We start from the raw sequence: 72,089 nt of genomic DNA, 5'->3' as shown, positions 1-72,089 counted from the left end.
CAGTAGTGGCACTACTACTTAAAATATTTATAGCAGCTCTCTTTGTGATGGCAAAGAATGGGAAATAGAGTGATGCCCATCAACTGAGGAATGGCTGAAGAAGTTGTGGCATATGAATGGAATGGAATATTATTGTGCTGTAAGAAATGATGAGCAGGCAGATTTCAGAAAACCTGGAAAGACTTAAGTGGCCTGATGATGAGTGAAGTGAGCAGAACCAGGAGAACATTGTACATAGTAGCAAGAACATTGTGTGATGATCAACTCTGATAGATTTAGCTCTTCTCAGCAATATAATGATCCAAGACAATTCCAAAGGACTCATGATGGAAAATGCTATCCACTTCCAGAAAAAAGAACTGTGGAATCTGAATGCAGATTGAACCATACTGTTTCTACTTTGGGGTTTTTTTCTTTTTTGAGGTTTTTCCCTTTTGTTCTGATTCTTATTTTACAACATGACTAATGCAGAAATATATTTGATGTGATTATATATATGTGTGTATATATGTGTATGTATATATATATATATATACACATATAACCTATATCAGATTGTTTTCTGTCTTGGGAAGGGAGGGAGAAAAATTTGAAACTCAAAATCTTATAAAAACAAATGTTAAACACTATCTTTACATGTAACTGGAAAAAATACTGTTAAGATTGAAAAAAAAACCAAATAGGTTCTCTTCCCTTCTTTTATATCTTTGGGATATAGACCTATCTATCAGTGGTATTGCTGAATCAAAGGATATGCAGTTTTATAGACCTTTGGGCATAGTAGAACAGGCGTTCTTAACCTGGAATCCGTGTACTTTTTAAAAATTTTGATAACTATATTTTAATATAACTGGTTTCCTTTGGAATCCTGTATGTTTAATTTATGCATTTAAAAACATGAGAAGGGGTCCATAGACTTCACTAGACTGCCAAAGGGGTCCATAACATGAAAAATGTTAAAGAATTCCTGCTCTAGAGGAAATATAAATGTCTTTATAAAGTTTGTTCCAAAAAGTAATTATACTTTTATGTAGAATGAAAAGACTAAATCTTTTAAGTACTTTGTCATTTGGTGTAGTAGAAAGAACATTATCCTGGGAATCAAAAGACTTAGGGTTCTGTTCTCAGACCCATTATTAACTAGCTCTGTGATGTTGGGCAAGTCACTTAAGCTCCCCGAAGGTAGGTTCCTTCTCTTATAAAATGAGGGGGTTGGACAAGATAATCCATAAGGTCCCCTCTAGCGCTAATATTCTGTGTTTTAAAACAGAACGCCTTTTTTCAATAGTCCATGTGTGGTCCCAGCCAATAGGCGCATTTCATTCCTTTTGGGGCAAAATTCAATTGTGTGGGATAAGAAAGACAGCTGAGTTTTGAAGTTCACAAAAATGGAGTTTCCTCTGTATGTTCCCTGTATCATAAAGTTTAATTCAGAGAAACACCAACACGGACCCATAAACATTCCTGCACAAAAGGGCCAAAAATATTACGAGAGCAGGCTGTCATCCAAAATTTCCAGTCCTTCCTGCTTGCTGTCAAGAGAAAATCACCTCCCCACTTCCAAACCTCCACCCCCCAAGTGCCTTTCTTGTGGTATTTCAGTAAATTTCCTTCTGGGCCTGGATAAAACCAGAACAATTAGGGCTATGGAAAACTGAAAAGTTGTTTCCTGAAAATCTGTGGCCTAAAAATAAAAGGTTCCATTTGTGTTTGCTTTGAGTTTTGGATGAAAGCCGAAAATGATTTTCCTTTTTATTCAAAGCGGTTTCTCCATTTCCCCTTCCTATCCCCTCCCCTCCTTGTCCTATGGACCAGCGTGGTACTCTGGTATTTCTGGTGCTATTACAGGTATCTGCCTCAGGGGCCCTATCCAGCCAAGCGACGCTATTTCCCCCATTCTCTGACCCTACTCATCATCACCCTTCCCCAGCCCCAGGAAGACATTCCCCAGTGTAACCATATGAAATCATTTGGAAGTAAAAGCTCTATACTTTCAAAATATTTTAATTTCAAGAGGAGCACTAAAACATTAAGTACAATCAGATGTGAAAAGATTCTCAGCACTTACACAGCCTTCCCTTTCTTTTTCCAGGCTATTACTGAGAAACTTTAAAAAAAATTCCAGAAATCCAGATAACCAGAAGCAATGATACCGCTAGACTATTACCCCCAGGAAATGCCATCTGTAATAATTACATTTCCAAATGATACGTGGTTTTGGTCTCTGTTTTTAAAGTGAAAATTAATATGTTTGGATGAAACAACTACTGGATTCTTATGGGATATTTGCTCATAAGAGGACATGGCTTCCTGTTATAAGCAGCAGCAATTTTTGTTCTGCTACAATAGCAAACTTCTCCAAATAGTCACAAAATTATTTTCATGTATTGGCATCTCTAAATCCATTGTTGTCTTTATTAGTATCTAGTAGCTTCATATTGGCATTTAAAGTCTTTCATGACCTTGCCTCAACCCACAATTCCAAACTTAATGCAAATCATTCCCTTCCATTCACACGACAGTGAGTATTTATCAGTACTCCACTTATACATCATACTGTCCCCCTCCTGAAAGCCTTTGCATTGACCATTTCTCAAGTACCATCTTAAGGCTTTAGCTAATGCTGCCAGCTACAAATGAATGCCTTCCCTTCCAAATAATCCTGCAGATATTTTGTATAAACGTGTATATATGTGTGTGTGTGTGTGTGTGTGTGTGTGTACATGCTGTTTCTACTCCCCTAGCTGTAAATTCATTGAGGGCAGGGATTTTTTCACTTTTGACTTTGTATCTTGTTCAGTCATTTTCAATCAATGTCTGACTCTTTGTGACCCTATTTGGGGTTTTCTTGACAAAGAAACTGGAGAGATTTGCCATTTCCTTCTCCAGCTCATTTGACACATGAGGAAACTGAGGCAAACAGGGTGAGGTGACTTGCCCAGGGTCACATAGCTTGGAAATGTCTGGTGTTGGATTTGAACTAAGGCCTGACACTCTACCCACTGTGCCAATAGGCGCTAAATAAATGCTTATTGTTTGATTGATTGATATCAATGCCATGAATAATTATTTACTATTAATATTGCTTTGGAGCATTGCTAATAACTACTCTGGCATTCCCATCCAACAGTAACATTGAAATACCGTCAGAAAAACAGTACGGTCATAGTCAAAAGGATAATGCAAGTGCCATACAGGGCATACCACCTTAAATTTAGAGACAAGGTTTAAAAATAAGACAACCATTAGGATGATGTAAATATGCAGCAGATGAAACTAAAATCTCTCCCAGATCTCACCAAGGAGACTAAAATGCAGCTAATGAAAGATAAGTGACTATCAAATTAATTGTCGTATAATCCAAGGTAACTTTGCCATAACTGAAGGGACCATCTGTACAGAACCTAGGAAATAGGAATGGAAGGATAAGAATGTGTTAGCATGTATCCAGCCTAATCTCTTTATCCTTTATCTGGCAGATATAAGCATTCCTGTTCCTTGAAAAGGTATATATATATATATACACATACATATACATATACATATATACATATATATACATATATATATCCATAAGCTAAAAGTCAATAATTTTCCACAAGTACACTTCCTTTGTTCACCAAGTAACTGCTAATAATGTCATGTCCAGGGCAGCTAAGTGGCACAGTGGATAAAAAAAGCACTGGCCCTGGATTCAGGAGGACCTGAGTTCAAATCCAACCTCAGACACTTGACACTTACTAGCTGTGTGAACCTGGGCAAGTCACTTAACCCTCATTGCCCCACAAATATTATAATAATAAATATTATTATCAATATTCATAATGACATGTCCAGGCACCTGGGCAGTAGGAAGAGGGTACCCAGGATAGGTGATACAAGCACTCTGGGCTCTGGAAAGTAATAGAATATGCCCCACTGTCAATGAACACCTGGGTAGTATGTTTTAGACATCAGTTTCTTGCGTGTTTGCTTGGTGTGCCTTGCTTTCCCCAAGCCTGAGTGACCTGATAAAATCTGGTTTCTGAGCTAATAAAACAAGAAGAGCAGATTCTGTACTTGAGGTGACCTCATCCAGGGGCACCTACCCAGGGAGGCTTAGTCTAAAACAACCTCACAGCTGGACTCTTTCTCTCTCTCTCTCTCTCTCTCTCTCTCTCTCTCTCTCTCTCTCTCTCTCTCTCTCTCTCTTTCTGTTTCTCCTCACCAGCTCTTAACCACAACAGACAAAAAAATAGCTTTTTTTTCTTTCTGTTCCTTATACCTTGTTGAGAAAAGCCAATATTTTTCCAAATATAGAATGGAAACATTATTGGGATGAGGGGTTATTTTTCAATTTGTTGAGACAAACAGAAGACCCAAATGAAAGCACATTTAAAGTATCTCCCACCATCTGTGTAGATTTTAAGGTGACAATAATTGTTAATAGATTAGTGTACACCAGCCACTTTTAAAATGTGGCTTTAAAATTTTAAAACATGAGTCGTATCATTGGTACAAAGGAAAAGTTACCTACTTTTCTCTGTGACTGGCAAGGATTTGTTCACAGCTGGTAATTTCCTTATTCAATATTCTGAGGATCCTAAAAAGAAGGAGCTCTCCAAATGGAAAAAAAAAAAGGTACAATAAACCTTTTCAAAGGTAGAATGAGTTATCTGCCCAGACATGACAGATCAAACTACCAAATTCATCTAGATGATGTGCTCACTGTGTATAAGGCACATGAAAATCATCTGGCCACTGGGTATACTCTAAAGAAACCTAAATGTTCTTTGGGAGTAAATAATTTGCTCCATAAGCTTCTCTATAGACAGTGTGGTTTTAATAGGTAAAATCAATAAGAAGAATTTTCCATGTCTTATGAAAAACATCTTTTTGCTCTCATCAACTATGTCCACATGTCTTTAGCTTTACGTGACAGATGAAGATCACGGTTCTATCAACATGTGGAGAGAAACTCAGTGTTTGCGTACCAGGATATAGAAAGAGTCACTGGGACACCATGCTTAGCTCCAAGTGCTCCGACCTCTGTATCACAATGAGTCATCAAAGAGCTACCACCCAGCTGACACAAGAGGAGGGGCAGCTAGGTGGCGCAATAGATAGAGCACTGGCCCTGGAGTCAGGAGGACCTGAGTTCAAATCTGGCCCCAGACACTTAACACTTACTAGCTGTGTGACCCTGGGCAAGTCACTTAACCCCAATTGCCTCACCAAAAAAAAAAGAAAGAAATACACAAGAGGGTTCCATTTTGACACAAAGTTCAACGTAGATGACCAAGTGCACAAAATAATAACACAATAATATCAATCAGTAAACATTTAAGAATCACCCACATAATCGGGCATTATGCAGAGTACTAGTGATAAAAATGTAAGGAATGAAACAGTTCCTACTCCCCAGGAGCTAATGTTCTAAAGGGAAAGACAACTAGTAGATATGTAAGTATATAGAAAATAAATGTAAGGAAAATAAATAAAAAGTAATTGTTCAATTTAAATAGTTCTTTAAAGTTCACAAAGTACTTTAAAATATGATCTCATTTTACCTTTAAAAGAACCTTGGGAAACAGATATTGTTATCCCCAATGGAGGCAGGTAGAAGTTAAATGTGTTGCCCACAGTGACACAGGTAGTAAGTGTCTGAGGCAAGATTTGAAGTGAGGTATTCATGACTCCCAGTCCAATGTTATTCATTGTACCACCCAGCTGCCTAACTTAAATACAAGATAGTTTGGGAAGGAAAACACTAACTAGTTGGGGAGAGCAGGAAAGTTTTCATGCAGATGGTGGTTCTTGAGCTGCATCTTAAAGGAAGAAAGAGATTCTATGAGATGGAGGTCAAAAGGAAGTACATTCCTGCATTCCAGAATTTCTGCCACCAGGATTGGCCAATGGGAGATAATGGGTTGTCATGCTTAAGAAGCATAAGGTCAGTTTGGTGAGATCACTGAGCAGAGAAGGAGAAGTATTATGTAGTAGAGCTAAAAATACAGGGTGAGGCCTCATCTATTGAGGAATGCCTTAAAATATGTATATATATACATATATATATATATATATATGGTAAATGAATATAATGGAATACTGTTGTCCTGTAAGAAAGTATGAAGGATGTAGAGAAACCTGGGCAGACTGTATGAACCGATGCAGAACCAGGAGAACAATTTATCCAATAACAATATAATCCATTCAATGACCAACTATGGTTCCAGTGGATGCTACCCACCTCCTGACAGAGAAGTGATGGGCTTGGGATGAGACTGAAACTTAGTTTTTTTTCTGAGATGGCCAACATAGGAATTTGTTTTGTTTTAGTGTGTGTGTGTGTGCGCGCGTGTGAACATTTTGGAGTCAGGTTGTGAAGGCCTTTAAAAGCTAAATAGAGGGGCAGCTAGATGGCGCAGTGGATAGAGTACTGGCCCTGGAGTCAGGAGTACCTGAGTTCAAATCCAGCCTCAGACACTTAACACTTACCAGCTGTGTGACCCTGGGCAAGTCACTTAACCCCAATTGCCTCACTTTAAAAAAAAAAAAAAGCTAAACAGAAATATCTCTATTTGATCCTGTGGGCAATTAAGAACCACTAGAGTGTATCAAGTAGGGGAAAGATATTGTCAGATCTGTTATTAAAGGGGATGCATTTTGGCAGCAATGTTTAGATTAGAAATGAAAAAAAAAGAAATAAGAAAACAAATTAGTAAGCCTTTATAATAATCTGGACCAAAGATGATTAGGGTTTAAATTATGGGTATGACTGTGTATGTAAAAGGAAAAGATCAGTCGTGAGAGATGTTATAAAAGTAGAAACAGCAAGACTTTGGATATATGAAGCAAGAAGTCAATATCACCAAGGTTATAAACCTAAGATACTGGGGAAATGGTACCTTCAAAAGAAATAGCAAAGTTCGGAAGAGGTGTGTTTGGGAGACAAAGGTGAGTACTATTTTGGATATGCTGAATTTAAGAACCCTGACTCCTATTCAGTTCTCCCAGGCTACATACCTTCCCCTGTTCTTACTTATTGTGAATCAGATTTCCGGGGCTTCAAAGGACATGAAGTCATTACCTGCCCCAAAGTTGGATATCAGCAGAGATTCTAGAACAGTCTACTCACCTGGCTTCATCAATAGACATCTCTCTAGTCTTAGATAATATGCCAGAACTACTTCCCCTATGGTTAATATCTTTCTACCCCATCATACTCTCTTCATTCCACTGATTCTGAAACCCTGACTTTCATTGTTTAAAAAAATTAAGGGGCAGCTAGGTGTCACAGTGGATAAAGCACCGGCCCTGAATTCAGAAGGACCTGAGTTCAAATCCAGCCTCAGACACTTGACACTTGCTAGCTGTGTGACCCTGGGCAAGTCACTTAATCTTCATTGCCCTGCAAAAAAAAAAACCAAAAACAAACAAAAACAAAACAAAAAAAATTCACAATCCCCCACTGCCTGCTGCTTTACACCCAACCCCTCCTCAGCTCTAGCCCCCAAATGTCTTACTCCATTTCTACCTACTCTTTTCGTTGTTTTCTCTGGAATACCTTGTTCATAATGAACAAACTTGCTTTTCTTTCTATACTCCCTCAATCTTCTAGCTCTCACTGAGACCTGGCTCTTTCCTGTTGACATATTATCCCTGGCCACCCTTCTCTTTTTCTTTTTTTCTTTTTTTCTTTTTTTCTTTTTTTCTTTTTTGCGGGGCAATGAGGGTTAAGTGACTTGCCCAGGGTCACACAGCTAGCAAGTGTCAAGTGTCTGAGGCTGGATTTGAACTCAGGTCCTCCCGAATCCAGGGCCAGTGCTTTATCCACTGTGCCACCTAGCTGTCCCCCCACCCCCATCCACCCTTTTCAATACAGGTCACACTTTAACTTAGAGCACTCAACTCAAGGTCATAGCGGGGAATTTGGATTACTTCTTGCTCTCAATAGTGACTTCCAATCTCTTCCACTACCAAGATCACTGAGTAACTTCTACCTCTTTGAGGATCTTTCAATCCAATTTTATCACCCGATTAAGATAATGATAAAGTTTGCCACATTGATTTACTCTTCCTTTCATGAAGGATTTCTCTGTATTATATGATACTGTTTGATAGCATTTTACCCACAGTAGAGAGATGAACAAGTGTCAGAGAAAACTTGTACCTCTAGTGTGAGGTTCTGCTGAGCCCTTTTCAGGGATGTTTTCCACCCTTGGGGTCCACCTGCCACCCAACTCTCACCTGTGGCTCCAAAAAGCTGTATGTACAATGGCTATACCCCAGTAAACTGTTTTGGCAGACAGGTTAAACCAGGTTGAGAGTAATCAACAGGCCTCAAAGCCCATCAGTGAGGTAGAGGGTTGTCTACCCCAAGCAGGGGAAGACTTCGACTGGTGGAATGGGTAAATGTGAACAACTTGTTCCAAAAGGCCGTGAAAGCAGCCGAAGCAGCCACTGTAGAGTGAGTGCTTAGAGTTTGGTTAAACATCGAAGACACCAAGGTTGTCCACTGCATCCTGAGCAGTCACCTTGACTTTTTTCTTGCCATCGGTCTCTGATGACTTTGGAAGACAGAGTGAGGCCAACGACTTTGGACAACCCTCCCTTACTTAAACCCAATTTATGCATAAGTCAAAAGGCAGCACTTATACTATTTTACCATTTTTACCTACCTCAAAGTCATGTGGTAATAGGGAAGTGATGAAGCAACAGGTGCAGAGAGACTGGGAATAGTAGTGCCAACCCTGCACACAGACAGCCCAAGCCATAGGGTCATCTTCTCACTGGACTGAAGCAGCAGACATGGAGGAGAACTGACAGTGACTACTGTCCCAAAAAACTAAAGAAGAGAGAGTATCTAGGAAAACAGTGTCAAATGCAGCAGAGAGGTCCAGAAAAGATCATGAGGTTTAGCAATTAAGAAGTCACTGGCAACTTCATAGCTAGTGATTTCAGCGGAGTGATGCAAACCTGCAAAGGGCTGAAAAATGAATGAGAGGAGAGGGAGTGGAGACAATGAGTTAAGATTTTTTTTTCTAGAACCTTAAGAAAAGGGAGATGAGATAGAGGATAATATGTTGAGGAAATGGAAGAATCTAATGAATTTTTTTTAAGTTAGGGGAGACATTATCATGTCTAGAGGCAGCAGGGAAGGAACTAGTAGATAAGGAGCTAGAAATAGATGTCTGACAGGCAAATAGATGTGTATTTTTCTATACAGATAAGTTTCCATATAACTGGCATTTATAGTACATTAAAATTTTCAAAGCACTTTATATACATGATCTCATTTGAGCTTTATTTAAACCCTGTGAAACAAGAACTACAGGTATTACTATGCTTGATTTTCACATGAGGAAACTGAAGCTGACAAAGGCTAAAGTGACTTGCCTAGGACTAACACAGTGTCTGAGGTCAGAGTTGAACCCAGGTTTTCCTCACACCGAAACCAGCACTCTATCCATGTTGTCTATAGTGACTCTAAGGTGCTTATCAGACTTTCCTGCTTTTCTTTTAGAGGGAAAATGCAGAGTTTGAAATATATCCTCCTTGGGGCAGCTAGGTGGCACAGTGGATAGAGCACTGGCCTTGGATTCAGGAGGACCTGAGTTCAAATTCGGCCTCAGATACTTAACACTTACTAGATGTGTGACCCTGGGCAAGTCACTTAACCCCATTTGCCTCACCAAAAAAGAAAGAAAGGAAGGAAGGAAGGAAGGAAGGAAGGAAGGAAGGAAGGAAGGAAGGAAGGAAGGAAGGAAGGAAGGAAGGAAGGAAGGAAGGAAGGAAGGAAGGAAGAAAGAGAGAAAGAAAGAAAGAAAGAAAGAAAGAAAGAAAGAAAGAAAGAAAGAAAGAAAGAAAGAAAGAAAGAAAGAAAGAAAGAAAGAAAAAGAAGGAAAGAAGGAAAGGAAAGGAAAGGAAAGGAAAGGAAAGGAAAGGAAAGGAAAGGAAAGGAAAGGAAAGGAAAGGAAAGGAAAGGAAAGGAAAGGAAAGGAAAGGAAAGGAAAGGAAAGGAAAGGAAAGGAAAGGAAAGGAAAGAAAAGAAAAGAAAAGAAAAGAAAAGAAAAGAAAAGAAAAGAAAAGAAAAGAAAAGAAAAGAAAAGAAAAGAAAAGAAAAGAAAAGAAAAGAAAAGAAAAGAAAAGAAAAGAAATATAGCCTCCTCTTAATTTTCAGAGTATTAGTAAAGTTCCATAGTTAGCCAAACACTCCTTTACCCCAAAGATAGCTTTTCACTGGCTCTACTCCATGACCAGAATACTCTAGCCCTTCACTTCTACCTCTTAGGCTTTCTGGCTTCCTTCAAAACTCAGCCCAGAGTCCCACATTCTGCAAAAGGCCTTTCCCTAATCTGCAACCTCCCTCCTGCTAATGCCTTCATTTCTCAGCAGACATTTCACCTACTCTTCTTATATGGACATAATTATTTGTATGCAGTCTCTCCATTAGAATGTGAGCATTAGAATACTACTCAAGAGCAGAGACAAGAGCCTTTCTCTTTTTTTATCCCCAACACTTAGTTCAGTGCCTAACACCTAGTGAACATTTAGCAAATGCTTGTTGACTGACTGACTGACTGACCATTGTAGCTACCCTGCTGCTTGGGTACCAGGTGAATATACCAGTGCCTTTCTAGAACTCATAGTGGAAATAAGACACCAATAGGAGTCTACCACATCCCAGGTTCAGGCTTGCCTTAGAGACTATAAGCTCATGGCTTGTCATCAGGTGGAAGGGAGAAATATACCCTCCATCAGACCCTCCAGACAGCTTAAAGAACCATCCTTGTACTTTGAAGCTGGCAGGAAAGGGAGACCCATAGGTAAGGATCATCCCTTTATTATATCTATGGAGCTCCAGCCCATTAGCCAATTAAAAAGACTTCATCACCACACAGCCATGAGTAATCATGGTTGACAGGAAGCAGTCAGAGATTATCTATATATATTTAGAAGGAGGGAGAAGAAAGAACTCCTCCATATTGCATGCCAAAAGCAGGTGACATCTTGGCATCCATAGGAATGCCTGGAACACCAGCTGACCATGCTGTAAGTGGAAGGGGGAGAGGGGGAAACATTGCATGGATGCTACATTTAAAATAATGGTGTTCAACTCAATTATCTTTAAACTCTCTCCCATCTCTGCATCTTATGATTCTATAATATAGTTTGCTTATTGGATAAGAATTTATTAAATTTTGTCTTGGCCCTACCGTTGTCTTCATGGTTGGTGCCCATCACTTATTCTACATCAGCTAAAGTAAATGGACTTCCTAGGATTGGAAATAGAATGAAATGAATTGCAAATAGCATCCAAAATCCAGAACTCCACTACTTCTTTTAACTCAACTGAATTCAATTCAACAAGCATTTATCAAGCATTTACTTCATGCTTATCAGTAAAGTGGGCACTGTGAAGTATAAAAGACACACTATGCCTACCTTTGTAATGTTTATAATGTAAGTGGGGAGAGCAGTTCTTCAGGCATATACTTGACCTAGTGTTATAAACTGTTCTAGGCACACACCCTGTGACAAGAGGTGGTTGTTTCCTAGGTACCAAGTCATACATGTAATACTATTACAGTGGGATTTTGCAACACCCTGATTGGATGTTGGATTCTATGGCTACTCCTTACCCTGTTCTTATCCAGTCCCAGTTCTACTCTAAGCAACAGCTTTGGCCCAACCCAACTCCATTCCACAAAACATACCAATCTGCTTACCCTTCAAGTAAATCAGAATGGAGAGAACAATAGGTTTAAAGGGTGTGTGTGTGTGTGTGTGTGTGTGTGTGTGTGTGTGTGTATCAAAAGTGCATTATTTCCTTCTGATAGAATACAAGTAAAATAATCCACTGTCCTCTTCCCTTCCAGGATTAGTCTCCTATATGAAGCCTTTTGCTAGGACAAAGAGCCTGTGTATTCCTTATATAAAGGACAAAATTGGGACAGATGCACAGAGCACAAATGGTAGAATTCCTCATCCCCATCAAATTCTTGATAGAACCTAAAATTCTTGATTAACACAATTAAACTTTTCATTCTTTAAAACAACAACAATGGGGGCAGCTAGATGGCGCAGTGGATAGAGCACCGGCCCTGGATTCAGGAGTACCTGAGTTCAAATCCGGCCTCAGACACTTAACACTTACTAGCTGTGTGACCCTGGGCAAGTCACTTAACCCCAATTGCCTCACTAAAAAAAAAAAGAAAGAAAAGAAAACAACAACAACAACAACAATTCTGCCTTTGGATATCCCAGTCTCATAGTGACCCTATTTTTGCTTAATTAAGGAGAAATATTAGTACATATTAGCAGCATTCAGGGTCACAGTCGGATTGTACATCTTTCCCATGGATCATCTTCATGACTCAAAGAGAGTAGGGAGGACACATATACATGTTAAACCCGTTCTTACCCCCTGCATCTCTGAACTAGCCCTTTCCCCCCGCAGACGCTTCAGTTGGCATCCGTTCATGGCTGAACAAATGACTCATGAATTCTAATTCATTCTTCTAGCTTCAGCTCTCCCCATTCATGCTGGGAGGCCAAATTACAGTATTTTCTTATTTTGTCTCTTTACTGTGTGTCTTATTTATCTCTGTTGTGCTGCCGAGTTTCTGGCATTCTTTCAAAACCCTCCTCATTCCTACCTGCTATTTGTATTGTCGGCAAAATCTTCATTCAGCTAGAGTGTGATTCCCTTGACCTTCTGGAAGATTTCTCTGATTTTTGTCTCCTTGTCATGTCATTTGGGTTCATGAATCTGGAGCTGAATTTTAGAATGCAACTTACCCTGCTTGAATTTGTACTTTCTCCATGCAACAAGTGTTTGCATCAGTTTTAGGGTCTGACATTGCTGCTTCCAGACATGTGGCTGCCAGCAGCAACAACTCTAACCACCCACTTGGGCTACTAGTTGAAACAGGTCCTGGTGGCTTCTGGTGAGTAATAGCTAATGTGTAAATTGACTGAGAGTCAACCTACATCAAATCAAAATGGAACTGGTTTGAGCTCAGAATTCTCCCACATATGCTCTCCTCTGATTTCTTTATCCTCTTCCTCCTGATAGTATCTGGTCTTTCCCTCTGTTGGCTTCTGAGATGGAATCATTCCATCCTTCTCCTTATTTTCAGGTGGGTAAAAGCTGAAATTTTCCCAGGGGCAGAAGCTTGAATCCATTTAAGCTTTATTTATGGAACTGATGAAATCCAGCATTATGTAGTAGAAAGAGAGCTAGCCTTTGAGTCAGGAAGATTTGGTTTCAAGTCCTTCCTCTGATGTGTCCTGGCTGTGTGACCCTGGGAAAATCCCTTAACGACCCAAGGTCCCAGACACCCATCTAAAACTGTAAGTTGCAGAGCAGATTGTTCCAGGGAGTTTCTTCAATAGATGTTCCCTACACCAAAAACGTCACAGGTCTGGACTGGTATTCTCTTAATAATTCATTTATGTTAGACATTGGTAGCCACTACCTAAAGTTTGGAGGGAAGCAAGATGGTCTGTCTGTATGAGAATGCCCTTCTCCATCCATTCGCTTAACCTTCTACCATTCCCATTCCAAATTCTACACACACTACCAAGCCTTGCTCCAGTCCCACCTTCAATCCTTCCTTCTCCATCAAGTCTTCCCAGACCCATCCAGCCCATAACAATCATGGCTTCATCTAAACTAATAGCACTTACTGGTTATATTACTCATTTGGCAAGTAACCAAGTACCATCTTGTGATAGCTTTTTAAGTTTTTGCCCATGTTGTTCTTCACCTCTTCTTAATTCCTACCCTATGCTTCATTGTGGAATGAAGGTGATCCTAGAAATGAGGCTCAGATGAAATCCCCACACGTGCAACAATCTCCATTACACAGGGATGTGGCAGACTCAGAGTTCTGTCAGTCAGTTAAAAGTCACATCCATCATAAGTTGAAAACAAAGCATGGCCACTGGATGTCCTTTAGGACCTACTCAACCTGAGCTGGTGAAGGTGCTACATATGGGAGGTGCTTTCCAGTCCTTGAAGTGCTATTGGTTGATGCTAGCCTTTGAAGAGGCAATCTAATATAATGGGAGAAAAGTAAAGAAAAGAATAGTGAACTAACATACTAAACCTGGAGTCAGGAAAGAGCTATGTTGGCATCCTGTCTCAGACACTTATTATCCGTGAACAAGTCACTGGAATTCTCTAGACCTCCACCATGAAAATACACCAAAGCTCAAATGTATTATCCCCATTTTACTAATGAGCAAGCTGAGGCTCAGACTACAACCTTTCCATACTGACCTAACCTGTGCATCTCCTGACCTGCTCATCTCTAAGAAACAGCTTTGGTGCAGTCCAATGCCATCCTACAGAACTGTGCACTCAAAGCATACCAACCTGATTAGTAGAAGGAACAAAAAGCTTGAAGAATATCCATTGGCTTCTTTCCTTCTGGGGCTAGTCCCTTGCCTGGCTTGCCTTTTTCAGGGACAGAGAACCTATACCTTCTTTCCCAACTTTGACAACTAAGTTGGGCACATCCAATATACTGAAGGCCTTCCTTAAGTTCTGACAGCATTGAGAGGCCAATGAAGCACCTGGGCTTCCTGTCCATTCTTTATTCCTTGCTCTTTCCACATAACCAGAGCATCTTTTTTTTCAATCATAGACAAGATCCTTTAACTGATAATCCCCTTTGCATTACTTCACCTCCACAATTCCTTGTTTCTAATTTGTTGCAGTGTGCCCACACTCACCATGTGCTGAATGGATGATGATACTTGGGATATTTATCTCGCAGGTTTGTTGTGAAGAACAAATAAAATGAGCTTTAATGGCTTAAAAACTGCATTGAGATTGTTGGGACACCCTGTATGTGCAAAGGGCTTTCTGAACTTTAAAGCACCATATAAATGGCAGCTGTTATGATCATTAGAAGGCTGGGCCAGCAGAATCCAAACTGTTTTGTGCTTGGGGAGCTTACTGTCACCTGCTCCACCATTCTTCCATTCTTTTAAATGATGGGGCAAAATGAGGTCAAATGCCCTTCCCGTGGGCTACAAAAACTTGACCACTCTTCTATTTTGCTGAAATTCTGTCGTGTCAAATTTTGCTCAACATAAATAGGCCCTTGGCCAGCACTTGAAAATTATAGAATCTGGAAGAGACCTTGAAAATCAACTCATCTTATCCCCTCATCTTACAGATGAGCAAAGTGATTTGTCCAAGATGACACAGCCAAGAAGGGGCAGAGCTGGGACCAGAAGCCAGGTCTCCTGACTCTCATGTAGTGGCTGGTTCTCCTAAAACACATCACCTCTCCCGTTTTTATTATACAGGGTTTTTTTTTTCAGTGTGATGGCATTTGCTGTCATGGTATTTAACCTGCCATCCTGCAAGCATTTTACTCCTTTTTACATTCTAAGTACAGTATCTTTGACCAGCCTCCTCTCCCTGAGTCTAATGATGCCCACAGGGATGTCATTTTCTCACTTCTTTTTTCCTATTATCACCTTAGCCAGCCTTTGCTGGCTCTCTTTACTATTGCATATGCCACATCTTTGTGTGCCCTTTTGTCCTGCCATCCCGATTTTATGACAAATATTTATTTCTCTGTTTTCTGTATTTGCCTAGATACATTCTGACCGAGTTGATGGTGAAACTCCCCAAGCTCAGCAGGAAACTGTTCCTCACAGCAATTACACCTGCTGTCTTCCTTTTCATTTTCCTTCAGCTCCTGATGAAATTGTATTTTCAGAAACCCTATGAATTCTTCCTCAGACTCTTACATAACTCTATGTATTTAGCCATCTCTTTTCCATCCATCTATTTTGTTTGCTTGGACATTTTGCTCATTTTCTCTCATAATATCCTGTCTACTGCTTAATCTTCAGTTTCCCCTTCTACAGATTGTCATTTGTTCTCACGCTTTTAAAATGGGTGGCAGAAGATTTCTCTGGTGCCCATCTTGTGAGCAGCAGTGGGAAATCTATGAAACTGCAGATTTTAAAGTTTTCAGTATTTTTTTTAGTTTTCTTTCAAATAAAACTTGTAAAAATGTTCTTTGGCTCAAATGCCATAGTGGAAAGAATAGATATGGAGTCGGAGAAAACTTCACTCTGAAGTTTGGCTCAGCCATGTTATCTGTATAACCTTAGATGCATCTATAATCTCTCTGGGACTCAATTTCCTCACTTATTAAAAAAATAGAGAGTAGACTGGACTAAATGATGGCTAAAGTCCCCTCCAGGTATAAACTCTATGATTCTGGCTTTAGAAATATTGTATCTTATAGAGCACTCCTCTGCTTGGCATTTAGAGTCATTCACAATCTGAATCTCATCTATCTTTCCAGACTCGTTTCACATCTCTTCTGATACTCTGTGTTCCAACCAAACTGGAGTACTTGCTATCGCCTATGCACAACATTCTAAGCACTGTCTCCACACCAAAGAATAGGGAACAGCTAGTCTAAACCTTTCCCCAAAATGGTGCTTCCAGAAAGAACTCCCAAAAGAATCAGGAGGCAGCTTGGATACAGTGCTATAGTAAATTGAACTTCTATAATAAACATCTGTAAAACAATTTAAAAGTTTAAATTATTAATTAAGCTTACATTTAATTCATTCCATCTCTACAGACACAGTTGTTATCCTCAAGAGTTTATGATTCAATAATAAGGAAAGATATCTATATGCATGTTGTGATCCCTATGAGTCAGGTGCATTTGAAGGTGGATGGGACCACCTGCCATTCGATCCTAGTCAAATGCAGAAAATAGTAAAAGAAGAACCATTCCAAACTAACTGAAATATCATATAAATCTATTAGTGATACAAATGTAAATTTTCTTGCAATTAATATATTGGACAACATGAAAATCAAGAAAGTTACTCAAAGGTACACCGAGGCTTTGGGAACTTGTCTTTGATGCACAAAAAAAGCAGGGTCCCATTTGGGCAAGAGTTTATTTATTCTGATTTTATGAAATCAAAACCAACAGTACTAAAGGTTTTTAATAGCCATGAATATTTCCACAAGCTTGAATACAGCTGAAATCTATTTGCAGTCAGACATGTTATAAAGAAACCTGTATTCCTTTGCTTAAATCTTGTTGTACTTTGCTCCATGGTTTTGAAATGTTTGGAAGAAAAGCCTTCTGGGCCTTTTAAGAAGACGGGTCATAAAAAATAATATAGTATAAATTAGAGTGGAACCCACATGACATTATGCCATCTGGCATCATCCCTCTTCTCTATTCCCCTTTTCTTCCTGGATTCTAGGCTTGTTAAAATATAATTATATACACACAATTAATACATGCTTATATAAATGTGTATACATACAGATATTTATACACATATGTGTATTACATACATTTGTGTATGCATATATACACATATATACATGGTTGTGGTCTAGAGGAATAACGTACAGATTAAAGTTATACTCTTGATCATTATTTGTCTTTACTTATCACCTTAGGCCAGCTAAAGGCCCTGGAGAAAACCACCAGGCGGAAAGTGCCCAGGCCAGACTGAAACCCACAGTGCATGGTTATATATGCTATCTAGTACATAGAAAAACACTCATTAAATTTACACTTCTCAGTACATACAATCAAACTTTATTAATTAATATGGGCAAACAATACAGACATCAGTCCCTTCAAAGAACAAATCATGAACTTCTGAGTCTCAGGGTCCTGGTAAGTGTCTTTGACATGGTGTTCATGACAAGGTTCCCTCTTTGCCCAGCCTAAGGCTGTGTGTCTCTCTCTGAGGTGGTCATGGGTCAAGTCTTCATCAATCAGCACTGCCCCCAAGCAAACACAGGCTCCTCAAGTCTCAAGTAGGTTGGACTAAAGGAGATTCTCTTACTCATGACCTAGGAGCTGGCTGATGGCTAGGGTCTCTGGTAGATTTCTTGTATTTATCTATGAGTATTCATGAATTGATTATATAGGAAGTACCCAACTTGTTTACATAATTTGATTGGAAGTTCATTATATATGCTACTGATGAAGTTGTTTATGAAATTTTCTCACTGATTGTCTATTCTATTAGAAGGTCTACATATGTTTATCAATTGTCTAAGAATACATATATGTTGTTTATATCATGCATTTCAAGTGTTTGTCTTATTATTGAAAAACGCTTAATTACACAACAGAGGCTTTAAACAGAACGGAGTTAGTTATACTAAGTTGACAAATTTATTACTACTATCTCATTAAGACAATAAAACTGGGGCAGCTAGGTGGCGCAGTGGATAGAGCACTGGCCCTGGAGTCAGGAGTACCTGAGTTCAAATCCAGCCTCAGACACTTAACACTTACTAGCTGTGTGACCCTGGGCAAGTCACTTAACCCCAATTGCCTCACTAAAAAAAAAAAAAAAAGACAATAAAACTGGGGCAGCTAGGTGGCACAATGGATAAAGCACTGGCCCTGGATTCAGGAGGACCTGAGTTCAAATCTGGCTTCAGACACTTGACAGTTACTAGCTGTGTTTCTCTGAGCAGGTCCCTTAACTGTCATTGTCCCGCAAAAAGATAATAAAACTTATTCTAACTACACAGACCCTTTGCTCAGGTGCCTCCCCATTTTCTAACCTCACACTGGGTATGGATGAATCTTCAGTTTTCTATTCCAGACTCCCATGAACCTCCTTCTCTATCCCTCCCAAATAATAACTCAAAACGTAGATTAGTGCGCTATAATTTTTTTTATCTAGTCCAATATCCAATAGCAAAAACAAAGAATGGACCAAAAATGCAGAAGAGGAAAGGGAACCCCTGTGGATATATGCTCCTGACTTGGGGCAGTCAGCTACCACAAGAACCCATACTTTTCTGTGATTACTTCTTCTAGTCACCAAGACAAAGGGAAACACCAGCCCCAGAGGACTGGGGCAATTAAGAGCAACTGATTTCCCCTCAGCTCAGAGGAGGAAGCTGTCTTTAGTAACAAATAGCAAAGGTTATTTTAGCCAGCCTGGTCCTCCTGGCTCGATGGTTACAGTCATTCTTGCCCCGCCCCCAGTGCATTGTTCAACAAGTTGCAGTTGCTATACTAATCACCTGCCCTGATATATATATATATATATATATATATATATATATATATATATATATATATATATATATATTTTGCAAGGCAATGAGGGTTAAGTGACTTGCCCAGGATCACAAAGCTAGCAAGTGTCAAGTGTCTGAGGCCAGATTTGAATTCAGGTCCTCCTGAATCCAGGGCCAGTGCTTTATCCACTGCACCACCTAGCTGCACCCCCCCCCCACCTTCCTTATCTCTTTGAAGATGTGAGCAAGGAAGATGAAATTTCGTGCTAAGAGCTTGACACTACAAAATCCACAGAGCTTCAAGAAGGAGGCAGCCTTTCCATTCTGGGCCACGGCTTCCTTTTCCTTCTACCTGTATTTCTCTTCTAGAACTCTTCACAAACCTATTCCAACGGTCGGGGGAAAACGGTGGTGGGAGTCCTTAGATATTCTTCTGTTAAGAATTACACTCTCACACAGCACACAGTCCAATTAGTATTAAAATGTTTTCTTTATTTGGTGTGAGAAAATGGGTAGTTGTCTCCTCTCAATGTGGATATAACAATCAGTCATACTCCTCCTGATCTGTTTGTAGGACAAAGGTCTCAGATCCCCTACTCCCCCTCAGGTTAACAAAATCACGGTTCGAGGAGCCCTGGTCTCAATAAGGTCCACTCCTGAGTTATGCCCATACAAGGAAGAGGGGTGGGAAAGCTGCTTTCTGATTAGTTAGTTTTGTGCACAGATTGTAATCCTTGAGTAATGGGACCAGTGATAAAAAGGGGGAGGGTCCATTTGTGTTAGGGACTAGGGTATAAAACAGGGCCTGCAAGCCCCCTTTCTTTGCACCCATTAGCTGAATACTAGGGTGTCTCCTCATGAGAAGGAAATAAAGAGCCTTTGTCACATCGCTGCTGAGTTCCTGTCCAGTTATTTGGTCACCTTTGGTTTTGGCTTCTCATAGGAGAAACGTCTTCTGACTTATCCTAAGCCCATGTCATCAACCATTTTCATGGATGGCCTTTCCAGAGTCTCAGTTCCAAAATATATCTTGCTGTTCTTTCTGGGATTGTTATGCCTGGTAGGTCAAGACTATATTTGAGGAACCATTCACCAAGAGGAAGAGAATCTAAATAAGTAAATTCAGAGATAAGCAATGTGTGTAGGAACTTACCACTATTTGGGTAAGGGCTATTTAGAGCCAGAAAATGGAGATAAAGTGAGTAGGACCTTAGAGATCATAGGATAATATATGTATGTATTGTTACAAAAAATGTCATTGGTTATTTCTTGGCCAATCTGCCATTTTAAATCTGAGGAAACTGATCTCCCCTCCCCCCAACCCCAGGCTATGAATAGCCTTCTTGGAAAGAATTAAGAACAATCAGGGTTCATTAAGTAACAGGTAACTCTTATTAAGGAGATAATTAACAGAATAGTAAGTACCTGAACTTTTGATAAAGAAGTAATTAACAGCTTTCTTGAATTGCAGTCAAGAACAGACTGGGCCAGATGGAACTGGGAGTTATGATTAGGCAAACCAAGAGAGAAAGGTAACATCCCTGTTCTAGTTCAAAGGGGAAAAGTTTAATTGAGTGGAGTCTGTAATGATTAAGAAATAATAAATCTTATTAATTTGTACTTGGGAGTTGGTATTTCTTTTACCCTTGCTTTAACTGCAGCATTATTTATAAGTTTAAAAGTGGAAGCTAATATACAGGTGACACAGAAGTCTTAGTGTAGCTTTAGGATTTAATAGTTTAAAGACCTTAGGGACACCATGCATATGTGTGTGAGTGTCTCTATGTGTGTGTTGTGTGTAATACATTATATGTAATATATATATGCTACTTTCTTAATTAAAAACTATATTCTTGTAGCAAAAGTATTAATGAAGTGACTGTATTGGTATATCAGTGCTTCTCTCAATTATCCACACTTGAAGGAATTTCTACCATTAGGCCTAAGAGAATCTCAACTTGCACCAATATTCTGACAGGAGTTCAGGTATAGATATCTAGGAGAAAGTAAAAATATCTCCATGGAGGGAATGAGGGAAGTAAGGAAAAGAGTAAAGTAAGAGAAGGAAAAGAGAAAGAAAAGAAACTTTATACTCATATGTACCTATCTTTATGTGGATTTAACATGGACCTGAAAGAACTAGAGAACAATGAAATCTAAAAATAACATATAATAATAGCTAGCATTTATGTAACAAGTTAAAGTTTGTGAAGCACTGTATATCAATATCTCTATACTGTACATATATTCATATTATATATGTGTATTATATATACATATATATGCATGTACATATGTATAAATAATTTCATTTGAGCCTCACAACATCTCTATGAGTCAGGTGCTATCATTAGAAACATTTAACAGAATGATAAACATCAGCTGAGAGGTTAAGTGACTTGCCCAGGGTCACAAAGCTAGTGTCTAAGGAGGGATGGGAACCCCTGCCTTCCTGACTTCAAGTCCACCTCCTCAATCCACTCTGCCATATTGCTTCCCTCAAAAAAAACAAGACTATAAGATGCAAACTTTATATCATGAAGTTTTATAGAAACAAAGTTGTGCCTGGGGGAAATTGAAGGAGGGTAGAATTAGTTGAGTGTATCCAAAAAATGCTATAGCAGCTATTTTGACTTGAGTTACAACAAAAACAAAGGCACCAAGATGGAAATGAGAACAGCACAGACTAGACTCATTAGGATGGAGGATGGAAGTTAAGAATAGTAGAAGAGGGGGGAAGCTAGGTGGTGCAGTAGATAAAGCCCCAGCCCTGGATTCAGGAGTACCTGAGTTCAAACCCAGCCTCAGACACTTGACACTTACTAGCTGTGTGACCCTGGGCAAGTCACTTAACCTTCATTGCCCTGCAAAAAAAAGAAAAAGAAAAAAGAAAAAAAAAAGAATAGTAGAAGATAAGCTACACCAGTTTGCAAAGTCTTAAACACCAGGTTGAAGAATTTGGACTTAATCCCTAATGATGACAGAATTTAGAGCTGCCAGGTAGCTAAGAAATCATTGCATCCCTGTCCCATAGTTTACCAATGAGTAAATTAAAACTCAGACAGGTTAAGTGACTTACCCAAAGTCACACAGGTAAGCAGAGTCAGAATTCAAACTCAGTTCCTGTGACACTAAATACGATGTGGTTTTCTCCCCATTATATTGTGCTCCCCATTTTCCCTTCCAGCTCTAAAGAATATGTGGTTCTCCTAATTCTATAATTTAATTCAATAACGTAAGAGAGAACTATTAAATATTCTTGGCACGATGAAAAAGGTATTTTGAGAAGATTGATTTGACAGCAATGTGCAAGATGACTTGGAGTAAGGGCAAATGGGAGTCAGAGAGACAGGAATTAGGAAACTGCTATGGTAATCCAGGTGAGAAGTAATTAGGTCCCAGGCTATAGCAGAAGGAATGGAGAAGATGAGAAAAATCCAGAAGACATTTTAAGCAAAGACCCAATAAGACCCCATGAGAGATTGATTAGGGGGAGGGGCAAGCAAAAGAGGAGGAGACTAAAGCAAAACCAAAGTTTTGTGTCTGAAAGACTAGAATTGTGATAGCGTTAATTTTGAAGTGTAGAAATTGGGAGAGGAATCCATTTGGAGGTGAGGGAGGAAGGAAGACCATTACTTTTACTTTAGACATACTGAGTCTGGGGTGACATCAGGGTATCAGAGTGAAAATGTGCTATAAACAGTTAAAAATAAAGGGCTCTGGGGCAGCTAGGTGGCACAATGGATAAAACACCAGTCCTGGATTCAGGAGGACCTGAATTCAAATCCAGCCTCAAACCCTTGACACTTACTAGCTGTGTAACCCTGGGCAAGTCACTTAACCCACATTGCCCTGCCCCCCCCCCAAAACAAAACAAAACATAAAAATAAGGGGCTGGTCTCAGATGGAAGGCCAGGATTCGAGGTGAAGAACTGGTAATGACTGAAGTTGTAGAAGTGAGTAAGATCACCAAAGAAACCTAAATAAAGAAGGGCAGATGGCCAAGACTCAAGCCTAGGAATAGAAGAAGGAAAAGATTAGGGAAAGAATAGTGAATCAAGTCAACAAGCATTTATTGAGCATGCCACATGTGCCAGGCACTGTGCTAAGTGCTGGGAATGCCAAGAAAGGAAAATATAATCTCTGCCCCATAGTAGCACCTGGTCAGATGGGGAAGACACCATCAAACATCTATGCACAAACAAGACATAAAAAGAATAAACTGAGAAAAACTCAGAGGGAAAGCACTAACATTAAGGGGGATCAAGAAGGCAGGGTTTTAGCTGAGACTTGAAGGAAGCCAAGGAAGGCCTAGATGAGGAAGGAGAAAATTCCAGGCATAAGGGACAGCCAGTGAAAATGCACATTTCTAGGAGTTGGAGTGTCCTATGAGGCAAACAACAAGGAAGCCACAAAATAGATCCAGAAGTAATGAGAGAACCAGGTGAACAATGACATGAAAACCAAGGTATGGTAGAGTTTTAAAACAAAGGAGGCACTTCAGGCAAAGAGGACTGATAAAATACTACTGGATATCAGGGACTTAGAAAGATCCCATTCATTGGACTTGTTGAGTCAAGAGCCAGAAGGCAAGCAGAGGCAATTCTGAGTCAAGGAGTATGTCTAGAAAAACAAAAGAGAAAAAAGTCAAACAGGTAAAGGGAAAGTTGGTTGTTTTCACTGAGATGGGGGCACCTATAATCCCCTTCTAAACTAATGGTCTGGTTCTCCAAAGGACCACAGAACTTCGAAATTGTAGGGCTTTCACTGGTCATTTGGTCCCACCCATACTTGAAAAAAGAATCCTCCCAACAATATACCTAAAAATGGATGATCCAGTCTTTGCTTGAAGACCTCTAGTAGATAACAATTGCTTATATAGAGCTTTACAAATATCTCACTTTATCTTCAAAAATAATTCTGGGAGGTAGGTGCTATTATTATCCCCATTATGCAGTTGTGGAAACTGAGAGAAGTTAATGACTTATCCAGGATCATATAGCTAGTAATGGCCAGAGACCAAATTTGAACCCATGTCTTTCTGTCTCTAGGTCTAGTGCACTATCCACTATGCCCCTGAGTTGCCTAGCAAAAAAGAACCCACTATCTCTTGAACAAGCCCATTTCATTTATGTTGTTATTGAGTTATTTTTCAGTCATGTCCAACTCTTTGTGACCCCATTTGGAGTTTTCTTGGCAGAGATACTGGAGTGGTTTGCCATTTCCTTCTCCAGCTCATTTTACAGTTAAGAAAATTGAGACAAATGGGGTTAAGTAACTTGCCCAGGGTCATAAAGCTAGTAAGTGTCTGAGGCCAGATTTGAACTCAGGAAGAGTGCCTGACTCCAGGTCTGACACTCTATCTACTATGCCACCTAGCTGCCCCATAAATCCCATTTATGGATTACACTAATTGTTAAGAAGTTTTTCCTAAATTTGTCTCTTTTTGATTTCTACCCATTGCTCCTGGGTCAACCTCTTGTGGCCAAATAGAACCAGTCCAATCTCTCTTTTATATGATCCTTGAAAATACTTGGACATGGCTACCATATTGTTCCAGAGTCTTCTTTTCTCCGAACTAAACACCCTCATTTTCTTCAGCCTATTCTCATATATATGATAGAGCTCAAGGCCATCACCATAATGATGATTGTTCTCTGGACCTTCTCCAGTGTATTGATGTTCTTACTCAATTGTGGTGCCCAGAACTGAATGTAATATTCAAGATGCGGACTGATCAGAGAATCATTTGAATGTAATTAATATTACTATACCCTGAATGCAATTAACATGTAATATTTTTCCTGATTCCGCCACCTGGGAAAAAGTAGAAGCCTTGTAACAGCTTAAACTCAAGAGGGAATGTTACTTAACACCTTGGAAGAGAGGACCTTCTTTTTTGCAGTTACTACAATCTTCCCATAATTAACTGAGCCCTTAGAAGCCCCAGAGGGAAATCAGACTTTTTATTCCTAATAAAATTTTCACAAAAAAATGATGGTTATACTTTACAGATCTTGGGTGAATATTTAAAATATACTTGTTCTATGTAAGATATTGCTAACAATGTAATATATCTGTAGTACCCCCCCCCAAGATTGCTCCCATACTTGTGATTATAGGCCAGGGCTCCAGGGAGGCTACTCATCATTATTGCTGCTGCTGCTGTTTGTCCTCAAAGAGGACCAGTGACATCACAGGGTGATGTCTTGATTTTCATGTGAATTTAAGTGAGGCAGAGCTGCCAGAGTCATCATGCTGCCTCTCTCTTCCAGAGTCATCAAAATCTAGTGGCAAGACAAAAATCAGGGAGGCAATTACCCCTAGATTTAAAGTATCCTAAGAGTGCACATTCCTAAAACCACAGCTCACAAGCTCCCAGAATTATGCTTATTTTTAATAAAAAGCCAATGGGCATAATTTTCCAAAAAGCAAAGTCATTTACCAGGAGATAGCACAAGAACAGTAGTGACAGTGGGCAGCTAGGTGGTATAGTGGATAAAGCACCAGCCCTGGATTCAGGAGGACCTGAGTTCAAATATGGCCTCAGACACTGGGCAAGTCACTTAACCCTCTGCCCCGCAAAAAAAGAAAAGAAAAAGAACAGTAATAACAAAGCATTTTCCCCCCATAAAGTTGGTACACGATCTCCCACAACTACATACTGGATTACGTATAAGATTGGGTACACCCATGGGAGGGAGCTACATGTGTGGGGAACCCACATAGTCCAGCCAACTCATAACTTTGGTTTTTTAGGATCCCTATATCCTTTTTCTTCTCATAGTGACTTCATTTTGTTCCCCCTGAGTGCAGCATCTCTGCTGGGCAGGTGACTGGGCTGAGCTGCCTGGGCCTCTTTCTCTCTGCAGCTCAACTCACATTGTCCAGAGCCAACTCTCTTTTCAACTCAGAGAAGTAACCTTCTTCAAAGCTTTCTCCTGCCTCAAAACTCTAGACTACATGTTTCGTCCCGCTACGTGTAGGCACTGGACAAGTAACTCTGCTGTAAGATTTCCGAGATGGGGGCGTGGTTCCAGGAAGTGGCCAAAGCCGCTTCCGGGGCAGTTGACCAGTAGGAGTGTCCGCTCAGCTTTTAAAATTTTTTTTATTTTTAAAAAAAATTTTTTTTCGTAAAAGAAAGAGGGTCGACCAGCACCCCCGTTCTGACCAGGCCCCCCACACACTCCCCCCTCCCCTGCCCTGCCCACGGATCTCCTCCCTTCTCAAGGGATGGAGTTACACTGTCAAGACCTGGATCCTTCTATAGCTAGTTTTCTTCTCAACAGTCAGAGGTCCTTCTCAGAGCGGTCTCCTGTCATGACTCACTCCTAGGGAGTATGTCTCCCCTTTTAAAGGGCCACCAGGGACATGACTGATCCTTAGCCAACCACCTGGCGGCTAGCTGCTCTCCAATTTCATCTGTTTTGATTCAAGAGCTGCTTTATATCTCATGATGGGATAATAGGTAAAGCTCCTTTTTGCTCTTCCTTTGGTACTTAAAACCCTGTTGCTTCTAATGCTTGCCCCTTTTCTATTATGATTTCATCATCTCACCTGGGGAGGGGGTGGAAATCAATGTATGTCAGGCATGTCCTGCCCAACTTCCCTGCCCCTCTACATATCTTATCTGTTATTTGATGTGTGTGCAAAACTATTACACCAGGTTTTGATTTCCATCCAGACCTATGAGAGACTCCCTCCCAGGATTTGCATGCAGATATAAATCAACAACTTACACCATGAGAAAGTTGCAAAGGGCATTGGGAGGTGTAGGATTTGCCCGTGGTCATACAGTTATTATATTTCCGAAGCAGGGTTTGAACTTAGCTCTTCGTGACTCTGATAGAAGCCTTTGAAATGTGGTTCAGTCACGTGGGCTGAATTCCGAGTCAGAGGACATGAGTCATACCTCTGCTCTGCTACTGCTTTGACTGCCCATTGTGACCTTGGGCAAATCACTTAACCTCTCTCCGCTCCAGTTTCAGTTCTAGTTGATGCCCTGGGTCCCTTCCCCCTAAATCTCTGACACATTTCCTCTGACGGTACATGTTGTCCTATTCTCCCATCTTCATACGGACTGAAACAAATTTAAAGAACTTAAGAATGATCCAGGGCAATCTACAAATAGACATAAGACTGTATTTTGCGGGTTCTACATATTAAAGTGTTGGAAGAACTGACAAAATTGCAATTTGCACTAAAGTTTGTTTCTTTGTAATTAGACAAACTCTTTGTCCCTGAAAACCCCGTGATCGGTGACACATGCTTTGAAGGCAGAAGGAAATGGACCTGTCAGGAAGCACCTGGCTCTCCACCCACCCACCTCCTCCCTACACTCACACTCTTAAGACTGAGGGACCATATCTTATTTCTGTCCCTGGGGGGCCTAGCACAGAGCTTTGCACTTAGCAGGCCCTTTAAATGTTTAGTTTTGTGTGTGTGTTTTAAAAATTCTATTCAGTCCAGATGTTCCCACTTACCCTTCCACTCTCCTCTCAGTCCTGTTCTAGGAATTCAGCTCCTCATTGAACAGAAAGATACATTAAAAAAAAAAAGATTTTGTGGCTTTATGCAGAAAGTAGCCTCACTTTTCAAAGTTTCTAGATTCTGGACCATACACCTGCTTTCCATTTGTTCCTGTCTGGCTCCTGTTGTTCTTGGGGTTCTCCCCATCTGCCTGGACACTGGCTTGTTGCCCACCCGAACCCATACTCTCTCCTTCTCAAGATCCAAATAATCCATCCATTCTTTCCTCTGGACACAATAGTTTGCTTCCCCCACCTCTTCCTCAGTCCTTTGTATTCTGGTTCTTTGCCATCATCGTGACTTCTAATCCTTAAAACAAACTCTGTCTCCCCTCCCCCACTCCCAGCCTAACCCTTTTGTTTCAGCTTTACTTCCTTCCCTTAACAGTTCTGTATTCACACTGTCCTCTGCTCTTGAACCTGTGGTCCTCACCAACCGTTGATAATCTCTGCCATATACTTCTCTAGCTGTGCTCCTGAACAACCAAGCACCACTGGAGGAAGTCATAAAACCCATATTGAGTGGATGCACTGAAAAGTCATCCTATCATGTTGTAGGTGAAAGACCACTACATTTGGAGTCACAAGACTGGGATTAGAATTCCAGTGTTGCCTCTTATTATCTGGGTGGCCTTATGTAAATAAACCTGAGTCTCAGCTTCTTCATCTATGAAATAAAATTTGCTCATTTAATAAACATTATTGGGGTTGCTAGGTGATACAGTGGATAAAGCACCGGCCCTGGATTCAGGAGTACCTGAGTTCAAATCTGGCCTCAGACACTTAACACTTACTAGCTGTGTGACCCTGGGCAAGTCACTTAACCCCCACTGCCATGCAAAAAAAAAAAAACAACACAAAAAAACCCCATTATTAAGGACCTACTATGTGCCAAGCACTATGCTAAGCACTAGGGATTTAAAAAAAAAATGGAAACATTGAACTAGAAGGTGTCTGAGATCTCTTCTAGCTCTGAAATTTGTGTTCTAACCTCCACTGAATTCTCAGAAAAGCATAGCAATTCTTCTCTTCATCTTTTAGTAACGATTCCTTGTCATACTCCCCACAAAGATGTAAGCCTTCTCTTCAAGTGCTCAACTCCATCCCCACTGTCCTTTCTTCCAGCAGATGATCTGCCTCTTACTTTACTGGGGCTGGGGGTGGGGGGGTGGGGAATGAGGCCATATGATGTGGAAGGGAATGAGAATGGGGGAAGCCTAAGGGAGACTTCAAGGTGCAGAGAAGAATGGAGAAAAGCTTACATCAGGAAGGACCTTCTACCTTATAAAAGACTAATTTTCCCTTTGTATGAGCCCATCCCTTCCTATCTCCTTTTTCCACCCATCATTCCTACTCTTTCCTTTATCAACAGTCTCTCCCTCTCTGCCATGCACTTTCCCATTGCCTACAAACATATTCAAGCCCACCCAAAATAAAAGAAAAAAAGAAATAAAGGCGGGGGAGAGGAAAAAATTTACGAGCCTTACAATCTCTAAAACCCATACCTGTTATCTCTCTCCTTTCAATGCCTTCTAGAAAGAGTTGTTCATAGTCAATCCCCACTTTTTTGGGGGGTGCAGGGCAAAGAAGGTTAAGTGACTTGCCCAGGGTCACACGACTAGTGAGTGTCAAGTGTCTGAGGCTGGATTTGAACTCAGGTCCTCCTGAATCCAGGGCCAGTGCTTTATCTACTGCACCACCTAGGTGCCCCCTAATCTCCACTTTCTTACCATACACTCACTCACTCCTAAATCCCCATGCAATCTGAATTCTATGAAAACCACTCTGGTGAAGTCTGGTAAAATCTAATTTGGTAGGTCGGGTAAAGTCTAAACTGTCAAATCCACTAGCCTCTTTTTCAGCATTCAAACTCCTTGACTTTTCTGCAGTATTTGACGAATTCAACCACCTTCTTCCTTCTTGATATTCTCTGTTCACTGATGCCCAGCCCAGGATATACTGATAACAGTATTCCCCCTTGGACAATATATATCTCTTTGTAGTCATCAAAAATATTTATTATTAAATAATTAAATACATTGTACTATAGTTATCTCTGTGTCTTATCTCTCTACTAAACTGTAAATTCCATGAGGACAGATTGTGGATTTTAACTACATTTTGTTTCTACTGTAGCTCATGACACAAAATAGGGGCTTAGTAAATATTTGTTGAATGAATAAATAATTTCATCCATTCGTATGGCTTCAATTATTACTCCTTTATATATAATGTATGTGTGTATAGAGAGTTTTTACTGTTGTTGCTTTCTTGTTTCAGTTGCATTCAACTCTTCATGATCTTATTTGAGGTTTCCTTGGCAAAGATACTGGAATGGTTTGCCATTTCCTTCTCCAGTGAATCCATTTTGTCAGACAATCAGAAGTTACTTGGCCAGGGTTTAAGTGACTTGACCAAGCTCTAAGTACCCTCACAGTGCCTGCTTCAGCCTCCTTCTCTGCCACTAGAACAAATTGTTCTCATCTTCCTATTCTTTAGGAGGTAGAGTCATTCACATGCTTGGGGTAGACCCATTCCCCTACCTCATCAATTTTATTTGAGGCCTGTTGGTTACCCTCAGCCTGGTTTAGCCCATCTGCCAAGACAGTTTTACTGAAGTGAGCCTCAGTGCATGTTGTTGTTGTTTGTCCTTCATCCTCAAGAGGACTATGACAAATTTGCCAGACTCACTCTCTCTTCCAGAGCCATCTGGGTCCAGTGGCAAGATATATATCAGGATGACTGGAGGTGGCCCAGATGGGTTTTTGGGGTTTGGGGTGGTTTTTTTTTGGGGGGGGGGGTTGCAGGGCAATGAAGGTTAAATGACTTGCCCAGGTCACACAGCTAGTAAGTGTCTGGGGTGAGATTTGAACTCAGGTCCTCCCAACTTCAGGGCCAGTGTTCTATCCACTGAACCACCTAGCTACACCCCTTCCCCCATGCACATGTTACAGCTTCTTGGAGCCACAGGTGAGAGTTGGGTGGCAAATAGACACCAAAGGTGGATGTGCAACCCTGAAAAGGACTCAGCAAGCCCTCACACCAGAGGTACTTGAGTCCCCTGTACACCCCACACACCCTTGACCAACTAATAGGTGGAAGAATGGGTGAAGGAAGGACTATACTTTAAAATATTTTTATATTCCATATTCAAATGCACACAGATGCATGGATATAAATGCCAATTGTCCAGCCCCTGTATTTGTTTGTAAATATTCTTCTAAAACATGTTAATGCAATGGACCTAAATAATTTCTCTTTCAATCTGATATTGACAGATTTTTTCCCTCATACCAAGTAATTTGGTTTTTTTGCGGGGGAGGGCAATAGTCACTCATTCTTTAGTGAATATACTTATCAGAGAGGCTTTTTATACAGACACTCCCTAGGCGGAGTGCTTTTAGGGGTTCTAGGAAGGGCTTCATTCCCCAAATACTTTTCTCCATCCATGCCTAATGGCTAAAATTACACTGTTAAAACTTTACTCCTTCAGCTTAAGGCTCTGTCAGTTAAAATGTAAATAGAGATGGAAAGCAGAACACTGTGAGCTATTATCGGTCATTTATACTTCAGCATGAAAAAATTTCTATTCTAATCCTGAGAGCAGTATTTCTAATGGAAGAAGGGAGAATGAGGACAAAGACCCTGAAGACATTGAACCCCATAAGAGATGTTTTTGACAGAGTCAGATTTGGGGGTTTAAAGAAGAGGGAGGGCAGCACTTCAAATGGGGAAAATCGAAAAAAGAAGGAGCCAATATTCCAAAGCAAAACTAAATCCACTTCTAAATTTTCATCTCGGACCAGACTTGGTGCTTATTATTCACAAGGTGTGCTGCCATTACGATTAGATTTGAAGGTGTTTGAGGTTCCTTGGCTGCTGGGAAGAATCTTTTTTTGTTTTGTTGTTTGGGGAATTTCCATTTTCTTTTGGCTTCTATATTTCCCATTTTGCCTCTGCCGCTTTACAATGCCTATCCTACAGGGATACTCCAAGCCCTTCACACATAGCATTCAGTCATCTTTTTCAAAACGAGAAGCCCATTTATGCACACTGTCACAGAATGTGTGGGCTAGAAATAAAATGCTTTCCCAAGTCATTCAAGTCCCCTGATTTTATATTCATGGTAGGCCATGAGGGCTAAAAAGAAAAAGTGAGCCAGGTACCAAGAGTCCATTTCCAGCTTCATAATTACATTGAAGAGAATGCATATAACCCAACTCAAGGTGTGAAAATAAGACCAGATGAGGGCAGTTACAATCACACAGGTTAAAGAACAGTGCGGTCCTGGCACACTATAAATTAGCAATATTAACACTCCAGTCTTTGGAATGGTTTGGAGAGGAATATTTATTGCCAATATATCTCAAACCACAATTGATTACACTGTGAACGAGGAAATATAGCCCATCGTTTTCTTACCTTAAAAGCAGATTAGTATCCTTTTGACTATCCAAATGGAAGATTTAGCATTGTTCCTAAGTGATGAGCAAGGTCATTAATCTGCAGAGTATATTTCAGCAAGGCAGTGAGAAATTCCTGCATTCCAATTTATTGGAGACTGTTTCAAGATTCAATTAGCAACATCGATATTTCTCATTCAGATAAACATTTCCAAAATAACTCTTTCATTTCAATTTTTAATTAAAAGACTGGTCTGAGAGTTACATGTTCTATTGCTTTACTCAACTATTAAAAAACAAAAGTGGACTCAAAATTGATTGATATTACTCATCTAGCAATAACTTAAAATTCTTACCAAGGTCATTTATAATCATCATTTTTTAAAAAAGATCAATTTGTCTCTAATTATTTAAATGCTAAGGAAAGGCAAATTATTACCTACTGGTGACCCCATTACATGAGGGGAATTTGACTTGGAATGAGATGTTTTCCTGATGTTTTAAAAACTGAATGCAACCAAGTCCATGGATCATTAGTCTTTCCTCTTATTTTTTGATTACTTTTTTATGGGAATAAAGTCATCCTCTGTACATTTTCATTCTTTAATACAAAAATTAGAAACCATGCTCTTAAATAATCAAAGGCAGTCCCTGGAATTGGTTACTAATGAATGCTGTACTTAGAACAGCACTTGGGATTGCTGCCATGTTCAGGTTGTAGCAGCTTTCTATTTCCACCAGACACCAAAGATTTCTAGAGGCAGCATGGCAGAGTGGATAGAGAGCTGGCCTCAGTGAGAGAAAGGCCTGGTTCAAGTCTTACCTCTGACACATCCTGGCTGTGTGACTCCAGATCAGTCACTTAATCTTTTGTTTGTTTGTTTGTTTTTAGTGAGGCAATTGGGGTTAAGTGACTTGCCCAGGGTCACACAGCTAGTAAATATTAAGTGTCTGAGGCTGGATTTGAACTCAGGTACTCCTGACTCCAGGGCTGGTGCTCTATCCACTGCACCATCTAGCTGCCCCCCTCCATGATTTTAAGGTGCAAAATAGTTGCAATTACAAATATACATTAATGATGGTAGTTTCCTCTTTCAGAGTTCCCTAAAGCAACAAAATCACAGATCTAGAACCCCTTCCTCCCTCCCTCAAAAAAAATTAAATAGGGGCAGCTAGGTGGCGCAGTGGATAAAGAACCGGCCCTGGATTCAGGAGTACCTGAGTTCAAATCCAGCCTCAGACACTTGACACTTACTAGCTGTGTGACCCTGGGCAAGTCACTTAACCCCTATTGCCCACCCAAAAATAAAAATTTAAATAAAAATTTAAGAAATTAAATATACATAAACATAAAACATATAGAATAGGAAAGGTCTCTAGCCTAACCTATTATGGTTCACCAAAAGGTAAAGAATATATATGTATATACACACATATATATGTATATAAAATTATCAACTATTGAAATTAGAAGAGAGAATGGGAAAAGAGGGTAAAAGGAATTTGATGGAGTTTTACTTTTTTATATCATAGAAAGCCAAAAGTTTTCAAGTTTGTTGTTTTTCTTGCTTTTTGACTTTTGTTATATTTTTGAAAAAAAAATCCTACTAGTCCATGAAAAGCCATAATAGAAATGGTTTTAGAACTATATACATATATGCATACGCTCAGGTTCCACAAAGGCAGCACATCTTATTTAAATTAAAAACATAGCTCCTGCGCAAGAGTAATAATGACTTTTCACCCAAAATTGCATAAGTCTAGCGTGTAAATGATGTGTAAATTAAGTACTCCCTGAGTGAGCATTAGCAGGAAAGACCATAACAATCAATCATTTCAATGATCCCTGCTCAAAGGTGCCTGTAAGTAGCTTTGACACAACAGAGTGTGACAGCTTCATAGGAGTAGTTACAGGCGGCTGGGTCAAAACTCTTTGGAATAAAGCAAATCAAAATCCGCCAAGGAGTCAATGATGTCTGTAACCCAGGCACTCCAGCTGCTGAGGGTCCTTTAACCAGAGCAGCAATCAAGGGGAGGGAGGCTTAGCTAGAGACCAGCCAGGACTATGACTAGGCTGAGATTGCCCAGCTTGTCACACATCAATGACTGTGGAACACACCGGGAGGAGGAAGGACAGGAAGAATGAAGGAACGCATATGGGTTTCAATAAAAATAAACAAAATGCTAATTGTTTTCAAAACAATGAGCCCATCATCAGGCTTTCATTTTTGAGTCATGTAGATACTTTTTACAAGAATATCAGATAGATAGATGATAGATAGATAGATAAATGGATGGATGTATGATAGATAGAGATAGAGAGATACATGCTCACATATATAGATGTAGGTGTCGGTATGGTGTAGATGTAGATGTCAGCAAGATATCTCTTACTCCATACAGGGGTGCTTAATCTATTATATGTCATGGACCCTTGACAGTCTGGTTAAACCTTTTCTGCTTGGAGATACTACCCATTCAGTCTCTGGGAAAGAAGGATCAGAGATCTTGGAAGCAACAGTCACCCAGAAGAGATTTCATAGGGGGAAATAATCATGGAGGACAAGGGTCATAATGAACTGTATGATCAAGGATATAGGAAAATACCCACCATTAGGAAATACTCCTATCTTATCACCTGCAAGGATTGGTATTTCTATAAGAATGAAGCACACCAGAAAAAGGAGAAAGGTGGCAAGATCTACAAAGGCAATAATATAAAAGAGGGAACTCAAAATAGGTTTCTTTGAAGTTTTAATTAAATGAGGTATATAGAAATTAAAGAAGGAATAAATTAACATAAAGGCTATGGATCCAAGAACAAAAGGCTAGAAGAGACAGAAAGGGAAAATAAATAGCAAAAAGAACAAAGCAAAAATTATTTTTAGAAAAAGGCACATTTAGAAAATCATAGAAAGACTTACATGAAATAATAAAAAGTGAAGTGAGCAGAACCAAGAGAATGTTATATATATAACAGCAATATTGTTTGAAGAATAATTATGAACAACCAAGTTATTCTGAGTACTATAACTACTTGAAGCAACTATAAAGAACCTATGAACATAAGATTACTGATGATTTAAATTGAATAAAACAAGATTTTCTAAAAAAAAAAAAAAAGAACCTATGAACAAAGATGCTATCTACTTCCAGAAAAAGAAATTATAAATAGAAAAACTTATAGTATGATTTTACATATATTTATAAATCTGTGTCAAATGGTGGCTTTCTCTAGTGTAGGGTAGGGAAGGAAAGGGGAGATAGTTTGAAACTTAAAATGTACCCCCCAATTTTAATTAATATTTTTTAAAAAGAATTGGTGAGGAGATGTACATCACTTGGGGAAGGGCTAAACAAGTTGTAGCATATGAATGTAATGGAATACTATTTTGCTGTAAAAAATGATAAGCAGATGGATTTCAGAAAAACCTGGAAAGACTTATATTAATTGATGCTGAGTGAAATGAGCAGAACCAAGAGAACACTGTACACAGTATCAACAACATTGTGTAAAGATCAACTGTGACAGATTTAATTCTTCTAAGCAATACAATGATCCAAGACAATGCCAAAAAACTGATGATGGAAAATGCTTTTGACATTCAGAAAAACAACTATGGAGTCTGAACGCAGATTGAAGCATACTATTTTCAGTTTTGTTGTTGCTTTTTTGTCATTGTTGTTTATTCTTTCTTGGGTTTTTTCCTTTTTGTTCTGATTTTTCTCTTACAGCATGATTAATGTGAAAATTTGTTTAACATGATTGTAATGTATAACCTATAGCAGATTGCTTGCCGGCTTGGGAGGGGGAAAGGGAAGGGAGAGTGGGAGAAAAATTTGGAACTCAAAAATATATCTTTACATGTAATTGAAAAAACTTTTTTAAATTAATTTTTTTATTTTTAACAGAGAAAAATTAACATTTAAAAAAGAAAAAGGCACAGTAAGTGACATTTTGAAGTTGAAGGGGAAGAGAGAATAAGGGGTTTTCTTTACTTAAGTGAGAAGGAATAAAGAAAGGAAGATTTTGATAACTAGATAAAAGGAAGAAAAAGAGAAAATAAGTGAAACTAAAACTAGGGAAAGCATTAACCAATGGGACTGAGAAGAATGAGGGCAAACAGTGATCAGAGGAGAACCTATGGGAATAGGGTTGTCTTAAAGTGGATTAAGCTAAAAGAACTAAAGAGACAAAAGACTGTCTTTATAGAGAAAGTGGGGGAACCCCAATTTAGAAGAAAAAAAACAAATTAGAGACAAAAGAAAATATAAATCTAACACAACTTTAAAAGTGAATGGGAAAAAAAAAAGGAAAAAAAAAAAAGTGTATGGGGGCAGCTAGGTGGTGCAGTGGATAAAAGCGCCAGCCCTCGATTCAGAGGAACTGAGTTCAAATCTAGCCTCAGACACTTGACACTAACTAGCTATGTGACCCTGGGCAAGTCACTTAACCCTCATTGCCCTGCCTCCCCCCCAAAAAAGTGAATGGACTAGAATACAGATTGAAGCATACTATTTTCACTTTATTTTTTTCATGTTTTTCTTTTGTTCTTTCACAACATAACTAATATGAATAGATGTTTTACATGATTGCACATATATAACCTATATCAGATTGCTTATCATCTGGGGGAAGGGGCAGGAGATGGAGGGAGGGAAAATTTTGGAACTCAGAATTTTATATAAAAAATGAGTATAAAAGAATATATCCCCTGGGGGAAAAAAAGTGAATGTACTAAATCCCAAATGGAAAAGAATGATAGATTGGATAAGAAAACAAAACTCCACAACCTGTTGCCTAAAGAAACATCTAAAAAACAAAGACATGTAAAAAACAAATAACATGTATGTGTAGGATAAGTGTATTTAGTACCCTTGCAGGTTATGTGTATATCCACATGGGTTGTCTAAATGCAGCTCAAGGGGAGGCATGAACTGATCGATCTGCAATCTTACATATCCTTCTCCAAGGGGAGACTTTGATTCCTTCCTGGAGGGGAGCAAAAGAAGCCATGCTGTTCTTCTCTGAGAGAGAGGGGAGTACTGAGCTAAATTTATATCTATCTACACTCCACTAAGTATTGTGATTCCGGAGGAATGATTGTTCCTCTTGGGTTCAAGCCACTTTCCTGATTGCTATCCCTCAAAGGGAATAGAATACAAGATGTATCCGAAGGTTGACCCCTTCCCACAAGAGGCTACTTTCACAAGAGACCATCACAAATAGTGAATAGAAATTAAACCGATTTATCCAACCAGAGAGAGAACAGATATCAGGACGTTATGCAAAATAACATAGAATAAAATAGAGCAGACAATACAAGTGAGTTTTCCCACAGGGAGTGAGATATTTCATCTCAACTAAGACTAAGAGAGACCACTATCACACCGAGTTTCCCCAAAGTCTCTAGGGAGACAAGCTGGAAATCAGGAACATGTTGAGGATCTAGCTTTCCCTTTCATGGCCTTCCAAAGCCAGTCAGTCAAGAAGCATTTATTAGACACCTTCTATTAGACACTGGGGATACAAAGAAAGGCAAGAGGGGAAGCTAGGTGGCACAGTGGATAAAGCACCGGCCCTGGATTCAGGAAGAACTGAGTTCAAATCCAGTCTCAGACACTTGACACTGGAAAAAAAAAAGAAAAGAAAAAAAGAAAGACAAGAAAGTCTATTCTCCTCTCCTGATCTCTCCCTGGAAAAGTCTGTAATTTATTTGATCCTCACAAAAACTCTAGAAGGTGGGTACTATAATAGTCTCATCTTACAGTTGAGGAACCTGAGATAGAGATTAAGTGAGTTACCCAGAGACACACATCTGGTAAGTGTCTGAGGCTAGATTTGAACTTGGATATTCCTGGCTCCAAGCTCAGAGCTCTATCCACTGTAACACCTGCCTACCAAAGGCATAGAGATGGGAGATGGAGTTTCATGGTCAAGGAACAGAAACTAAGCCCTGGTAGCTGTACGTTAGAATGCATGGAGCCAGTAATATGAAAGAAGACTAGAAAGGTAAAAGACGGCCATTTTGTATTTCTCTTTGTTTCATGGATTTCCATGGCCAAGTAAATTATTAGGCTCTATTCTAAAACATCAAAATCATAGTTTTTATTTGTATATAATCAATATCAAGAAGACAGTTTTTCTAATGGCATCCATCCACTTTTGTTCTATTTGCTATACTGAAGTCCAAGATATATGCAAGACTCTTCAGCTTTCATGGAATTTTTCATTTGTGCAAAGGATTTCTTTGCCCAGAATCCTCCCTCTCTCCCACTTCAACTTAATTTTATGAATTGGATTTTGCTTTTTAAATTTATAGTTTCTTCCAACAAGAATACAAGAGTGAATTGAATTAGAGAGCATACTTTCCAATATGTCCATTACCACAGAAAGTCAACGTATTAAACTTGTTTAAGCCATAAAGTCAAACTTAAAGAATAAAACATTGGCCAAACATTTCCCCCTCTGCATCCTGACTGCTTCCAACTATCCCATCAAGCACCCATTAGGGCATAGCAAGGAAGAGGAATCCATCACACATTTATTATATCAAAGGAATGTGATTTCAGAACATAAAATCACAGATCTAGAGCTGGGTGGAACTGTGTACTACACTGCCTCTTACAATAAGCTTCCTCAAATCAGTCTCTTTGGATAAGTTTGTCCTCAACTTTCCAAAAGCACAGTTAAGAGTACCAGGCCTGAAGTCAGGAAGACTCATTTTCCTGAGTTCAAATCCAGCCTCAGACACTTACTAGCTGTCTGACCCTGGACAAATCCCTTAAACCCGTTTGCGTCAGTTTCCACGTCTGTAAAATGAACTGGAGGAGGAAATGGCAAAGCACTCCAGCATCTTTGCCAACAAAACCCAAAAAGGTTCATAAAGAGTCAGACATGACTGAAACAACTGAACAACAACTTTCCAAATCATATTCACATAATGTCAGGACTTCATTAGATGAATACACCTGTTCAGTTTTCATGCTGTTGCTTTAAGTGGACTTCTCACTGAGAAAAACCATTTTGGCCTTTTCTTCTATAACACACATTCACTCTTCACCAAGGGCAAGCTGGAGTAGAGTTGGGGTGAAATAACTAATAACCCAGATTGCATGACAAGGATCTAAAAACATCTCAATAATATAGAATTATAAGCTGAATCTCATAAAAAGTAAATTAAATGGGGATAAATATAATGCCCTGCACTTAAAAAAAAATGAACTGCCTAAATGCAAATATGGCTCTCTGGCAATTCATGGAGGAGGAAAAAGAAGCCCATCTAAGTTAGTACACTTCAGAGTAAATGCATGGTTATAGTGCAGTGTGGCCCCCAAAGAGGCTAATACAATCTTAGGCTATATTAACAGATGGATAAGATCCAAGCAAGCAGGCATTTGTTAAGCACCTGCAGTGTGCCAGGCAATATGCCAAGCACTTTGGATACAGGTAAAAAGAATGAAACAATCCCTGCAGACAAAGAATTTATAGTCTAATGGAGAAGACCACACGTACATATATGAGTATGTGCAGAATAATTATAAAATAATAAACACAAAGTAGTTAAATATGAGGCTGTTTGGGGGAAGGGTACTAGCCATTGGGGGTTGGGAGGAGCCAGAAAGGCTTTGGACAATTGAAGGTGGTGTTTGAGCTGCAGCTGCATCTTGAGAGAGGGATTCCACAGAATCTGCCTCATAATGCAGAAGTGAGAAGAGTATATCCCAGGCGTGGGGGGGGGTGGGGGGGGTGGCTGCTGTAAAGAATTTATTGTTGTTCAGTCGTGTCCAACTCTTCATGACCCCATGGACCATAGCACACCTGGACCTTCTATCCTCCACTATCTCTCAAAGTCTGCCCAAGTTCACATTGGTTGTTTCTATGACACTATCTATCTCATCTTCTGCCATGCCTTTTTCCTTTTGCTTTTAATCTTTCCCAACATAAGGATCTTTTCCAATGATTCCTATCTTCTCATTATACAGCCAGTATATTTAGGCTTCAGCTTTGGCATTTTACCTTCCAGTGACTAGCCTCCATTAATGTTTTTAAGTATTGATTGATTTGATCTCCCCGCTGTCCAGGGGACTCTCAAAAGTCTTCTCTAGCACCACAATTAGAAAGCATAGATTCTGCAGAACTCAGCTTTCCTTTTAGTTCTACTCTCATAGCCATACATTGCTACTGGAAAAACCATAGCTTTGGCCATGCAGACCATTAGAAAAATTAGAGATGGGAGATAAAACATCAGGTGGGGGAAAGAGAGAGAAGGCCAGTTTGGTTGAATCACAGAGTACAGAAGGAGGAATAATGTCCAATGAATGGGGAAATATGGGGTGGAACCAAACAGTGAAGGGGGTTAAAAGCTAAATAAAGGCACTTATATTTTATCCTAGATTCAATAGGGACTCACTGGAGTTGATTGAGTAAAGAAGTGAGTAGTCAAATCTGTGCATAAAGAAAATTACATTCATTCCATCTCCTTCCACTGAGCCTGGTCTTCTCCAGGAGATTTTGCATTCCTGTCCATCCTCTCCGATTCTGGGTGATCTTTCTCTCATGCCCCCTGATATACTGAGCAAGGATGAATAACAGGCATGGGCTCATTCCAGAAACTTCCAAACTATTCCTTTGCCAACATCGTGCAGCAAACCTTATTCTTTTGAGATTCTATTAGTCTCGGTGGCAGCTAGGTGGCACAGTGGATAAAGCACCAGCCCTGGATTCAGAAAGACCTGAGTTCAAATCTGTCCTGAGACACTTGACAGTTACTAGTTGTGTGACCCTGGGCAAGTCACTTAACCCTCATTGCCCAGAAAAGAGAGAGAGAGAGAGAGAGAGAGAGAGAGAGAGAGATTCTATTAATCTTTATCACCTAACCATAACCTTTACTTGAGTCTTTGATTCCATCTTCCCAAGGAAGCTTGTCCTTTAAATTGCCCGCTCTATCTCTTTTTCTTCTTATCCATTAATTTCTTCCCAGCTGCCTAAAAACATCCTTAGGTCTCCCTTCCTTAAAGAAAACTTGACTTGTCCCTACCTTTCTCAAGCTAATATTCTGTTATCTACCCTCTCTTTCACAGCCAAATTCCTAGAAAGAGTTGTCTACAATTATTGTTTTCATTTTCATACTTACCACTCACTTTTCAACCCCTTGCATTCTAGCTTTTGACCCCACCACCCAACTGAAACCATGCTTTCCCAGGTTGCCAGTGATCTCCTAACTGCTGAAACCTCTGGTCATTTCTTAGGCCTTGTGCTACTGGACACCTCTACAACTTTGGACCATTACCTGCTCCTCTCCTGGATATTCTTTCCACCTCTGGCTCCTATATCTATTTTTTCTTTGTTTTCCTCCTCCCTGTTTGACTACTTTTCCCTTTCTTTGTTGGATCATTATCCATCTCCTGTCCACTAATTAATTGTAGGTGCCCCTCCCCCATCTCTGTTATGAGCCCTCTTCTTTTCATTCTCTATAATCTTTCTGGAGATCATGTGTGAGTGTGTGAGTGTGTGTGTGAGTGTGTGTGTGTGTGTGTGTGTGTGTGTGTGTGTGTGTGTGTGTGAGAGAGAGAGAGAGAGACAGACAGAGACAGAGACAGACAGAGACAGACAGAGAAATCACCTTCCAAGGTTTCAATTATCATCCCTATTCTAATGACTTCACAATCCATATGTCTAGTTCTGATCTCTCCCTTTAATTCTAGTTTCAAATTGCCGACTGTCTGTCAGACATCTCCACCTGGATGTCTCCAGAGGCATTTTAAACTCAGCATGTCCAAACTGGAAGTCGTTTTCTTTCCTCTATCAAGACTCCTTCTGAAAATTTTCCTGTTTCTATTGAATGCATCACCATACGTACACCACCAACCACTCCAGTTCACAACCTAAGAGTCATCTTTCCTTCCTCCCTCTTCCTCACTCCTCTCTAAACTCAATCCCTCACCATAGCTAATCTCAATACTTCCTCTACCTCTTCTCTTCCACCTGTTCACTTCTCTCCATTTAGTCAGTACCTAGTTCTAGCCCTCTTCACCTTTCACCTAAATTATTGCAACAGTTACCTTGTTGATTTACCTGATGCCAATCTCTCCCCTCTCCAGTCTATCTTTCACACAGCCACCAAATTAATATTCCTAAAAATAGGTCTTACCATGTCATTCCCCCGCTCAAAAATCTTTAGTTCTTCCCCACTGTCTCTAGGCTAAAATACAAATTCCTCAGTCTGTCACTTAAGCCTTTCACAATCTACCTCCCACATACCTTTCCAGACATTTTACCCTAGGACTATTCATACACATTCTTTTTCAACCAAATTTGCCTACCAGCTGTTCCCCATACTTAGTGTTCCATTTCCCATCTCTCTATGCCTTTATACAGACTGTCCTGAGCCCTTGAATACACTCTTCCCTCCCCCCCCACCTCAAAAAATTTCTAGCTTCCTTCAAACCTCATCTCACATTCTGCCTCTTAGGAGAAGCTTTCCCCGATCTCTTCTTTTCCTCAAATTATCTCATATTTATTTCTCTGTGTGCACACTGTGCCTTCCAAGTACAATGGAAGCTCCTTGAGAAGAGGGGCTATTTTATTTTGTCTTTGTACCCCCTTCCATTCCTTAACACAGTGCCTCAAATTCCAGTAAAGGCTTAATAAGTGTTTGCAGAATTGTTGAATTTGAATTGAGTATAAATGATCGATTTAGACAATGACAGTATAATAATAAAGATAACTTAGAAAGACTTAGGAAGTCATCATCACAATGAATAGGTAGGATTCTAAAAGACTCGTGATGAAACAGACTACCCACCTCCAGAAAGAGAGCTGATGGACTCAGAGCACAGACTGAGATGTACTTTTTAAAAAACAATATGGCCAATGTGGGAATTTGTTTCTCTTGACTATTCATATTTGTGAAAGAGAGTTTGTTTTTCTTGCTTTCTCAGTGTGGGCTAGAGGATGGGGGAAGGGTGGGGAGGTGGGGGAAAAGAAGGTCAATCTTTCTTAAAAGAAATATTTAGTTGAAAAATAACAAAAATTAACAAGAGATAATCTGCCATAGTGGATAGAGAATTGGTCTCAGAGTCTAGAAGACCTAGATGCAAGTATAGACTCAGACAAAAACTGGCTGCATGACACTGGATAAATCACTTAATCTCTCAGCATCCCCAGACTTAATTAAGACTATAAATTGAGGAGCCAGATACTGACATGGACTAGTTGAGGAATATTCTTCCCTGGGCATTATTGACATTCTTTAATACTAATGAAATGGGGGCAGCCAGGTGACACAGTGGATAGAGCACCGGCCCTGGATTCAGGAGGACCTAAGTTCAAATCCGGCCTCAGACACTTAACACTTACTAGATGTGTGACCCTGGGCAAGTCACTTAACCCCAATTGCCTCACCAAAAAAAAAAAAATACTAATGAAATAACAGGTTCAAGCAAAAGAAAAGAAAGGAAACATATGCATTATGATCAAGTAGAATTCATCCTAAAAATATGAGAATAGTTAAATTTTTTTAACCTGATTTTCCCTGTCTTTCCTAAAATGGAAGTAGAGTAGTTCTTTGTGTCCTAACCCTTCTGATAATCAATCAACCCAGAAGCTTTTACCTACTTGTTTTGACCTGGGTCAGTTTACTCTTCCTTCAGGGCAGCCTGATGTCTGCTCCCAACCCATACTCCCAGAGGCTCACCATATCTGTGCTGGAGTGAGCACGAACACCTGCAGCTAAGAACTCCAGACTTCAAGTGATCCAGCAGCTTCTACACCCCTCTCCCCCAATAGCAGAGATTACAAGCATGTGACACCATGCCTAACTGGGTGGTTTAATATTAAGAAAGCAATCTTGGGGCAGCAAGAGTTCAAATCTGGCCTCAGACACTTAACACTTACTAGCTGTGTGACCCTGGGCAAGTCACTTAACCTCAACTGCCTCACTAAAAAACAAAACAAAACAAAACAAAAACAAACAAAGAAAGTAATCTGTATAATAAATTCTGTGGATAATAAAATTTATAAAAATCATCGTGATGTCAGAAAACTTGTATGTAATCTCTTCAACCTCCAAGATTCCCCCTCTGTCTAAATCTATGACTTGTAATTCTCCAACTCTTGTTAGATGACTTGTCAACCTTTTTTCCTGTTAGATAACTCCTAGATATCAGAGGCAGGAAGGAAAAGAGCACTGACTGAAGTCCAAGGTTACAATCCCACCTGTATTTCTTTAATGCTTGCTAACTATACATCTTAGGCAAAGTATTTGGCCTCACTAGGCCTCAGTTTCTTCTCCTTTAGAATGATAGAAGGAGGGGGTAGCTAGGTGGTGCAGTGGATAAAGCACTGCCCCTGGATTCAGGAGGACCTGAGTTCAAATCTGGCCTCAGACACTTGACACTTACTAGCTGTGTGACCCTGGGCAAGTCACTTAACCCCCATTGCCCTGAAAGAAGGCTTTTATTTAATTCCCAGTCTTTGGGAATTAAACATTTATTAGAGCATACAGATATTTACAAAGAGTTCAGAAGGTTATGAAAAAGAGGAAGGAAAGAAAGAAGAAAGGAAGGAAGGAGGGAAGGAAGGAAGGAAGGAAAAAGAGGAAAGGAAGGGAAGAAGGAAGGAAGGAAGGAAGGAAGGAAGGAAGGAAGGAAGGAAGGAAGGAAGGAAGGAAGGAAGGAAGGAAGGAAGGAAGGAAGGAAGGAAGGAAGGAAGGAGGGAGGGAGGGAGGAAGGAAGGAAAAATGGGTTAAGAACTTATTATATGGCAGACATTGTGCTAAGTGCTTGGGATACAATTTTAATTTTTTTTTTTTAAAAAAAGGACAGATCCTGCCCTAAAGGAACTTCTATTCTAAAGACAGAAGACAGCATACAAAAGGGAGGGGAGGCAGAGGAAGGTGTCCCCAGTGGGGACGTGGTTTTGAAGTCCAGAAAGCCAGACTCAGGGCTGGGAGGAGAATTAAAGCAGGCTGTCCTGAGCCTTTCTACAAAATGGAGGCTGTAGATGGCACTTGCTTATGCAATGCTTGAGTACCCCAGAATCAAATTAAAATGTAATTGGGGAGCAGCTAGATGGCGCAGTGGATAGAGCACTGGCCCTGGAGTCAGGAGGACCTGAGATCAAATCCAGCCTCAGACACTTACTAGCTGTGTGACCCTGGGCAAGTCACTTAACCCTCATCGCCCAGCAAAATAGTTGAAGGCAACAATCATGTTCTCCAAAGTCTTTTTTCATCTAGTCTAAAACATACCCAGTTCCTTCAACAGAGTCCCCTCCAGCATGTGTTATGTCCAGCAACCATGTGAGCATGCCTGACCTGGGAGCCAATCAGTGAATGCAGCTGGTACAATCAGCTAGATGATTTATTCTTAAATATTCTCTTGACTTCACAATGTCGCCTATTTATCACAAGCAAGGATTATGAATTCTGATCTTTCCAAAGCCAGAGCTGACTTGAGAGACATAAAGACAGGTACCAAAAGCCTGCAAACTTTCCGAGTTTCTGAGATCACTTGATCCACTGGAGATGGTGGAATTTGGAGTATGGGGTCAGTACCTATCACTGAGCACTCTGCATTTGCTTCGACAAAGCCTGCCTAAAGAGAGGAGCTTGGGCAATAATTGGAATGCAAAATCTCCTGGGCCAGAAGAGAGTCGGTTTGGGGAGGAATCTAGCCTGAGAAAGAGGTTGTCTTTCCATAGAGAAGGAGGTATGTCCTTCTGGGATGAGTCACAAGCACTTCCTCCCCTCTGCTGAAGTATGCAGAAGCAGGTGAGCTATAAACCAAGAAAACAGACCTCATCAGTAGCAAATCCTTGGTCTGTTAGTTCATTGCTAGAGTGATGAACTTTTCATATAAGAGCTATAGCCACTGACAAAACCAAGAGGGGAAATCCTGGGCTTCTTCTTTCTAATAACTATGGTTCCCAGGAAGAGAAAGGGTATCTGGGATGTCTAAGCAATAACAGCAGCTAGTTGCTGGGCCTAGAGTCAGGAAGACTCATCTTCCTGAGTTTAAATCTGGCCTCAGATGCTTACAAGCTGTGTGACCCTGGGCAAGTCATTTAACACTGTTTGCTTCAGTCTCCTCATCTGTAAAATGAGCTGGAAAAGGAAATGGTAAATCAAAACCATGCCAGTATTTTTGCCAAGAAAACCCCAAATGGGGTCACAAAGAGTCAGACACAACTGAAAAATGACTGAACAAAAGCATTGATAACAATGCACCAAAGGCAGAAATGTCAGCAGCAGAGGGCAATATAGCTTACTACACCAATGGAGATTGGTTAGAAGACCACATTGGTAAGACCATCACATCAATGAAAAGTAGGGGATACACTAGCACATGCCAAATGAGCAACAACAGCAACACAAGGAGGTAAAGCTGACTTCAAGAGAACAACATGGGAGAGACTTGGTATGAATTTATATCTTTTTGGAGATTTATGTGAGACCATTGAGAAATATTTATCATAGGTTCTTTGGAGACTTTAGGCTACTGTGATTCACTTGCTGTCAAATATTAAATGTTTTTAGCTTTTCTTTCCATTACATTCCTACCTCATGGTTACTGTTGGTACAAGTAAGCAGTCAGTGCCAATCTTCTAGCTTGTCTGATGAAGAGACATTTCTGTTTCTGGCCAAGTATGAAATATAATACCCTGGGCCCTTTGTACCCATAGGCATCTCTGACACAAGAGTCATTTCATTACAGAGCAAGTGTTGATAAAAGAAAGACATTAGGGAACAAGACGATACAAACTCTATCTTAGAAATGTGGGTCCTGCATAGACAAGGTGATTTCTTGAATTGAAGCCTTCCAGAGAGTTAGAAATGCATTTGCTTAACTTGTTTTGTTCAGCAGCTAGCAAAGCAAAATCTTCATGTACTAAGCTTAATAGGTGGTTGGTTTCTAGGAATGAGCCTGCATGCCTTTTATAAGGTAAAATGTCAGAAGAACTGGGAGAAGAAGAGAGGTTCAGGTACTGCTGGTCCACAGGGTAATAACTTCCCTACCTCCCATTACTGCAAAATGGATTGGGTGTAGCATGAATAATTGCAGTTCCACTAGGGTTAGGAAGGGGACTTTGGGACATGAGAAAATAGACAGTTTTCCAGTGTGTGGTGAAAAATGGGTCGCTGGGTATAGAGAGAAAGCCCAGATTATTTTATTTTATACTTAGTCCCATCCAGAATTGAAAACACCGTCAGGCAGCCTAGAAGACTAGAACCAAGGAAGTAAAACTACAAGGTTATGGTGAGCGTTGCTAGGTGTAAGAATTGAATGAGTACTGAGAGAGAACAGTCATGGTATTTGCCTTAAATTTCTTCCCCTATAGTGTTGTTATAGTGTGTGTGAGGGAGGGGAGAGGAGATATTGAAGAGTACTGAACTTAGTTAGCATTTGTGGCTTAGTTGCTAATATGCGTACAAAGCATGAATACAAGCAAGCCATGCCCAAGACTCTGAAGGTCTCATTGGCTTGATCTGAAATGGTTCCTCTGAACTGTGCCACAGTAGAACTTGCCTCCAGGCACCATTTCCAAGGGGGACACTTGGGGAGAGCATCAGGCAACCAACATAAATCTTAACCTGAGGTGACTTTCCTATAGCCACCAGGAGATGAACTTAAAGGTTGGGCCAAATCTAGTAAGATAAAATCTAATAGGCACAAATGTAAAGTTTGAGGTTTTAAAAAACGATTTCCTAAGTCCAAATAGGGCAGGAAGGACTAGGCAGAAGATCCTCTGAAAAAGATCTCAGGGCATTAGTAGACTATAAGGATCAATATGAGTCAATCACATGGCAGCCAAAAAAGCTAATATGATCTTAGGCTGAATTTAGGCAGGTCTATTCTCCAGGCCTAAAAAGAGGATAGAGTTTTAAGTGTCATATCAATTCAATTAAATAAATGTTTATTGGTTACCTACTATGTGCCACTGTGCCAAGTGCTAGAGATACAAAGAAGAAAAAAAAAATAGTCCCTGCCATCAAGGAGTTACAATCTAGTCTAGCCACAATGGTGGGGAGATGAACCAGAGTTTGCCCAGCCTGAGAGCATCTTCTTGGAGTTCAAACTAAACAGAACTGCAGATGGAAAGTGGAGAATTAGCTGGAGAGTCCAGATCCAGCCCTCTAGAAAGAAAAGCTTTGGTAGGACTTTAGTGCCCCACCCCTCCAGCCCTCCAAATCAGAGGGGAAAGAAGACTGAGGGAGCCAGGAAGGTATTAAGTATCCAAGGCTAAGTTAGCAGCCTGGCAAATGGTTTTCACTGCCAGGCACCATATTTTAGGAAAGACACTGATAAGCTAGAGGGTATCCAAAGGAGTATGAACAAGATGGCAAAGGACGTTGAGATCATGTCACATGAGGTTCATTTGGAGGAACTGAAGATAATTGGCCTGGAGAAGAAGAGACTTGGCTGAGCTGTGTTGAAGTATTTAAAGAGTTGTCAGGTCAAAGTTTGATTAAACTTGTCCTGCTTGGCCCCAGAGGGCAGAACAAGGAGCAATGGTTGGAAATTGCAATGAAATAAAATTTGGGCTTGTTCTAAGGACAAAGTTCCTAACAATTACAACTATCTGAAAGTGGAGTGGGATTGCCTTGGGAAAGAAAAAGCATCTACCCCTTAATAGAGTTTTTCAAGCTAAGGCTGGAAGACAACTTGTGACTACCTTGTAGAGAAAAATAGGTATGGATTGGACTATGTGGTTTCTGAAGTCCCTTCTCTGAGATTCTGTGGCTCCTTTGAAGCTCTCCTACCCCTATAGAGCATAAAATGGGTCTGAATCATTACAACTCACTTCTTAAGTACTTCAAGGTTACGTGATTGCATTCCACTGATGAAGACTGGAAACTTCCCACACCTTTAGTAGATGGTTCCATGAGATCCTGTGGCCAAAGAATGATTCACACCCTGTTAACCAACCACTTCCAAACTTAGCTATGCCACTCCTCAGACAACAGACTCACAGTTTATATCTAAGCCTATAATCAAAGCCATCTAGCTAGCTAGGACGCTCTAGAACCCACACTCCTCTGGCATAGATTTCCAGAACCCAGGGTTCAATACACACACACACACACACACACACACACACACACACACCAATGAGCCCTTAGTGGAGGTGAATCACTAACAAGGAAGGAAAAAATCAGAAAGGAACAATCCCTTTCTGACATTAAATCCACTAATATTTTAAAAAATATATTTTTCTAGCAACTCTATTTCTGTGATACTCAAGTAGGTGCCTTTTGCAAGTAAAATACAACACTGAGATTTATTCTTATCATTTATAATGGGCTATGCTAATAATCTTAAAGTGCTATTACTGTTGAGGGAAATAAATCTCTTTGTAGAAGAAAATAAATGCTCCAAAATTATTCTAATTCAGCAATGTCAGTGGTGCCCAAGAAACTAAATGAAGGTACTATAAACACTTGTTATTAATGAAACAAGATGGCTATTTACTTCACTACCCACATATAAATAATTTCTTTTATGTATTCACACTCATCAACATACTGGGTGCCAAATTCTTATATGCCCAAGAATTGCCCTTGTCCCCTTAGCTTTTAGTGCTCTACCAATTCAACTAGGCCTTGGAATCAGGAGAGCTCATTTCTAGTCCTTACTTAGCCAGGTGCTCTGCACATTGTTGTTGTTAAGTAGTGCCCAGCTCTTGATGACTCCATTTGGGGTTTTCATGGCAAAGATATTAGAGTGGTATGCCATTTCCTTCTCCAGCTCATTTTACAGATGAGGAAACTGAGGCAAACAGGATTCACTGACTTATCCTGAGTCACACAACTATTAAGTGTCAGAGGCCAGATTTAAACTCATGAATATGAGTCTTCTGACTCCTGGACCAGCACTCTATCCATTGTGCCACCTAGCTGCCAGCTTTGTACCTAGTAGGTGCTTAATAAATGTTTGTTGAACTGAGTCAAATTCCACCTCTGAAAGTCTGTTATAGTTTGACTTGCTACATGGTGCACAGCTGGTTTGCTAAGCAGAGCTAGGATTAGAAATGATTCTTCTGGGTCCCATTCCAGCCCTTCTTCCATATGTCATGCTGCCCCTATTAATAATGACCCTAAAAATATATTAACCCTGGTGGCCTCTACTTGCTCACTCATCAAAATCCTAACAGTTTTTCATGTTTCTTAGAACACAATGTCAGTTGGTCTAGTCACCTTAGAAACAAAATGTTCTTAACCAGTTCAGTTTTTCTTCATTTACTAGTTCATCATAAAAAAAAAAAAAGATATAGTGTCATTTGATAATGGTTCAGATTTATAAGACTGAAGAAACACTTTGCCTTGGTATGTAGCAGCCACTCAAAGATTGGAAAATACAGCTCCAATAAGGAAGTCCCCCAGTTTGATAACTTTCACAGCTTTCAGAACATGATCAATTTTCTCTTGGTAAATTACGAAAATTGCTTTGAAGCCCTAAAAGGTCTGTATTATTCATTGAAGTTGTCTCTCTCTTCTTCTAGATCCATTAAAAAATCCTCAGGAATTAGGTATGTGAAAGCCTATTACAGTAATAAAAGGGTTGGAAAAGTGGCTTCAGATCACATCCAGAACTTTAATGCTCATAATCAGCTTTAACACCGTGAGAGAGGTAGAATGGTCAATTTTGGTGGTGGTGGGAAAGTCCTTGGAGTGTATTTGTGCATATTTGTATAGATACACACATATACATAGAGTGTATATTTATATCCTATTTATAATTTCATATATGTATAATATATGCATTTATAATATCATGTATGTTTTTTTCCCTGCCTGGGTACAGTTCAAATGACCACACAGGGAAGCTTAGAATAGACCCATGTTTTTTTAAATATACTCCAAGACTTGCATGATTCCATTGTCTAGTTTACTCCCATTACAACTAAATGGGGAGGGGAGGGTGTGAAGAAATTTACGTGATAACTTTGTTGATGGAATTGTTTTATTATACTTATTATTTGTTCATGATTATATTATTATTTATTCTATTTATTATTTCTTTTTATTTCTTATTCTATTTATTCTTTTTTTTTTAATGAGGCAATTGGGGTTAAGTGACTTGCCCAGGGTCACACAGCTAGTAAGTATTAAGTGTCTGAGGCCGGATTTGAACTCAGGTACTCCTGACTCCAGGGCCGGTGCTCTATCCACTGCGCCACCTAGCTGCCCCTATTCTATTTATTCTAATCTAAAAGAAATAGCAAGTTGTACATAATAGATTTGCAGTTTCGTGTGCAATCATCTTTCTTCATTATACTATATGGTGGAAATACTTGTTTTATTACATAAATTAAAAATAAAATAAATAAAAATTTTAAAAATAAAACAACTGAATAAAGTAAAATCCTAAAGCAGAAGAATAAGAACTTAGGAAAGGGAATGAATCTGTGATTTCATTAGGATAAGAAAACTCCTGGATGAGGAAATTCCCTCTATTAATGAAGGTTGACACTTTCTCTGTGACTTAGAGTCTTAGAGAGTTGCCCAGAGCACTGAGAGGTTATTCCCAGGGTCACATAGCTAGTATGTGAGAGAGGTAGAACTTGAACCTATGTTTTCCAGGCTTTGAGGCTTACGCTCTATTTTCTATACCTTGCTGCCTCTCAAGTAGAGGAAAAAGAAAACAGAAACAAGTTCACACAGGATTATGTGTAACCCTAAATCAAGAACTCCCAATTCTATCTATTATTCAACCATTCAATTAATCAAACATTTATTAAGCACCTACTGTGTGCAAGGCACTTACATATATCCATCACCTATACTGTGTCTTTTGGTAGATGCTATAGTCCAATTTTTAATAACTGAACATTTGCAAAAAAAAAAAGGCTTATATTAATCATTTGGACAGAAACATGCAAATTAGCTAAGTGTATTCCCAGTAGATTTCACCAAAAACAATCCTATTGAATACACATATAACCAGGCTTATCTCCTCTCTGTGAAATGTTGATACAGATCCTTTTAACCCCACCCACTCACTATGTCACCAACCCAACCCCTTTTAAGTAATGTCTGTTACTGTATTGTAATTATATGCACACAGTTGTGTTGCTCACTTGTTAGACTTTCTCTTTTCACCCATTAAAATATCAGCTTCTTCAGAACAGGAACCCACACCATTTAGCATATGCTAGAGCTAGGTATTCCTACATGGGTACCCTATAAATACAAAATGTCCCAAAAGTCTAAATTTAAGCTCTTAAAGTTTAAAACCTCATGAAGACTTGATCATTCATTGGTTGATACTTCTCCTAAGACACCTGGTTCAATCATTTTACCTTTAGTCCCGGCATTCTCTAGACAATGGTTTCCATTTCTGAAGGGAAAAAATAAATAATAACTTATAGCTGTATGATACTTTAATATGTACATTCAGATTTTCCTCATGACAAAGCTGCGAGGCAGGTCATGCAAGTATTATTATTTTCATTTTCACAAATGAGGAACCTGAGGCTCAGTGCAGTGACTTACTCATGGGTACACAGCTGGTAATTGTTGGCCCAGAGGAGCCTTGACTCCATTGATTCCTGACTTCCACTCTAGGAAATATCACCTTCCTCCTTCTCCCTCCAATTCCCCTCCACATATGCACATGAACTCATGTAGGAGACTTATGTTCAATCTCTCTGCTGAAGCCCTCATCTTGAATCCTCAGCCCAGGAAGCCTACACCCCTATAGCTGCTCCCTTGAGATACCATCTCCTTCTTTCCTTATGGCTCCCCATGCCCCTTCTTCTCTAATGAATTTGAGTGAGTTTCTAGTTTTCCATAAACTTCTTTTCATGACCATGAGATATGTTACTTTTGCCTTCTGTTAATAACCAAATGCTTAAATTTGAACAAACTACCCAAGCAGGCCTACGTCTCCTAGTCACTGAGTTCAATCTGAAATTCTGCCTTTGGACCACTCCAGGATGTCAGAGCTTTGGGCTGCCTGTGTCACTTCCTGAGACAAAGGTGATCTCATGCTCCACGTTATATACTCTGGTGTCAATTTCTGCAAAGGTCATACTTCACTCTAGATTTCTTTATTTTTCATCAGTTTAAGCCTGCCCCCTCCTGTTATACTGTTTTAATTCTAATCCTCTTTAAAGGGAGGGTTATTTATTTTATTTTAAAAACTAAAAGCAGACAAAACAGAAAATTGCACCCGGAGAAGAGAACTCAGTAATGTAAAAAAATCTTTAGACAAACTGTCTCTCTGACTCATGTAGGTGTACATCCTTGAGAAGAGTAGCAGCAGTGATTTTCTTTTTTTGCTTTTCCAAAACACACACACACACACACAAAGACAGATTTCTATTGGAAGTTTGCCATAGGTAAACTGGTTGTCCTACGTTCCTGACACAATCTCCTTAATAGAATCATATAATGTTTGTAGTAGGAGAGACCTAGGAGATTGTCAACTCCTACCATTGATATCATGGATTGGGAAAAGGAGACCCAGAAAAGTGAAGTTACTAGCTCCAGGTTACACAATCTGTTAATGGACTCAAATCCAGAGCTCTACATTGAATCCAGAGTTTGTACAAAGCATATTCCCCTATACCGCTTTATCAGGGTATTGTTATCTACATATACATTGGCCTACCTTTTAGGTTTTTGAGGGCTAGGTCCTTATCTTTTACTGTTCTTTTCATCCTTGAAAATACAAACTTGGGGTAGCTAGGTGGCACAGTGGATAAAGCACCAGCCCTGGATTCAGGAGTACCTGAGTTCAAATCTGGCCTCAGACACTTGACACTTACTAGCTGTGTGACCCTGGGCAAGACACTTAACCCCCATTGCCCCGCAAAAAACAAAAAACAAACAAAAAAAAAGAAAATACAAACTTGATGGGGCAGCTAGGTAGCACAGTGGATAGAGCACCGGCCCTGGAGTCAGGAGGACGTAAGTCACTTAACACTTACTAGCTATGTGACCCTAGGCATGTCACTTAACCCCAATTGCCTCACCAAAAAAAAAAAAGAAAGAAAGAAAGAAAAAAAGAAAATACAAACTTGAAACAATAAGTGCTGATTAAGTGAATGAAGATCTGAGTTTGGAAAATCTTTGGAGCTGTCTGAATCTCGGCCTCTTTTCTCTTATTCTCTCAAAGTTCATCTAAAGAAAAAGACAGTTTTTTGCTTTCAATTCACCATTGGGGTTTCTTTTACTCAAAGAGAGACCCATCAGTGGAACTCCAGAACATTCTGGACTGTGTTGAGATTTTTTAAAAATCACATTTAGACCAGAAAGTCCCATTTATTTAAAAGTTGTACACATACTATATAGTACTCACAAGGCCCTGGGCCCTGCTCTCGTGTATTAAGGATAGCTGGCTTTTATATAGCATTTTTTTATATACTTATGAATAGCATTATAACTCCTGAAAGCAGGGAAAAATTAATCCACAGGAATCCAAACCACTTTCTCATTTCCCTGAACAAAGAATGAACCAAGTGTTATATCTGGCAGAGGGAGATTTGATAAGTAAAGAGCTGGAGTCCCTTCCCCCAGAGACGGCTGCCTTAGTGGTGTCAGGAAAATCTCCTTCCTGTTGTTCTATTTCCCACAGATGGTTCTAGAGGGCCCATACAACCTTCCCTGAGAAAATATCAGACCCTTGGGGCCTCCTGAAAGGAGAAGGTGTGAAGGAGTGGCCCCACCCATACAAGAGGAGGGGCCATCTAAGAGGAAGTAGTCAGCTTTCCTGCTAAAAGAAACTCCAACCCCCCCAACCACTGTTACAATAGGAACATAGACTCAGAACAAGGAAATACCACACAGGTCATCTGATATAACTCCCTCATTTTACCCATGAAGAATCTGAAACCCAGAAAAGCTCATTAGCACATCCAGGTTACACAGGTAAATACCATTAAGTGGTAAAGCTGGGATTTGAACCAAGGTCCTTTGAAACCAAATCTAACGCTCTTTCTACTGGGCCATGCTGCCTAGCTAATAACTGTCAGGAGTGAAATGAAGGCCACTCTCCTTTTCCACCTGGTTCTCTATGCGTTGCTAAAATAATCTTCCTAAGACACAAGTCTCAACATGTCATTTCCTCTTCCAAAAATTTTCAGGAGCTCCCTATTTCATCTAAAATAAATAACAAACTCATTTTGACATGTACAGCCCTTCAAAATCTGGCACCAGGCTTATCTGCACAGTGTTCTCCTTTGGGACCTCTATATTCCAGCCAAACGGACCTCTTTCCTGCTCCCCTGAATGTGACATTCGGAGTGTTACTTCCACAGCTTGGCTCTCTCCAAGGGGTACCAAGCACTTTTTCCTCACCTCTCCCTCTCAGTGCTTTCTATGAAGTTCAGGATATGCATCATTTCCTATAGGAAGACTTTCCCAGTGCTCCTAGTTATTGGTGTTCTTCTCCTCTTCAAGCAGTCATGTGTATATTTACCTGTTTACAGGTAGTCTCTCCCCTCCCCTGCCCCAGTAGAACATAAACTACTTAGAGACAGAGGCTAGTTTGGAGGGTGGGATGGGGGGGGGGGCGGGGGGAAATCTTGTTTTTTCTTGTGTCTTCATATCCCTAGTGCCCCACACAATGTCTGGCATGCAGTAGGCATTTAATAAAGGTTTGTTGGATTGGATTGACTCAAAATCTATCTTTCTGCTACATGAAACGACCTCTCAAATGGCTCATATCTTAAGCAGAAAGGGATATTAGCCATAGAATGCACATGTAAACAATTTTCAAGTGGTTAAACTCAACTTTCCTCATTTCTCTCCCAATTCAAGACTGAGGACGTAGGATGGAGCCAAGAAGTCTGTATTTTGCCAAAGAATCAAACAATAACAAAAGCTATATGCTCCAAATTGAGTCTTAAAGTTGGAGAAGGAACCAGCCTACTAAATATGAAGAGATGTTTTGGAGCACAGGAAATGGCTCAGGGAAAGCAGAACATTGAGAAATGGATGCTGTAAGAAGAGGCCAGAAAAAAAAAAAAGCTAGAAAAATCACAAGATGGCTGGTCCAGTATTTAGTTAGTCAAGAAGCATTTATTAAGCACCTACTATGTGCCAGACACTGTGCTCAGGGCTGGGGATTCAAAGGAAAACAAAATAGAGTACCTACCCTCAAAAAGCTCACAATCTAATTGTGGAGGTGGGGCGGGTAAGGAAACAAAGATGTACAAATAAGCTAAACACAGGATAAAGAAAGGAGAAGGTAGGATTTGAGCTGTGACCCAAGGGAAGCCAGGAGGCAGAGATGAGGCAGGAGAGCATCCCAGGCGTGGGAGACTACCAGAAAAAATGTCCAAAGTCCAGAGATGGAGTATCTTGTCTGAGGAACAGCCAGGAGGCCACTGTCGCTATACTGAAGGGGTGGGGGACATTAGGGGAGGGGGTGTGGTGCAAGCTATAGGAAGACTAGAAAGATGAGGGTGGGAGGTTATATTAGGAAAGGTTTTAAATGCCAAATGCTTTGCATTTGATTCTGAAGGTGAAAGGGAGCCACTGGAATTCACTGACTATGGAAGTGATACGGTTGAACTGGAGCTTTAGAAAAATCACTTTGGCAGTTGGATGGAAAGTTGACAAGAGAAGAGAGACTTATGGCATGCAGATCAACCAGCAGGCTATTATTGCAACAGCTCGGGCATAATATCTTATACAAAGGGGCAGCTAGGTGGCACAGTGTATAGAGCACCGGCCCTGGATTCAGGAGAACCTGAGTTCAAATCCAGCTTCAGACACTTAACACTTATTAGCTGTGTGACCCTGGGCAAGTCACTTAACCCCAATTGCCTCACCAAAAAAATAAATACCTTATACAAGTACTGAGAATCTTACTTTTGCCATGTGGGTACTTGAAGTGTCAAGCCAATAAAACTGATCTTTAGTTAGAAAGAAATTCCTTACTATTGAGGGAACAATAACTTCAATCAAGTTAACATTTTAAGGCCAACATTAAAAAAGAGAGATGTAAAGGACTTTGGTCTTGATGAACGGTAAGGAGACAATCATGTTTGATCATATTTCCTTTATAACTCTATAGAGGCCAGCCAATAAGTATACTCAACTGTGCCATACAGTGGCATGAATTTATTGCAACAAGTTCCACAAAATCATGTCCCCGATGTTGTCTTCCCTCATGTATTTGATCTTTAAGTTTTATGGAAAATGAAGTCCATATTATGTTTCGTAGATGGAAAAAGGACTCTAGCAGTGGGGCACTGAAATCATTAAACCATAGAATTTCCATCATATTCCCAAATCCACAAACTCTCATTCCCTAAATCATAGCATTTAAGAACATTGTGTGTGAAACAGATTGTCCTACACAGCCATCTGTTCTTTATAACAACAAGGAGAAGCCTAATGCCTCAAAAAGTGATAAGAGCACCATTACCATTGCAGAACTTTCCTTTCTTTGCATTTTGCCTCCCTGACTTCCATGCTATCTCCATCACCTTATTTCTCACTTTCTGAATTGCCCTGGCCTCTATTAACCCCCTCACTTAAGTTTTTCCCTTCCCTGATCATTTGTTGATTTTAAATGGCATTGGTCAGTTGGGTTGCCTGAGGACAGTGGAATTCTGGTAGATTCAAACCCTATCAGCCTCAACTCAGCCCAGATGCTCTCCTATCGAAATTAGTTTGGGTCAAGTTCTACACTGCCCACCCCCCATGAAGCTTTCCCTGATAATAGCTAACATATGGAGCTTTAAGGTTTACAAAGTGCCTGTAACCACAATCTAGACTCTCTGATACAATTCGTTTGAAAAATATCTCTCCCTCTCTCTATCTCTCTCTCTTTCTCTGTCTCTCTCTGTATGTGTGTGCACACATATGTCCTCTCTCTTTTTTTAATCTCTTTGTCTCTCCTCTCTCTTTTATCTCTCTCTGTCTCTCTCTCCCTCTCTGTCTATGTCTCTGCCTCTGTCTCTAAATAGGTTGGTATAATGATTTGATACTTATCATACTAAAGCATGTTGTAATGATCAGCCTCAGAAACAGACTCTCAGAATAGGAAGGCCATAGAGTCACAAATTCAAAGAATTTCGGATTTGAAAGAAACCTCAGAGGCTCTCTAATCCAACCCATAACTGAAAAGACATGTCCTCCCCAGGATCTATCATCTCTATGATATCCTTTGTCACTTATCCAGCTTCGAGTTGAGGTCTTCCAGTGATAGGAAACCCATGAGGAATGGAGAGTTTGAGTTTTATACAACTCTAATTGTTAGGAATTTTTCCCTACATCAAGCTGGTCTACCTCTTTATAACTTCCAATTTCCTCACATTAAAGATGAGGAAAGCATGGGCAATTTATGTCAGAGAAAAGACTGGAGCCCACATCTATTTACAAGCATACCTTGGCAATATTGCGGGTTCGATTCCAGACCACTGCAATAAAGTGAATATCACAATAAAGTGAGTCACACGAAATTTTGGGTTTCCCAGTGCATATAAAAGGTATGTTTACACTATAGTGTAGTCTATTAAGTGTGCCATAGTATTTTGTCTAAAAACACAATATACATAGCTTAATTAAAAAATATTTGACTACTAAAAAATGAGCCTTCAGCAAGTCATAATCTTTTTGCTGGTAGAGGGTCCTACTTCCATGTTGACAGCTGCTGACTGATCAGGGTAGTGGTTGCTGAAGGCTGGGGTAGTTACAGCAATTCCTTAAAATAAGACAACAATAAAGTTTGCCACATTGATTGACTCTTCCTTCTGTAGCATGTGTTGCTATTTGATAGCATTTTACCCACAGTAGAATGTCTTTCAAAATGGGAGTCAGTCCTCTCAAATCCTGCCACTGCTTTATCAACTAGGTTTATTCTTCAACATCAGTGTGTCTCAGGAAATAGAGAGGCCCAACAAGAGGGAGAAAAATGGGAGGATGGATCAGTGGAGGAGTCAGTACACACACAACATTTATCAATCAAGTTCACCATCTTTTATGGTGCCCCAAAACAATTACAATAGTAACATCAAAGATCATTGATCACAGATCACATAACTGATGTAATAATATGAAAAAATTTGAAATATTATGAGAATTACCAAAATGTGAGCACATGCTGTTGGGAAAATGGTGTTTGTAGACTTGCTCAATGAAAAGGAAAGGCCACAAACATTCAATTTGTTTAAAAAAAAACATAATATCTGTGAAGTTCAATAAAGAAAATGTAATAAAATGGATATGCCTGTACTTTTTTTTGCAAAGGTCTTTCTATGATGCCAAATGAAATTGGGTGGACTCTTAGATGTCTCTGAATGAATGCCAGGAAATGATTCAGTGCCATTCCTCAAGGGTACAATGTTGTACTCTACCTCCTTATACCAAGTCCTCCCTTACCTTCCTTGGAATTGTGGAATAATTCTTTTTGCTACAACTAGAGCTAAAAATCAGAATTGAGTCCCTATCTGTTACTTTCAGGGCTACACAAAATAATATCTAAGGGCTAAAAATAACCTGATGATCTAGTGAAGCAATCATTCATTCTACAAATATTGCCTGAATACATATGATTTTCTAGTGTTGGGACAGGAATAGTGGGAAGATATGCATGACACAATTTTTGCCCCATAATCTATTCAGGAAAGGATTTGCATACATAAAAGGAAATACAGTTTTAGTACTTTCACATTTATTCAGTAACTTGAATTGCTAACAAAACATTTCCAACCTCTTGACCTTTGCTAGTTGGCAGCAAAGGTGGGGTTGAGAAAGCCATGTGGAAAAGGAGACCTTTGGGTCCAAATGGATGGTCTTCTAGATTTGGTAAACTGAGATATACACAGAAGACTCAATAGTTCCATGCAAATATTTACCCAGTTTCTAAAAGGTACAAAATACTGCACTAAACATTAATGGATATAAAGGCAGTATAAGGTAGTGCATTTCTGAGTTTGTCTGAGACAGCATGCCAAGTCTCCATTTTTAATGGGGTTTTGCAATATAGACTGCTGAAAAGGGTAAGGCTATCAAAGCTTCTTTAGGGCCTTTTGTAGTTTAGCAAGTTTTAAAGTACTTAGGCATACAAGTTGACCAACTAAATTTAAAGTGTGATCCCAGATGTCTGATTATATTATACAGGGCTTAGTATATATGTACAAGAATATTTTACCAGTCATGTAGGAACAAAGACTGACACTATTGAAGGAAAGGCCTTGAGATCTTTGTGTAAGTGTTGAGGAACATCCCACTGTAGAAGGGAGCTGACCATTGTGGGGTAGGGGTATGGAAGTAAGTTAAGTACACTGATAACAAGAATCCCTAAAATATACCCAGAGAGATAATCCCAGAGAGTAAACCCTTCTCAAATTTCCTGTTTGAATTTGACATGTACAATAAAAGAAACCCAAACAGTGAGAAGCCAAGCATCATGGACCTGCATTTCACACCAGAGATTCTCTTTCTATGAGGAAAGAATATTATTGGCTCCAACAATCTCAGAGAAACTCTTCTCCAATAGGGATGGAAGAGAAATAATACAATACTGGGAGCATCAAATACTGATAACTAAATAGGGTTGAGAAAAGTCTCATGAGAAAACACTGAAGGTGATAATAATAATAATAATAATAATAGTAATGATAATAATAATGATGATATTACACTTTCAGGTTTGCAAAGCACTTTGCAAATATCCCATTTGATCTGTGTGTGTGTGTGTGTGTGTGTGTGTGTGTGTGTGTGTGTGTGTGTGTGAGTGGTGGGACAATGGGGATTAAGTGACTTGCCCAGGGTCACACAGCTAGTGTCAAGTGTCTGAGGCCAAATTTGAACTCAGGTCCTTCTGAATCCAGACCCAGTGCTCCCAGTGCTCCCACTGTACCACCTAGCTTCCCCGTACCATTTGATCTTTACAACAACCCTAGGGGGTAGTTGCTATTACTATCCCCATTTCCTAGATGAGGACAGTGAGGAAGACAGAAGTTAAGTGACTTGCCCAGGATCATACAGCTAGTAAGGAAGAAGAGACAACTTTACATATGTACATAAAGCTACAACTTTTAAAAATTAAATACCTAGTCCAGTGCCTGGACTTGACTCAGAATTGTTGTATGGTGTTTGTGGTACTTCCATAATTATTTTTTTCAGTTCTGAAACAATATAAAACCACTTGTAATCCATTTTTATGTTTCAAGTGCCAGTGGGTGGTGTGGATATGTTTAAATACACTTAAATACTTTTTTGGTTGATGGATTTTTTTTTGATAGATTGCTTGACTAACTCAAATGAAAAGGAATATAAACTACTGAAAATCATATGCAGTTCTTTGAAAATAATTTTGCAGGCACATAAGGAAATTGAAGAAAGAGAAAAGGTGGCAAATGAAATATAGTAGTGTTCTAAAAGTTGGTTTCTAGTACCAGTGCCCATTAGTGGCTGAGAAGGTAGTTGAGATGTAATATATATTGTGTCTTGTACACAGCTGAGGGTATCATCTTATCAACATTTAGTGTAAGTCAACACTTGTGGGATTCCTTCAATGTCACTTTTATCTTTTTGTTCTTCTTAATCTCAAGTGTGTCCGAAGACACCATCTTGGGTGCATAGATCACAGAATTATACCTAGAAAGGAGCTCCAAGATCTTTTGGCCCAATCACCTCATTCTATAGATGAGAGAATTGGGGTGCAGGCAAGTTAAGCGACTTGCCTTTGTTGACATAACCAATGAAGTGACAGAGGTTAGACTTAAATCCCAGCTTTCATAATTCCTGCTCCAACATTCAATCCACTATAAATCAATCAACCCATGAGAAGTGATTAAGTACCTACTAGGTGCCAGGCTGTGCTAGACAGGACAAATTATGATGCTGCTAATCGTCTTGCATATTTCTGCATCAAACCATCTGCTGCTTTAAAAAAATCCCAATATTGTCAATCATCGTTCATTTGTGTTTACATGTGAACCTAAAACTAGGAGAAAGAAAAAAAGGAGAGAAGGAAGGAAGGAAGGAAGGAAGATGAAATGAAATGAAATTTAATGAATAGTATATTAGAGTGCTAGATTTAAATAAGGAAGATCTGGGTCCAAACCCTGCCTTTGACACTAGCTGTGTGACCCTGGCCAACTCACTTAACTTGTCTGTACCTTGTTTCCTTATCTATAAAGTGTAGTTAACAACAACAACAATACCTATAGTGTCTACCTCAAAGGATCAACAAACTTTTGAGGATCAAAATGAGATGATCAATGTAAAACATTTGCAAACTTTAAATACAATATAAGTATCAGCTATTACTATGTGGAACTCCATGTTAGAAACAAAAAAATTCAGAAACATTGTTAGGAAATTTGCAAGAATTCTTGAATCCATCCATGTAAATATCTCTTCAGTGATTCTAAATACTTTTTCAGAAAAATAGATATTACCTAGTTCTAAGTGCCAGATGAAACTGTATGTGTGGGTCTTAGCAAAGTATTGAGTGTCTACTAAGAAGGGAATAAGAGTTTGAGGTTTTCTTTAGTAAAAATAGAGTAATCCAATATTATAATTGCACTAAACAGAGCTCTGATATTATTCCATCAAGGTACAACTGATGCCAATCATTCTTTCCTCCATTCAAATATTTTGATATCCACACCACCCACTGGCACTTGAAACATAAAAGTAGACTACAAGTGGTTGTATATTGTTTCAGAACTGAAAAAATAAATACGGAAGCACCACAAATATTATGCAACAACGGTAATTCTGAGTCAAGAAATAGAACCTTCTCTCTGATAGAAACTCACCATATAGATGGGTCTAACTTTTCCACATTGGGTACACTCTGGAAACACTATACATATATCAAATATTGAGAATCAAGTCTTTTTTTTTTTTTTTTTTAGGCAATGGGGGTTAAGTGATTTGCCCACGGTCACACAGCTAGTAAGTGTCAAGTATCTGAGGCTGGATCTGAACTCAGGTACTCCTGAATCCAGGGCCGGTGCTTTAACCACTGCGCCATCTAGCTGCCCCCAGAATCAAGTCTTTTTTATGCACTGGGAGACCTTTCTTTTAAGAAACTTATTAAAGGAATCAACCCTATAGAGGATCATTTTATCATGTGAATGATTACATGTGAATGCATCTGTTTTGAAAGTTTAAATTTTCTCTAAACATGAAGAAGATACACCCAGAATCTCAACAGACTGAAAAAAAAGTGAAATAAATCCAACCCATGCAATGGATCTCCTTTTCTTACTGGATCTTCTCCAGTAGGTTCTCTCCATTGGAGATTATTAATTGGTTTTATTATTCTCCTACAAAAATTGGTTATCTTTTTAGAACTGACTAATAATGCTTATTAGAGCTATCTACAGATGCTAAGTATTACTAGTCTTATTTCATGTTGTTGAGGATAAGCCAGAGAATGAATTTATTTTGCATTGAGACACATTTATCAGAGAAACTTGGGAAGACATATGAAATGATATGAGCGAGAGGGCAGCTAGGTGGCGCAATGGATAAAGCACAGGCCCTGGATTCAGGAAGACCTGAGTTCAAATGTAGCCTCAGACAAGATGCTTACTAGCTATGTGACCCTGGGCAAGTCACTTAACCTTCATTGCCCTGCCCCCCCCCCAAAATGATATGAGTGAAATAAGAAGAACCAGGAGAATAATTTCTACAATAACCAAACCATGGTAAAAATGAACATTTGTAAAATTCAAGAATTTTTACCACTGCAGTGACCAATCACTATTTCAGAGACCAACAAGTGAAGCACACTCCTAATAGAAAAAGATGATGGATTTAAGATGCAAAATGAGATGTACATTTTTGGAAATATTTTGGCCAAGACAGGATTTTGTTTTGCTGGACTATGTATATTTGTTATAAATGTTTTGTTTTTATGTTTTTCTTTCTCCAGTGGAAGGACATGGGCAGGGGGTTGGAGAAGAAAGGGAAGAATAAGTGCTTGGAAAATGATAAAAATTCCAAAGCTTTAAAGGCACATTTATCAATTTTCTGAAAGAAAATGTTAGAAAGCCAGGGGGAAACCCCCACCTATTTACTTACAGAAAAAGAACGGTACCAACCTATCCATCATCCATCCATGAGAACAGATAGTATAATGGTTATCCTGGTACCATATTAGGTAGGCCTATTCAGAGACTAAATTATTATCAAAGAGCCTGTTTTCATCAGGGAAACTGATATAAATGGGCTTTCTTTTCCTGGCCCAATTTCTCAAACTCCAAATTTAGACCTGCTGTTGGTTTGGGATCCAGTCAATTGTGCTATTCCATTGATGTGGAGAATATGGCACAGTATTACAAGGAATCAACCCAAGAATTCAAAAGTTTTAATAGGATTGAAGGTCAAGTAAGCTGATTTCAGAAAAAAAAACCTGAGTTTATAACAAATAATAGAATTTCCATAGTTAGAGGTGTGGCTTTCTGAAAGGTGGAACCACACACACACACACACACACACACACACACACACATATGCATGCACACATATACAGACACAAAAACAATGCACTATCTTATTTATTTATTTATATAGGCTGCACAAGAAGAAAATGTATCCCTCCATCTTCTTCCCTCTGAAGTTTTAAGGGAAAGAAGAATGAAGGGAATTAAAAAAAAAACAAAAACCCTGAGACATTAAACCGAAGCTGGACCAAGTACTCTGCACTCTATTGCAGGCAACAATTGTGCTCTGGCAGGGAAATAGACTAAGTGACTTAATGGGTATTTTCCATCTCTAATTTCCATGATTAAAAGAAAGAGGTTGAGTGAGGTACATGTGGAGCCTATTGTGAGTTTGCCAATGAATCCTAATTTAGATCAAAGAGAGTCTATGCGATACTGAACCATAAACACCCTAGTGTGCGTTACTTCAAGGAAGTTGTTAGTGTGTCCCCGATGGCTATTATGTGATATAGTTGCTCTCTATAGCATGCACCCTTTAATTACTAATATAGAAGAAAATCCCATATAAGAGGGAGGAATGTAAATGAGACCCATGCTCTTTTGAACATTTTATGCATTTGTCAGATTAAAATTTGCTGTGGACTTTGGTTTTTCATTGATCACCCTTGGTCACGATCATTTTGCTCTTGGGATCAGATTTGACTTTCCAGAAGCTATTTTTCATCAGCACATCAATTTGGGTTCTTTGCTTACACTTATCACTAAGGCACCAGGTCATCAGGATCATATTGGAAGTAGTTTCTTTGAAGTTCTCAAAAGTAGGAAAGAAATGCTTCTTTCCCCCCACCCCATACACATCTTCTTTCTTACCCCCACTTTCCCATGTGTTGTTATTAAAGAAGAGGGTAAGATGACTAGAGCTTATGGGAGGGGAAGGGCAGTTAAAGAGACCAAAAGGACAGTGCTGCCTTGCCAAACTCATTCTCTCCTTTGAAAATGGAAATTCAGCTTTCTCATCAAAAGATGCTTTAGGAACTTAGACTGGGACCAATAATCCGAATCAGCATGCTTCAGTTTCAATGGGGGTTGATGAAATTGTGCCTTTAACAAGAATTCCCCTAAGAATCCAGAAAGGAAAGAGAGCCACAAATGTCAATTTGAACAACTTGATTTTTCCAACTACTTTATTTTCCCTGATCCCTTTTCTACTCTCAGCCCAGGAATAGGAAACAGAAGTAGTATCCATTTTGGTCAAAAATTAAGGACTCTCTTTAAGAATAGGCATTTCCTAAAGGCATTAAAGTTGCTTAATGATCAGAATCACTCCTGAAGGTATTAACTACTAAGTAAGAGTGGTACCACCAGTATTATAACTTGTACTTTGCTTGGTAAGGGAAAATTCCTTCCCTGCTTTCTGTGCCACATTATAAACAGATAACAATAATTAAATTATTTCTTAATAAGCAAATTAAGTAGATGGTGATACCCTGATGGGTCATACCAGTGCTCACTCCCAATGTATGTCATAGTGCCAATGAGGGACAACAAGTCAAAGAGACAGAGAAAGAAAAGGAAACTGTGCTCGTACACAAACTAGGAAACTTAAAACTATAAGGGGATAGGACATGTCAGTGTTTAAAGACCCATGAAAGAAACATCCAACTTTTCAGCTGAAACTCTAATAATGTATATCTTCCTTATCCTGTCAGTTAGCCAAATCCAAAGCTCCTATAGCAGGAGGCCCATTCTCTAAGTGAAGAAATAGCATTTGGAATGGGTCCAAATCAGACAGATGATATAGAAAAGTGGCACAATGAGACATTTGCTCCCTAGGAAATTTGACTCCTTCATCCAGGTAATGGAACCCCGGAAGGGATTGAGGTACATGTCAATATCCCAAGTCTTTGACATAGATGTAAAAGGAGGATCCATTCACATAGAAGCCTTGACAAATTGATTTATGTGGTGACAAGTAACACAATCTGTTTTACAGACAGTGTATTGACCTAGGCTAACTTAAGGAAAATATTTAGAGAAGTGAAAAGTGTACATTAATTGAATACTAAGAAGCCTCTTTACTTGATGCCTGTTCTTTCAGACAAGCTCATGTTAAAGTCAAAGGTCCTCACTTCCTCCTCTAATAAGATATAGCGTCTTTGATATGGGGATCATAGCCGTTTCTTACTTTCTTCAAAATATGCTAATTACCATATGAAACTCTAGGTCTAGTAACTAGGAGGATTTTTTTTTTGTTACTGTAAGCATCATGCAAATAGACCTTACCATTTGCAAACTAGACCTGTACAAGTGCAGAGAAAAATTTGGTTGGGGATTTTAAAAACAATTAAGTTCATAATAATGACAGTCTGGATTTATTGAGTTTAAACACAATGAGTTAAAAAATAAGGTAATCCAAAATTATTAGTGATGGTGAGGTTTTTTGTTTTGTTTTGTTTGTTTGTTTTTAATGTAACTAATTTAAAAATCCTCTCTGAGCCCCACTCATGACTCCCCAGACTTCTTTCTCCACCATGTTCCACCAGTCTAGGAAGCTATTTTCATCATCCTATTACAGCAGTCTTCCACTTATGGTCTGTTCCTCTGGTCATCTCTTCCTGCAATCTCTGTTTAAAGGAGGGTCCCTAAGCCAGCCATGTTGACTCTATTCCCCTCTGGGCTCTGTTCTTGACTCTAGACTTCTTTCTCCACCATGTCCCAGTGTTGATACTTTCTTTCCCCCAACGTTTTTTCACCTTCTTTTTTATGTGTTGTCTTCCCTCATTAGAATGCAAGCTCCTAATACATACTGAAGCATACTTTAAAAAAAAATTCTTTATACTTCTTAATTATTTTTGGTCTGTGTTTCCTTTTGCAACATGGAAATGTTTTGCTTGACTGCACGTGGATAATCTATATCAAATTGCTTGTCTTCTCCAAGAAGGGGAAAGAGGAGGGAGACAATTTAGAACTCAAAACAAATGTTTAAAATAATTTTTGTTTACTTATAATTAAGAAAATATAAAAATAAACAATTTTTTAAAAATGTGAGCTTTGACACTGGGCAAGTCACTTAACCCTCATTGTTCCCAGAAAAAAAAAAGTGAGCTTTTAGTGGGCAGGGACTATCTTTCTTTTTGCTTCTATTTGTGCTTCCAGCTACTTAACACAGTGCCTGGAATGGGACAAGCATTTAACAAGTGATGTTGACTTGACTGAGTTCAAAGAAACAAGACTATTCTGTTTTTAACTCACTGTGTTGGAACTCAATACAAATTGTTGCTGTTGTCTTCTTTTAAAAAATCAACTTGATGGGTTTTTAATTCCCATTTTAGCTTTTCTCTTTACTTAGAGAAGTCATTCTACTAATAAAGTGGCCTCTTTACAAAAGAACCAGGTGCTGAATACAAGCTATAATATAGGCCCAAAGCCAGGAAGACCTGCCACCAACAAAAGTGCCCTGCTCTTCTAGCCCCCTCCCTTCTAGCTGTAGTCAACCAAAACCCAGAAAAAATGTTTGATTGCTCCCAGGGCTTGGATGAGATTGGAGTAACCAACTCTATTCCTTCTGGAGATGGAGAAACTACTAAGCATTACACAAGTAGTAGTACCTTATTACTGCCTCCAGACCTTACCATCTGCTCTTCCTCTCAGCACTCCAGAACCCCTACTGCTAAGGAACCCTAAGCTTTGCCATTCTCTGCCCCCCACCATTGCTGGGCCCTTACAAGCCCCAGGGATTTTCATGCACTTGGTACCTGATCTTTGTTGTCTCCCCAATTAGAAGGTGGGTTCTTTGCAAACAGGGACTGTCTCAATTTTTATTTTTGTATTCCCAACACTTAGCACAGTTCTTGGCACATAGAAAGTGCTTAATAAATGCTTCTTCATCCATTCATTCAATGATTTAATAATGTTTTATAGGGCTGGTTACTTAATAGAAACATCAAATAGTCAACATTGGAATATAGCCCCAAAAGATTAAAATGTAACTGGGAAATGTTTAACAAAAATTAAAATACAATAGAACATAGATAATATTAATTTGTGGTTTTCTGCAGGATCCATTTCTATTTGTTTGACTCCATTGAATTAGCATTTATCTGGTCCAGAACTGTGATTCTACTGTTATGAGGAACTCCTTCTACCAATGCATATTGTCTGTTGATCTGAAAGTTATGGTCTTGAAGAGCTGCCTGGGACACTGGGAAATTAAGTGACTTTCCCATAATCACATAGCTAGTATATGTCAGAGACACTAATTCAATTTCAGTGATATTCAGTAAACATTTATTAAGTGCCTACTATGTGCCAGGGACTGTGCTAAGCCCTGAGTTTAAAATAAGAAAAAGATAGTACCTGTCCTCATAGGACATAGAGGAAGACCTTACACAAAAGGAAGCTGGAAAGGAGAGGGGAATGCCAGGGAGTACATGGGGTGGGGGGGGGAGGGATAGGAATCTTGTTCTGTGGGTTTAAAACTAGGCAGAGATGTGGATAAAACATGGAGAGAGCTATAAGTCCAATTTCTGACCTTTACAAAGAAAGGCATTGGGAGAAGTGTAGTGTCAGGTCTCCTGGATCCAGAGCTGGACCTCTATCTACTATTCCATACTGCCTCTCAGTATTTACTATGGTCCAATAAATAATGGTGCAGTGGATAGAGATCTGGGCCTGGAATCAGGAAGACTGGAGTTCAAATCCAGCCTCAGAGATGATGTGTGACCCTGGGCAAGTCACTTAACCCTCACTTTCCTCATCTGTAAAATGAGCAGGAGAAGGAAATGGCAAACCACTCCAGTATCTTTGCCAAGAAAACCCCAAATGAGGTCAAGAAGAGTCAGACACAACTGTAACAATAAACAACAATGAGAACAATTAATAATTTAGACCTTGTAGCAAAACTGAGAGGCAGCATGACCTTAGAGTCAAGAACACTTGATTTCAAAAACCGACTCTGAAACAAACTGGCTGGGTAATTTAGGGCTAGTCACTTGAACTCTCAGCACCCTAGGCAATTCTCTAAGATGTGGATATTTCTGCCTTTAGGAATTCCCTATCATCAATAAATAAATCATCAGACCTAGACCCCAAACAGCAAAGCTGGTTCAGATATATTATTTCATCTAGTTCTCCTAAAAATATTCCTTTCTATAGGTGGTATAGTTGAAAATGCAACCTGAAGGGAAAAGGACCCACATGTTCAAAAATATTTATAGCAGCTCTCTTTGTGCCAGAAAAAAAATTGGAAATGGAGGGAATGTCCATCAATTGGCTGAACAAGTTGTGGTATATGAATGTAATGGAATGCTATAGTGCTGTAAGAAATGATGAGCAGGCAGATTTCAGAAAAACCTGGAAAGACTTAAGTGGACTGATGCTGAGTGAAGAGAGCAGAACTAGGAGAATATTGTACACAGTAACAGCAATATTGTGTGATGATCAACTGTGATAGACTTAGCTCTTCTCAGCAATACAATGATCCAAGACAATTCCAAAGAATTAATAATGGAAAATGTTCTCTGCATCCAAAAAAAAGAGATTTGTGGATTCTGAATGCAGATTGAGCCATAATGTTTACACTTTTGTTTTCGTTTTTTCTTTTTTGAGGTTTTTCTCTTTTGTTCTGATTCTTCTTTTATAACATGACCAATGCAGAGATATGTTTAATGTGATTGTACATATATAAACTATATCAGATTGCTTTCTGTCTTGGGGAGGGGGGAGGGAAGGGAGAGAGGGAGAAAAATTTGCAACTCAAAATCTTATGAAAACAAATGTTGAAAACTATCTTTACCTCTAACTGGAAAATAATAAAATATTTTTATGATTTAATAAAAAATAAATAAAACCAAAAAACGAAGAAAAAAAAAGAAAATGCAACCTAAAGTCATTGCTACATTGATTATATACAACTCAAGAAGGAATGAACTGTAAGCCAGTCTTTTTACTGATAAACTTCCCATATCTCCCAATTCCCAATCTCATTCACTCCTTCTGCATATTAAGTCAGTGCCCATTTGAGTTTTATGGGATTGCAGTATGTTACAGTTGTGTGAACTGAGAACTTACCTTTTCTGCCATTATTCCAGTGAAGGAATTCCTAGTCCTTCCTAGCTCCTTTGGCAAAAAATGGTCAATTTCAAGTATGCCTATCAGGAGCTTGCCCCACACCTGGCTTTCTATATCTTGATTGGGGATGTTCTCAATAGGACTGGAAAAGAAAGATAAATGAGACCTCAAAAGCCATATCCATAAATGTTAGAGAATTCCCTCCAATGGTAACCCTTGTATTGGTAATGACTGATCATTTTAATGTTGGCAATGTATAACTAATAATCAAGTCATTAATTGCCTTTTGCATCAACAGTTTATCCGACACATAAATTGTTCAGGTTCCCAATGTTGTTTTTATATTGTGAGAAAGCCATTATGACAGTGTATAAAACAGTTCTGTTCAAATTCAGTTTTTTAATATCAAAAGGTGAAAATTTTAAGAATATAGGTTCAAACACAGAAAGATTTTTATGAACTAATGAAGGGCAAATTTTAGCAGAAACAGAAGGCTAAAGTTGGGTGTCCCAAAAGTCTTAGTGAAGCTTCAAAACTGCACTATGACTTTTGGGACACCCCATACACTCAATGATTACAATAACTTGAAGGAAGAAAACGTTTTGCTTTGTTTTGTTTAAACTGGATGCTAACTAATTTTAATGAACAGCTTTGTATTCAGAGAAAAGATGAGTAAATTCAGCTCTTTCCTTTTAGTAGAGAGTACAGGTATGGAATACTGCAAACACTGTTAGACTTGTTGGACCCTATGTCAATTGGGTTTGCTTTACTGTTTTGCTTTATTAAAAGGAAAGATGGGCAGCTAGGTGGTGCAGTGGATAAAGTACTGGCCTTGGATTCAGGAAGACCTGAGTTCAAATCCAGCCTCAGACACCTGATACTAGCTATGTGACCCTAGGCAAGTCACTTAACCCTCATTGCCCCCACACACAAAAAATTAATAAATAAATGAATTAATTAATTAAGGAAAGACAGGCAGGAAGAGAAGGCAGATATACAAAAAGCATCAATAAATCATTTTTTGTTTGTTTTTTAAAGGGCATAGCTTTAAGGTAAAAGTTGATGAAAGGTTTAAAGCCTCACTAAAGATGCACTCTTTAGCATAAAGCTAGGCTGTAAAATGTAATTTCTTTGAAGATAACTCTATGTAAATGAAGCATTGCTTTAAAAAGAGAGGGCAAAAGAGGGAGTGTCAGTTATACCGCCTTGAGGGGTTTCATGGGCAGCCAGGGGGAAACCACATCCCTGACAATAAGAGGCAATAGAGCGATCTGTCAAAATCAGACTGATTGAGCATAGGGACAGCTCTGCCTCTCTCCCCAGACACACAGTGGAAACAGCTGTCAAACAATGAATCAGAAAGAAAGCCCAAATACACAGTCCCAGCCAGGGGAAAAGGAAGCAGTGGGAGTCACACAACTGAAATTAATTCTAACAAGGCAAAGACACTGGCTTGTAGTTCAGGGTTATTGTCATTGTTCAGTTGTGTCTAACTCTTCATGACCCTATTTGGGGTTTTCTTGGCAAAGATATTGGAGTGGTTTGCCATTCTTCAGTTAATTTACAGATGAGGAAACTGAGGCAAACAAGTTTAAGTGACTTGCCCAGCTACTTTGAACTCAGCTACTTTGAACTCAGGAACATGAGTTGTCCTGACTTCAGGTCTCATACTCTAT

This window comes from Dromiciops gliroides, chromosome 3 (genome assembly GCF_019393635.1).
Source record: "Dromiciops gliroides isolate mDroGli1 chromosome 3, mDroGli1.pri, whole genome shotgun sequence".
NCBI lineage: Eukaryota > Metazoa > Chordata > Mammalia > Microbiotheria > Microbiotheriidae > Dromiciops > Dromiciops gliroides.
Note: the sequence above shows the minus strand (reverse complement) of the source record.